The sequence below is a fragment of the Vanellus vanellus genome (genome assembly GCF_965231255.1).
Source record: "Vanellus vanellus genome assembly, contig: HAP1_SCAFFOLD_47, whole genome shotgun sequence".
NCBI classification, from domain to species: domain Eukaryota; kingdom Metazoa; phylum Chordata; class Aves; order Charadriiformes; family Charadriidae; genus Vanellus; species Vanellus vanellus.
Window position 1 is genome coordinate 1457991 of NW_028127064.1, and position 67892 is coordinate 1525882.

General features: G+C 48.0%; 1 pseudogene across 1 annotated transcript; it reads left to right on the top strand.

Annotated features, from left to right (window-relative positions):
• Window positions 1-6780: 6780 nt before the first annotated feature.
• LOC309685553 (sentrin-specific protease 2-like) lies at window positions 6781-60737 on the top strand (annotated as a pseudogene). Its single transcript has 8 exons — window positions 6781-6876; window positions 56645-56731; window positions 57947-58078; window positions 58494-58697; window positions 58825-58904; window positions 59570-59650; window positions 60098-60193; window positions 60675-60737. The product of its transcript is annotated as a sentrin-specific protease 2-like (transcript).
• Window positions 60738-67892: the final 7155 nt, after the last annotated feature.

A 67892-nucleotide genomic window follows, 5' to 3' on the forward strand; every position in this document is an offset into this window, starting at 1 on the left:
CCCTCTTTTTTTTTCTCCCCCCATTTTTTTCTTTTGGTTTTTTTCTTTTTCTCTTTTCAAACATCTCTCAAGCTTTCTCCGAAGGAACAGCCCCTGGCTCTCAGCCAGCGGAAGGAGACTATGGAAGAGCTCTGGCACCCGTGGGATTGCTTTCCTTCTCCCGCCTCGCACTCAGTAAGAGTGTGTTTTCCAGCTCTTTTTTTTTTTATTAAGAAAATAAACAAAAATAATGCTCCAGCTATCAGTTTTACAAGGCATAGAAAATCTCTAAAAGGGAAACAGAAGCGCAATGTGCTGAGGTATGAAACCCTGAGGTAGTTTTTGTGTGTGGATGTGTGTGTGTCATTTGGGGTTGGGGGTTGTGTGTGTTTTACTTTTGAAATTAAAAAAAAAATAATAATTTTGCTAGTGTTTTGTTTTTTTTTTTTTTCCCCGTGCCCTGGGCTGACAACCTCTTGGAAATCTGTTTTCCCCCCCTGCCCCTCTTTTCCCACCTTCTCTCCTTGCAACCGGGATCTTTCCCCAAAGCGTTTATGGCCGAGCACGGCCTTTCTTTAACCTCTAGAAAAGCCGGCTTGTGCTAAAAAACAAACATCCCCCTCCCGCCCCCACCCCCTCTGAAATGAAATAAATAAATAAATAAATAAAAACCTTACAAAACTTAAAAATCGCCGTTAGTTTTGTTATCGTTACATTAATTCTAAAAACTGATGAGCTGCTGCGCTGTGTGCCGCGGCCCAACCGCCCCCCCTCAACGCTGGGTGAGCTCCTCTGGCCATGCCTGGGATGAAAAACCGGTGGCTTTTAGGAAATAAAAAATAAAAAATTAAAAAAATAAAGAATAATAAACCCTCTCTTTCTCTCTCTCTCTGCCTGTGTTAGTCCAACTAAAGGGAGAGCGTCGGGAGGCGAGGGAGGAGGAAGGGGGAGGCTGTGGGATGGAGAGAGCCCTCCCCGTACCCCTCGGCTGTGCATCCTCGCAGCGCTGTGGGGAATGGGGGTGGGGGGGTCTTTGGTTTGCACAGGGTGGCCGTGGTGGGGGCTCAGCCCCATCCTTACAGTGCTGGGGAGCACGGGGCTACCAGGCGCAGAGTCCCTCCCCCAGTGAGGTGCTTTGGTGCGTTGAGGTGTTAGATGGGGTGGCACAGCCCCTGCCCGCCCCGGGAGGGGGGACACCACCTCTCCGGTGGCACTGGATGGGTGGGAGGGAGGGAGGGAGCAGAGCTCTGGGAGCCATGGAGAAAGGTGTGGGGGTGTCCCTCATCGTGGCAGCCCCCAGCAGCCCTACCCCGCCACCCGGCCACCCCAAGGGACACCCAAGCCCCATCTTGGTCCTCTCCCCGTTGGGTGATGCCCTTCCACCCACCCCGGAGGTGCTCTCCTCTCCTGCGGGGGGGACGCCCAGCGCTCGCCTGGCTAGAGAAGCACCGGGGGGGTGCTTAGAGGGCATCTGAGCTTCCCAGTTACAAGGGCGTAATTAGTGCACCATTAATAACCATTAATAACGACTTTGGCTTTGCTAACCAACTGCGGCGAGGCCCCCACCCCGCTTTAGCACAGGCTTCCTGATGCCAACGCCTCCCCGAGCCACTGGGTAAAGCGACACCTGGCAAAAAAACACCACCACCCCAAAAAAAACCCCCACACCACATCCCCCACTCCTCACCCACCCCTTCTCCCCCCATCACAGCCATGGGGCAAACTCCCACCACCCCCACCCCCAATCTCAGCTCGGCCGTGACCCCCCCGAGACACTGGAACAAAAGCAGCGGAGAGGGAGCTCAGGCTCGTGTGAGCTGGAGAGATTTCTCTTTGTTTTTTGATGTTGTCGTTGGGTGGGATTTGGTTGGTTGTTTTTCACAGAACACTTTGCAGTAGAGGACAAAAACGTGGTGTCGCAGCCCCCGGGGCCGGCGCTGGCACCGCCACCTCCCCCCACCTCCCCCCACCTCCCCCCTCCCCCGGCTCCTGTCCCTCCTCCTGCCCGGGGGATGTTCCCACTTTCCTTCCTTGGTTTGTTTGTTTGTTTTTTTCCTTTCTACCTTTCTTTTTTAATATGTGGGGGTTTTTTTTCTTTTGCCCTTTTTCTTCTTTCTCCCTTTTGTTTTTCGCTTCCCCCTCCTTTTTTCTCTTTTTCCCCTTTTTTTTCCGATTTTTTTTGCCTTTTCCCCCATTTTTCTCTGTTTCCCCTTTCCCCCCCATTTTTATTTTTCTCTTTTTTCACTTCTTCCCCCTTTTTTCACTTTTTCCCCTTTTTTCTTTTTCCCTTTTTGTTTTTTGCTTTTTCCCCCTTTTTTCTGTTTCCCTCCCCCCCCGTTTTACTTTTTCTCTTTTTTTACTTTTTTCCCCTTTTTTTTATCTTCTTCCTCTTTTTTCTTTTCCCACTTCCCCCCCCTTTTTTTTTTCCTCTTTTTAAACAAGCTCTCTCCCGAAGGAGCGGCCCCTGGCTCTCCGCTGGCAGAAGAGCCTACGGAAGAGCTCTGGCACTGACACGGGCGGGAACACCCACTCACACATCGCAGCACAGCAGTTAGTTTGGCAACACCCCCACCCCCTGTCACAAGTGAGACCTGCACAGACAAAAGGCTCCTGAGTGAGGGCACTGGGGCAGCCCCACCTTAGAAGCAGCAGAGGAGCAGAGCCGTCCGGAGCCATCAAGAGCACAGGAAGGGCTATTCAGGGCCTCATTGTCTGCGCCGAGTGACCGTCTGCTGAGAACCGCTCTGGCGGCTCAGAGCTCAGCCCCAGCAGCAGTCTGGAGCCAACGGGGAAAAGTACACTGGGAGGAAGACTGGCAGCCTTCCTCCACAACGCCCCAGAGAGAATGACCAGAGTGCTGCCTATCCCCATCGCTTTTCCAACTCGGTTCTTTTTTTATTAGAAAATTAATTAAAAAAGGATCTCCAACTCTCAGGTTTCCAAGGCACACAAAATCTCTAAAAGGGAGACACAAGCGTGAGGTGCTGAGGTACCCAAACCTGCCCACGTTAGTCCAACTAAAGGGAGAGCGTCGGGAGGCGAGGGAGGAGGAAGGGGGAGGCTGTGGGATGGAGAGAGCGCTCCCCGTACCCCTCGGCTGTGCATCCTCTCAGCGCCGTGGGGAATGGGGGGCTGTGTGTTTGGGGGGGTCTTTGGTTTGCTCCCCTGACCTGCTGGGGGTGGAGGAGGAGGATTTGGGAGTGGGGGATGTCCGGCGGCGGGGTTACATTCATCGGGCGGTGCTGGGCGGCACGGCGGGAGCCTCCCTTGCTGTGCTGCGAGGCTGGGGCTCCCGGAGCGTGTTTCTGCTCCTGCTGCTTCACCTGCTGGAGCATTTCCCTCATCTTGCGCTGTGCAGTCTTGGGGAGGAGAGGGGAAAAGCAAGAGGTGGGGGTCAGGGCACCGCTTCTCCCCCCACCACCCACCCCCGAGCCCCCACTGTAATAAGTAATTTGGCAAAAATTTTGCTTCAGCTAAAAATGAATGTGTGCTCGCTATGGCTTCAGCTAAGATGGGTGTGTGCTTGCTATGCGTTTGGAAGAGGGATAGTTTTAAATAGGATATCAGACGAAAGCAACAGTTAGAACTACCGAAAATTTGCAGAACAAAGGGTGGTGTAGTTAGCTAAGATAACCACAGAAGTGTAAGGAGTGAAGAAGCCACAAGAAGGACATGGTGATAAAGACTTTGGCCCTCCCTCCATGGACTATCAGGAAGACCCCGGAGGAAGCATGCCGCCTGGGAGGGGGGCATGTTGCATTCCCAGAACTCATTGACTATGTATTTGGGGGTGGGTGGCATTCCCAGAACTCATTGTTTATGTATTTGGGGGTGGGTCGCGTTCCAAAAACTCATTGATTATGCAAATTATGTTCCAAGAAGAAACATGAATAAGTATAAGGAATACAAAATAAAAACAAGTGTTTGTGAAGGAAAAAATGAGGCACAGGAGGAGAAACCCCCTGTGTAACTCCCAGCGCTGCAATAAATATTCTTTGCTCCACCGAATTTGCCCCGGACTAAAATTCAATACAGTGAGCGCGTTTCTCACAATTTGGGGGCTCGTCCGGGAGACCTGAAGCCCACGTTCGGAGCCTTGGACGGGTGAGTAGACCGGGACGGCGCGCCACTGCTGATTTCAGCAATCCTCGGATTCTCCCCGCCCTCGGTGACGGACCAGCGGCAACAGCCCGGCGAAGGGGCTCGTGGACCAAAGAGGGGTCCCAGGGATAACCGCGGCAGCCGATAACACTTGTGCACGAGACCCGGGTAAGAAAATTGACTGTTAAGTACTACTCGGGCGGCTGGGTGACGGGGGATTGAGAGTGGTGTGAATGAGACGCGGACTAGATCTGCGAAGCGAGTGCGGAGTCTTTCTAACCGCGGTTCCGTATCTCCGCGAGGAACCGGCCGGTGAAGAGACGAAGCGAAAGGCTGGAGTTGAGAGATCCCCCGGGGAAAAAAATTGGGACAAGGGAAAAGTAAAAAGGAATTTAAGGGAAATTCCAGGAATACCTCCAGACAGTCCATTAGGGAGGATGTTGTTACAATGGGGCAGGAAGGAGAGTCCTGCACCCGGGGTAAGGATAAAGGAAAGAAGATTATATATTGTATGTTTAAATGGACCAAAGAGCCCATAAGGCCAGGGAAGTATTGGCCAAAGTATGATTCTATAGAGGGGTGGCTGTGTCAAGCACTAAATATATACGTTAACTCTAAAGAACCATTTGATGAAGAAGAAAGCAAGTATGCAGCATGTTGGAAAGGAGCTGCAGGGGTTTTTAAATGGAAAATACAAAAGGAGAAGGAGGAAGACCAGAGACCAGTCTGGGATCCTCTTGAATATTTACCTCCCCATATAACCCAGACCCTCCAGAAAGTGCAAAAGAGCCTCAGGTCCCTGTTAGAAGGGAAAGCCAGAGGAAATGGAGGCGGGAAGTGAGGATGTCCATAGTGGAAGAAAATGAGAAGATGACGGAACCAACCGGGCTGCATCCTTTATGGGAAGCCCCGATGCCAGGAGTTCAAAATGGGGTAGGATTTGTGAATGTGCCCCTAACCAGTACAGAAGTCAAGAACTCTAAAAAAGAAATGAAGAAATTGTTGGAAGATCTCCTAAGTTTGTCAGAACAATTAGACCAATTTTTAAGTCCAAATGTATACACTTGGGAAAAAATGCAATCCATCATGGGAACTTTGTTCTCCCCGGAAGACAGATAAATAATTTGTTTAGCAGGGATGAGAATATAAGAAAGGAAAAACGTTCATAGAGTGGAGGGGGACCAAAAGTTATCCCTACAAAGACCTGATTGGAATCAAAATGACCCCGCAAGAAGGAGAAACGTGTCTGATTATCGGACGTTAATTATAAAGGGAATTAAAGAAGCAGCCCTGACGGGGTCAAATGCGAGCAAAACTTTTAATAAGTAAATAAGGGAAAGAGGAATCTCCGACGGAGTGTTTGGAGAGGCTCTGAAGGAATATTTAGCAGTTTTCTAAGAATGACCCAGAGACTGTGGCTGGCCAGGAATTATTAAAAAGTAAATTTTGTCACCCATGCCTGGCCAGATATTAAGAAAAAAAAAAAAAAAAGAAAAAGATGGAAAACTGGCATAAGAGAAGAATCAATGAGTTGTTACAAGAAGCACAAAAAGTATATATGTGAGGCGCGATGAAGAGAAGCAGAGGGAAAAAGCAAAACTAATGGTAGCGACTGTAAAAGAAATAACAAAAACTAAAGATAAAGCGCCCCAGAATCCAGGGCCAGGGATGAGACCATACAAGATACAGGGAGCCCATATGCCACCGCTTAAAAAAGCCCATATGAATGAAATCAGGAGCCCCAGACAGCAGAAAGTGTTACTATTGTGGGCAGGAAGAACATTTGAAGAAAGAGTGTCCCAGGCGAAAGAGAGATCGAGCGTTACGTCAACAGGAAGAATACACTATCAATTAAGGGTGTCAAAGGCTCTACCTCCTGGGGGAAGAAAGAATTAGTGATCCCTTGATAAATTTAAAATTAGGCCCCCAGGAGGAAATTTACACCTTTTTAGTAGACTCAGGAGCTGAGAAGTCTTGTATTATGAAATTGCCTTTGAATGGGAAGATCCAGACACCGGGAAGAAGCAGCAACTCTGCTGGACCTCCCTGCCTCAAGGATTCACAAAATCCCCAAATCTATTTGAACAAACACTAGAGAAAATTTTAGAGGAGTTCCAGGCAGAACTCGGAGTAAGAATCTTGCAATATGTGAATGATCTCTTGGTATCGAGAGAGAGAGAGGGCAAAAAGTCAGAAGGATACATCGATATGTTTGCTGAAATTTTTTTTTTTTGAAGAACAAGAATTAAGAGTCTCAACAACAAAACTGCAGTTTGTACAAAAAGAAAGAAAGAGCATCTAATTAGTGAAAGAAAAAGAAAAATCAATCCAGAACGAATTACAGCATTAAGTGTCCCAAGAATGAAATGAGAAATAAAGAAGATTTTAAGGTTACTAGAGTACTGTAAATTATGGGTTAAAGGATACACTCAATTAGTAAAATTTTAGTATGACAAACTAGTAAAAGAAGGTCCAATAAAGTGGACAGAAGAAGAACAAGAGCAATTTAAAGAATTAAAGCAGAAGCTAATAAAAGCCCCGGGTTTAGCCCTCCCCTCCCTATAAAAAACATTTCACCTTTTTGTAAACGCAGAAGAATGGATAGCGCATGGAGTCATAATGCAGGAATGCGTCGGAGAAAGAAAACCGGTGACATATCTATTCAAAATTAATAGACCCAGTATGTCGGGGGTGGCCCACATGCATACAGGCAGTGGCGGCCACAGCGATATTAGTAGAAGAGAGCTGAAAATTAACTTCCAGAAGAACCCTAATCGTACATATACCCCCCACACTGTGAGAACTATCTTATCTCAGAATTCTGGCCGGTGGTTAACAGATTCCAGAATTGTGAAGTACGAAACCATTTTAATAGAAAGGAATGATTTTACCCTCGTAGTAGATGGAAACACGAATCCTTCACAATTCTTGTATAGACAGACAAGTGGGGAGATGGAACATGATTGTTTAGACTTTATAAATTACCAAACCAGGATAAGAGGAGACCTAATAAACACACTGATGCCCTATATATATATATAAAACAAAAACAACAACAACAACAAAAATATCCAAAAAATTTTTTATAGATGATTCCTCCTGATGTATAGATGGAAAGAGAGCAAGTAGTTATGTCGTCATCAATAAGGGAAAAAAAAAAGCAGTAATTGAAGAAGGATTAACAGCGAATTAGTCAACCCAGAGTTGTGAACTATACACTCTGAAGAGAGCTTTAGATTATCTCCAGAGAAAAGAAGGCATTATCTATACAGATTCAAAGTATGCATATGGAAATTAACCATGAGAAGGAAGTCTGGTGTTTTTGCTTTGACAGGAAAAAGCCCTGGAGAGCTTTCAGAAGATGCATAAGAGTCAGTACTGCTGCATGAGAGCAAGAGACAGCAAAAGCCTTGAAAGTGCCTTCAGACTAGAGTGGCATCCAACCCCTTTGACCCTACTTTGCTGTGATTGTAATTGTTGCGTGTATATACAGTTTAAGTGTAATAATTGTAATAAGGTCATTTTAGGTCCCCGTGGCAGACAGGAGCAGTACCTCTCCCAAGTCTTCGATCTTTAGTGGATCTGATGTGAGTATACCCCAATAGATAAGTGTAAGTAGATTAGATATTATTGTTGCAGAATCCACAGAAAATTACGTAATGTGGACCGACCCAACCAGAATGTTTATAGATCCTTAAAATATCAACTCCAATATGAGTTCCAGGACCGAAGAAAAAAACCCTACTGTGCCACAAGAATCAGAGATACCGAACTAAAGAGGATGGAGGGCAAGACCAGGTTGGCCTCTGTACTCGCTGCCAAGAAGAACTATTTCTCGGCTGTTGGAGGCACCCCAATAGGCACGAGAGGTAGGAGTATAAACCATGCTGGACCTCCACTTCTAGTGGTATTATCACTAGTGGTATCTCTAGTATCTGGTGACGAATGCCAGAAGTGCTCTCAGACGGTCTCCTGGGGTAGATAGTCCTTTTATACTATGACTGTGCACACACATATCAATCACCAATGTTATACCGGTGAGAGTTTAAAAGTGTGCAAATACGGCGGACAAGAATATTGAGTTGGACAGAATTTAGGAATAGGTGGAACAAGATTAAAAGTAAGGTGTCCTAAAAGGAAAAAAAAAAGAGGCTCTGCTTCACTAAGGCAGGTCACTGGGATATTCCAGACAAAGAGGAAGTACAAGATATGGTGAAGGAAGAACTAGTGAAGAGCGTGACAAAGGTCACAAAACAGAGAAGAAAAAAAAATTAAAAGTACAAAACAAGAGCATATACCAAGAAGCTGCAAAAACAGTTACAAAAAGAGTTAGGATTCCCCACTCTTGGACAAAACTTGTTTTTAAATCTAGCAACAGACATAGCTAAAGAATGAAATGTGACTGACTGCTGAGTCTGTGGGGGGACCTTTAATGACTGAAGAGTGGCTGTGGAGAAGTGCAAGTTTAAGTCCGATTGAAATCCTGAAATAGAATTATACCCTCACCATGAAGAAAAAAAAAAGGGAAAAAAAAAAAGGAGGCCTAACAAGTGGGTGATAAGTTCCACAGTAATTGGAAAAGTCTGTTTGACTTGGGAGGGGGGGAACTTTTCAAATCGAATGGGGGAGACCCCAAGTAAAAAATAAAGTCTTAAAAATAGATTCAAATTTCACCCGAACTTGGTTACCTTGAAAACCAAAGTCATACCTAACGTTTCAAAACGAAACCAAAAATTGTACCTGGTGTCCTGGTTTGAGGTAAAACAGAACCAATTTTGTTCAGTAACTTCGTTTCTTAATTAATGAAAACATTCTGTCAGTCCCATCTGAGGTCCGCCAGGTCCCAGTAGCAGATTTTGGCCTAAACCACGACACCCGGGTACCAAAAAGTAGTCTCTTTAAACGTAAGAAGGAGGGTATGAATCCATTCTCAGGAATGAAAAACAGCTCACAATATTAAGAAAATGTAGAAGATACAATGAAAGAGTTTTAGCAGGCACCGGGTGAGTTGTTCTGGATATGTAAAAACTGGGCATTCTAAATTCAATGGTAAATGCCAGTTGGTGAAATGAATTACTGAAAATAGCTTGGTGGAAGAAATTAAGACTGATTCTGCTGTGTGCCTTTTGAAAGTTTATTATTTCTGCCTTGTTTAACTATCCTGTTTCATAAGATTAATTCACAGTATAGTCCAAAGACTGCAAGTGGCAGCCACTCCTCAGAAAATCATGATCTTGAGAAAAACCAAGAAAGAAGAAAACCTCGAAGAAGCCACTCAAATTCTTGCTAAAATAGAAGAATCCTGCGAGATAAATGTAAAACGCTTCAGCAAAATTAGATGATAAAAAGAAAAAGGGTGGAATTGTAATAAGTAATTTGGCAAAAATTTTGCTTCAGCTAAAAATGAATGTGTGCTCGCTATGGCTTCAGCTAAGATGGGTGTGTGCTTGCTATGCGTTTGGAAGAGGGATAGTTTTAAATAGGATATCAGACGAAAGCAACAGTTAGAACTACCGAAAATTTGCAGAACAAAGGGTGGTGTAGTTAGCTAAGATAACCACAGAAGTGTAAGGAGTGAAGAAGCCACAAGAAGGACATGGTGATAAAGACTTTGGCCCTCCCTCCATGGACTATCAGGAAGACCCTGGAGGAAGCATGCCGCCTGGGAGGGGGGCATGTTGCATTCCCAGAACTCATTGACTATGTATTTGGGGGTGGGTGGCATTCCCAGAACTCATTGTTTATGTATTTGGGGGTGGGTTGCGTTCCAAAAACTCATTGATTATGCAAATTATGTTCCAAGAAGAAACATGAATAAGTATAAGGAATACAAAATAAAAACAAGTGTTTGTGAAGGAAAAAATGAGGCACAGGAGGAGAAACCCCCTGTGTAACTCCCAGTGCTGCAATAAATATTCTTTGCTCCACCGAATTTGCCCCGGACTAAAATTCAATACAGTGAGCGCGTTTCTCACACCCACATATTAAAAAAGAAAGGTAGAAAGGAAAAAAACAAACAAACCAAGGAAGGAAAGTGGGAACATCCCTCGGGCAGGAGGAGGGACAGGAGCCGGGGGAGGGGGGAGGTGGGGGGAGGTGGGGGGAGGTGGCGGTGCCAGCGCCGGCCCCGGGGGCTGCGACACCACGTTTTTGTCCTCTACTGCAAAGTGTTCTGTGAAAAACAACCAACCAAATCCCACCCAACGACAACATCAAAAAACAAAGAGAAATCTCTCCAGCTCACACGAGCCTGAGCTGCTCTCCGCTGCTCTCGTTCCAGTGTCTCGGGGGGGTCACGGCCGAGCTGAGATTGGGGGTGGTGGTGGTGGGAGTTTGCCCCATGTCTGTGATGGGGGGAGAAGGGGTGGGTGGGGAGTGGGGGATGTGGTGTGGGTTTTTTTTTTGGGGTGGTGGTGGTTTTTTGCCAGGTGTCGCTTTACCCAGTGGCTCGGGGAGGCGTTGGCATCAGGAAGCCTGTGCTAAAGCGGGGTGGGGGCCTCGCCGCAGTTGGTTAGCAAAGCCAAAGTCATTATTAATGGTGCACTAATTACGCCCTTGTAACGGGAAGCTCAGATGCCCCCTAATCAACCCCCCCGGTGCTTCTCTAGCCAGGCGAGCACTGGGCGTCCCCCCTGCAGGAGAGGAGAGCACCTCCGGGGTGGGTGGAAGGGCATCACCCAACGGGGAGAGGACCAAGATGGGGCTTGGGTGTCCCTTGGGGTGGCCGGGTGGCGGGGTAGGGCTGCTGGGGGCTGCCACGATGAGGGACACCCCCACACCTTTCTCCATGGCTCCCAGAGCTCTGCTCCCTCCCTCCCAACCACCCACCCAGTGCCACCGGAGAGGTGGTGTCCCCCCTCCCGGGGCGGGCAGGGGCTGTGCCACCCCATCTAACACCTCAACGCACCAAAGCACCGCACTGGGGGAGGGACTCTGCGCCCGGTAGCCCCGTGCTCCCCAGCACTGTAAGGATGGGGCTGAGCCCCCACCACGGCCACCCTGTGCAAACCAAAGACCCCCCCAAACACCCCCCCCCCATTCCCCGCAGCGCTGCGAGGATGCACAGCCGAGGGGTACGGGGAGGGCTCTCTCCATCCCACAGCCTCCCCCTTCCTCCTCCCTCACCTCCCGACGCTATCCCTTCAGTTGGACTAACACAGGCAGAGAGAGAGAGAAAGAGAGGTTTTATTATTCTTTTTTTTTTTAATTTTTTATTTTTTATTTCCTAAAAGCCACCGGTTTTTCATCCCAGGCATGGCCAGAGGAGCTCACCCAGCGCTGAGGGGGGGAGGTTGGGCTGCGGCACACAGCGCAGCGGCTCATCAGTTTTTAGAATTAATGTAACGATAACAACACTAACGGCGATTTTTAAGTTTTGTAAGGATTTTATTCATTTATTTATTTATTTCATTTCAGAGGGGGTGGGGGCGGGAGGGGGATGTTTGTTTTTTTAGCACAAGCCGGCTTTTCTAGAGGTTAAAGAAAGGCCGTGCTCGGCCGTAAACGCTTTGGGGAAAGATCCCGGTTGCAAGGAGAGAAGGTGGGAAAAGAGGGGCAGGGGGGGAAAACAGATTTCCAAGAGGTTGTCAGCCCAGGGCTGGGGGAAAAAAAAAACAAAACACTAGCAAAATTATTATTTTTTTTTAATTTCAAAAATAAAACACACACAACCCTCAACCCCAAATGACACACACACATCCATACACAAAAACTACCTCAGGTTTTCATACCTCAGCACATTGCGCTTCTGTTTCCCTTTTAGAGATTTTCTATGCCTTGTAAAACTGATAGCTGGAGCATTATTTTTGTTTATTTTCTTAATAAAAAAAAAAAGAGCTGGAAAACACACTCTTACTGAGTGCGAGGCAGGAGAAGGAAGGCAATCCCACGGGTGCCAGAGCTCTTCCATAGTCTCCTTCCGCTGGCTGAGAGCCAGGGGCTGTTCCTTCGGAGAAAGCTTGAGAGATGTTTGAAAAGAGAAAAAGAAAAAAACCAAAAGAAAAAAATGTCGGGAGAAAAAAAAAGAGGGGAAAGAAAAACAAAGAGAAAAAGGAGATAAAAGGGGGGGAAGAAAAAAGGGGGGAAAAGAAAAAAGGGAAAATGAAAAAAGGGGAGGGAAGAGAAAAAAAAAAGGAAAAGGAAACAAAAACCCCAAATATAAAAAAAGAAAGGTAAAAAGGAAAAAAAAAACAACTAAACCAAGCAAGGAAAGTGGTGAAAGCCATCGGGCAAGAGGGACGAGAGCCGGGGGTGAGGTGGCGGTGCCAGCGCCGGCCCTGGGGGCTGCGACACCACACTGCAAAGTGTTCTGTGAAAAAAACCAACCAAAACCCACCCAACGACAACATCAAAAAACAAAGAGAAATCTCTCCAGCTCACACGAGCCTGAGCTCGCTCTCCGCTGCTTTCGTTCCAGTGTCTCGGGGGGGTCACGGCCGAGCTGAGATTGGGGGGGTGGTGGTGGGAGTTTGACCCATGGCTGTGATGGGGGGAGAAGGGGTGGGTGGGGAGTGGGGGATGTGGTGTGGGGTTTTTTTTGGGGTGGTGGTGGGTTTTTTGCCAGGTGTCGCTTTACCCAGTGGCTCGGGGAGTGTGACAAAACGGGAAAAGGGGCTTCACTGAGAGGTTCAAATTAACTATTTCTTTGGACTTCGCTCACGGGTCCAATACGTCACTATTGCAAGTTCTGTGTGTGCGATGGCGATTACACTATTGCAATTTAAAAGAAATTAGCGGGATCCACTATTGCGAGCTACAAATGCCCCCGACAAGTAGCAACACAAACCACAAGGGCGCTAGATATTAATGCCTTAGAAGAGTGCACCAGTCACAAACTCAATCGCATGGCATATACCGTACAGATGTTTCTTAGTCACTTACCCTCTCTCTCTCAGGTGAGGTCGCTCCATCCCGGGGAAGTTACCCTGTAGAGCGTCCTGGATGGGGGGGGACGGATCTCCTAGGGGCCAGCTGTATGCTTGGAGGATTCCCCATTTGTCTCCCCAGACCCTGCGGTTTATATTTCCTGACTCGGTGAGGGTGCAGGATTATGCCCGAGTGGATTACACTGTCTGGGATATTTCCCTCTGGTGGTGCCATAGCGAAGTCTCTGTTGCCAATTTGTGATGTCCGGCGCTCAACCTCACGGGAAGAGTGGTGGGATGGGACTCGGGGCATTTTGTTTGTTAAGGGCCATTTGGTTTTGGTTGTTCTGTGCCATCTTGAGATAAGCCCGGGCTGAGCTGTTTTGCAGATGCCCCCAAGTTCTCTCTGCACAGCCAAGGCACGGCGGAGATGGAGCTGAGTGGGATGGCAGCTCCCTGCCTCTCACCTCTTGTGCTCTGAAACCGGCTTGGCTGGCTGCTCCCACACAGTGTGTTACTGGCTTGCCCAGCAGGTAAAGAACCCAGATTTGGGACGCCACTGGGGTGTCCGTAAGGGGTCCTGGGCTGCCCTTATGGGGTCCTGGGGGGGACTCTTACAGGCCGGAGGGAGTCTGGGGCAGCCCTTCAAGGATCTGGGGGTCCCTCTGGTGCCTCTGGGGAGGGTTTTGTGGCTGGGGAGGGCCGAGATGGTTTCAAGAGGTGCTTCCTCCCTTTCTCCAGCCCACCCAGCTCCCCCGACACCACCACCCCCCCAGGTTGGTGGGTGCCAGCAGTGCCAGCCTGTCCCACTGGGTCGGGCACTGACGGGGGCACAGCCCCAGCCGCGGGATGGGAGGAGGAACCACAGCACCAGGGATAGAGACCAACATTTTATTTCTTTAACATTTCCCATGGGGGGCACCCCAGGGTTGCGTGGCTGCACCGCAGCTGGTGCCAGGAGGGACTCCAACGTCCCCCCCACAGCTCACCTGGCTCCGCTCGTGATGCTTTTGATGGGGCTCAGCGCGGTCTCTTCTGTGCTACGGACCAAGCGGCTCCAGGTAGGCGACTGCTGCACCGCACTGTGCCGCAGCGTGGGGAGGGGTGGGGGGCTGCGGCGCGGGGCTGGGAGCTGCTCCCATCTCACCCAGCTCCCGGGGTCCTGCAGAGGGACTGGAAGAAGCCAAAGCAAGGGACGACGGACACGAGAGCACGCCCAGAGGAGCAAAGCGGTGAGTGGCCCTGGCACCGAGCACCATGCATACAGCCCACACCCCACGGCAGCCCTGAGCCAGGGCTGTGCCGGGGGCTGCCGGCCGCTCACTCCGTCCCCTCCCTCAGCAGCTTCTTGACTAGCAGATGAAGGATGGGAGCTCAAGTCGATGCAGGAGAAGCAGGGAGTGTGGGGGAGACCCCCAGATCCTGCCCCAGACCCTCAGCCCGTGCCCTGCCCTGCCTGTGCTGGGCAGCCCTGCCCGCCTGCTGAGGAGGGGGTGCTGCCCGCAGGCTCCAGCGGAGGAGACGGGGTGCAGCGGGTTTCTTCTCTCTCCTCCTCTGCAGGGCAACCGAGGAGGCAGCGAGGAGGGAGCACCGGGCCCCGCAAGACCCACTGGGCTCCCTGCCAACCATATACCATCCGAGCAGAGATGCCTCTCTCTACCCCCTGTCCCCCCCAAGCCCACAGGTCCCCCTGCCCTCCTCTCCCGCCTATAGGTCCTATCAGTGGGGACAGCTCCTTCTGGTCCAGGCAACCCCCGGGCTCCTGGGCCCCCCGAGGGCCACCGCAAGAGCCCCTGCAGCCTGTGCTCGCTGGCCAACTCGGAGGACTGCAGCAGCCTGTTGAGGAGCAGCTCCTCTTCCCAGAGCTCCCTCTACCACTTCCTGGAGCCCTGGCCCAGTGCAGCAACAGAGCCAGTGGTGCTCACACACTCGGGACACCCCCGCTCTCCCATGGCTGCTGGTGGGGCAGTGGGGAAACTGGGGCTGGTCCTCAGCCAGGAGCCTCCACAGGAGCTGCCAGCAGGGACCGAGAAAGAGTGGGTTCCCCAGCAGGGGATGGACAGGACACAGAGGCCCACGGACGAGCAACTGTCCCCCGGAAGGCCCCCAGCCATGGACATGGACAAGGTGGTGCGGGAGATCACCTGCGCTTTCCAGGCCTTGAAGGCAAAGAGGGAGGAGTCCTGCAAGACCACGGGCAGGGAGTGTGGCCAGGCAGACCCAGGGCTGTGCAGGGCAGGAAGATGCCCACGGCAGGGCTGCGCCTGGCTGTGGGGCTACCTGAAGGGCTGGTGGAGATGCCACTAGCCGTGTCTGCTTCTGCCAACCCTGCAAGTGGTGACAGCGCCAGGCCCAGAAGACCAACAGTGCCCCGAATACTGAGCGACTGTGGGGTGTGGGGCCAGGAACCCCTGTGGGGTACCCCCTATGTGAAACGTTAAAGAAATAAAATGTTTCTCTCTAGCCCTCGTGCTGTCCTCCCTCCTCCCATCCCACCGCTGCGGGTGCTCCCCCGAGGGAGCAGGTGCAATCAGCAAGCACTGTGCGTTGAGCTCCCCTGCTCACAGCCATGCTCCGCCTGAAGGCGGCGAGGCAGGAGCAGTCCCCAGCCAACTTGGGCACAAAAAGGTTCAACTGACTCAGCGGGTGAGGAAGGGCCCGTTTCAACTCCGTACCTTTGGTATTCTCAGGTCGGAGGATTTGATGGAGCCAAATGAGCATGGCAGCATACGCTGTGGGGCTCTGAGCTGCTGCGTGGTGCCAGGTCTATCCAACGTCAGGCAGTACATTCACAGGAGACGTCACCGCTAACAACTCTTCTGAGGAAGTCGGTCCGTTTCTGTAGTCGTAGCCTGCCTGGAGAAACAGCCCCACGGAGCTAATAGTCTGCTGAGCAGCAAGGGAGCAGAGTCGCTGACTCTCAACCAAGGACTGAAACACAGCAACCCACTCTACTGCCTTCCCCCTACGCCCGCTGCCTCCCACAGTTTAGAAGAACCAGGGGGTTCCGAGTGAGGGGACCCCTCCCCCACTCCCCCAAATCTGCTCAACATCCCCAAACCTCCCTCAAGACACGGGACTCCTCCCACACACCTCCACTCCCCACAGACAACCCTCCCCCTCCCCCAACGCTCCAAAAAGCAGCAGTCCTTAGGGCAGACTCCTTAAGCTGACTCCACAGCTACGGCTCCCCGTCGGCTCCGGGGGAGATAAGGGGGCCCCGCGGGTCTCCGTGGGCTTTAAGGGGGTCCCAGGGCTGCCCACGGGCTCCCAGCAATGCCCGTGCCCACCACCCACCCCCACTTCAGGGGGCCCAGCGCTGAAACCCCCCGACCCATCTCGGGGGTACCTGGGGGGACTCGGCCGTGGGCTGGAGGCGGGCGAAGGGGGCACGGCCGGGCTGACCTGCCGGGGGCGGGGGGGGGCTGAGAGCGGAGCCCAGAGCGGAGCCAAGCGCCCCGCCAGGCCGGCCCCGGGCACCCTGCGCTGCGGCCGGGGCTGCCGCCACCTGCGGGGAGCGAGCGGGGGGTGAGGTGGCGGCAGCGGGGGACGGGGGGGCCTGAATCGGCTCTGTTTCCCCCGGGGACCCCCCACTCGGCTCTGCCCCCCCCAAACAGGCCCAGACCGCCCCCCGAGCCCCCCAGCCCGGTCCCGCCACCCCACAAACCCCCCGAACTGGCCCTGCACACCTTCGCGCCGCCACCCCGCCCGCCCGCTCCCGCCCTCCCCGGCTCCGGTCCCCCCGTCTCCCCCGGTACCGACCGTCGCAGCTCCCGCCCGACGCCGTACACCGGAAGTGCCCCCCCTCACGTCCGCCCACCCGCGCATGTGCCGAGGCGAAAACCCGGGCCACGCCCCCCTGCGTCGCCGCGGCAAACGCGAGCGAGGGGGCGGGGCCGCGCCGAGGAGAACGAGCCCCGCACCACAGTTTCTCTCCGCGTCGGGCAATGCGAGGCCGAAACCATCCCAGCCCTCCCCAAAATGAGCCGGGACCCCCCGAAACCAGCCCAGCCCTCCCCAAAATGAGCCGGACATCCGCCTGCAGAGCTCCGCCAGCCCCTCCGACGGACATCACGGGGATGGGGGGGGAAGAAAACAACCAGAAAGGTACTGAAAATAGCTTGGAGATGGGGCTTAGAGATCCTTCTGAGAGGCAAAACCCGGCCTTTGTTCTCATTTTTGATCACGGGGTTTCGCAGTGCTTCGCGGGCAGTGGTTATCCAGGGGCATCAGCTATCCCGGGAAGCGAAAGTTCCCATCCCATGTGGAAAAAATCCACTCGCATGAATAACTTAGACAAAACCAGCTCTCAAAAGGACAAGAGGCGCGTTCGGTCACCTTTTCCTTGAAGCTTCGCGAAAACTGTATACTCAGATTGGCCCTGTCCTGCATTTTATTTCCCAGAGTTTTGCCCCAAACCCACGCTTCCGGCCCCGGTCCCCAAGCCCTCCCTCAGGGCCCACCACCTTTCCCCAGCCCGGCCTGTCCTTAAAGCTTTTCTTTCCACACACAGCCCTTTCCACTCACTTTCCTCCGGGGCCTCCTCTCTCACAGACACCTCACAGCCCTGCAAACCTCCCTCTCCCGAAAACCCATTCCCCCCTCACTCCCCCCTCACACAACACCTACTCCCCTCACACCCTCGCTCCCACCCCCCCCCCCCATCTCTCGCCCCCCCTTCCCCTCTCCTCCCATTCAAAATGGCGCCGCCCTTCCCTTCCTTTCCCCTCCCGCCTTTTCCTGCCACAGCCGCCGCCCCCCGCTCAGGTGACACCGCACACAGCCGCCATGAGGCGCGGCGGGGAGGGCTGGGGCTGTGAGAGGCGATGGCGGTGAGGGAACTCTTGGCTTTTCTCCTCTTCTTTTCATCTCCTCAGGCTTCGGGCAGCCCCGCGTTGGCGGCTGGAGATCCCCCCCTCCCCTTCCAGGAGTGGCCCCGGCCCTGGGGCGGCCCCCACCTCCCTCCTCCCCACAGGCTCTCCTCAGGGAGAGCCCCCAAATCTGTCCCCCGGGCGACCCCACAGCCTCCTGTGAGGCTGGAAGCAGCGGTTCCCTCGGGGAGAGTCTCCAAACCCGTTCCCAGGGTGTCCCCACAGCCTCCTGCGTGGTTGGGAATGGGGTTTCCCTCAGGGAGAGGCCCCAAATCCATCTCTGTCGTTGCCCTACAGCCTCCTGCATGGCTGGGAGCAGTGTTTCCCTCAGGGAGAGCCCCCAAATCTGTCCCCCGGGCGGCCCCAAAGCCTCCTGTGTGTCCGGGAATGGGGTTTCCTTCAGGGAGAGTCTCCAAACCTATTCCCGGGGTGTCCCCACAGCCTCTTGTGTGGCCGGGAATGGGGTTTCCCTCAGGGAGAGCCCCCAAATCCATCCCCAGGGTGGTCCCGCAGCCTCCTGTGTGGCCAGGAACGGCGTTTCCCCTATGGATGGAGCCCTCTCCTTCCCCCGACTCCACTCCTGGGCAGCCTTTTCCTCCCTCCCACCTTCTCCCCACAGCCTCTTCCAGGGCTGGGAAAACACTCCTGCCCTTTCTCTTCCTGCAGGTTTTGAGAAGAAGAGCCCCCCGTCTGCCCAGCCCACACGTGGGGTCTGGGCAGCTCCACGCCTTGTGTTTGAACCGGGAATTGGGATATTTCAGTTTTCTTCTGCGATCAGGCCTGGTTGTGAAAGGGCCAGTTGTAGTGGGTAGGCTTTGGTGGGTGAGTAACAGCAACTCTTATTGAACTTTTCCTTTTCTTTAGATTTTGTGTAGGGGGCTTGTTGTCCTCTCGCCCTCGAGTTCTGCTCCAGGTCAAGCGAAGCCCCATGGAACTGGCCCGAAGGGCGGTGGCGGCCATGGACCAGCGCCCCTTTGGCATCGAGAACGTGGTTTATTTTGAGGTGAATCTCCCTGTTTTTCTTGAAAAGCGGGGGTCTGGTTTGTAGCGAGGCTTAAAACCCTGGGTTGTGCCTAAACGTGGGTCTGGTTTCAACCTCAGGGGCTGCAACTCTGTCCAGCTCTGACTCACAGCCCTGGCAGCACCGTCAGCGCGCCGGGCTCGGCGTTTTCTTGTATTTTGAAGGGTTTCTTACGGATCGTCAGCAGCCGGGGATATTTAGCAGCTGTGTATTGGTGGTGGAATCCATGTGGTGAAAAGATCTTTGGGGTAAAGAGGTGAATAGGTGTTGTTTTCTTTTTTTTCACCTCGAGAATGTTTCTTGTTGCCTTGTACCTGTAAAAAGATGTTCAAATCGTTAAGGTGTTCAAATCGTTTCATAAAATTACCCTCTAGACAGGAATATGTTTTGTGGTTGGTTTGGTTTTTTTTTTATGAGAGTCCTTTCAGCCTGCTCTCCAGGTGGAAATGGGCAATGCAAAGGCATTACAATGATAGATTTGCTAAATCTGTTGCCAAGGTCTATATTACTGGCTTTCCCTGAAGCGGGGAAAAGACGTCCTGTTTAATTGTTGTTTGCATTTGAAATTCTCTGTGAAATGGATTAAGCAGTGTGGGCTTCTTTTTGTGGGTCTGCCCTTGGAAGGAGAGAGCCTTTAGGAAAAGGCTTTTCTGGAGGGGACAGAGAATTTAATTGCTGATGGCTCTAAAAGCGCGCCCTGTTTGGGTGGCCTGAAAACAAACCCCGTGAAAATCCATGACTGAAAAATGAGACTTTCTCCTCATGACTGGGGCTGCTGTTTCTACTGATTCGCCAGTTAGTAACGGCTCGTTCCTTACTCGTGGCTGGGGACCCTGGAATTGTTTCCCAAAGCCTAATCCAGCGGGAAGTGCTGGGGATTGCGACAGAGACCAACTTGCTGCGTGGCTAATAAAGTTACTTAAGTGAATAAAGCCTGAGATGTACATAAGCACTCATATACTGAAGAATGAACATAAGCATGAAATAAGCAGGAATGTACTGAAGTTTAGAATCTGGTAGTTTCTCCCCCGTTAATTTGCTTTTGATGGTTATGCTTTACTGTTCCCATATTTTGACTTTCTTTCCCTTAGTGCTCTGGCTGAGGTTGCTCCAGGAAAGAAAGTGCTGCATATCCCATACAAGGACTCGGTCCTGACGAAACTCCTGCAGTCCGCTCTGGGGGGAAACAGCCGGACCATCATGGTAAACTGATTCTAATTCTGATCGCATGGCTCTAACAGTGGTGAAAGTGCGTGTAGATAAAAAGATAAAAGATTGCTTTCTATGCAACATAAAGGTGAGAACCCTTCTGCTGGTCACAAGTTTCTTGCCACTAGGAAACGCGTTACTCAAATGGAGAGCACTTCTGTTTTCAGAACAAAAATCTCTCTCTCTCTTTCTACATTAGCCATTCAAACCCCATTTCTTCTGCAAGAGTTTTCTGCATATTTGTAAAAACTTATCTAAATAGAGAGAAATGTAGGTATAACACTCATAAGCAGCCCCCCTTTATTTAGAAAAGCCATGCTCTTTCCATAAAATGAAGCAATATTATGAAGCAACTATATTTTTTTCCTGAAATCTGAGATTATCGTTTGGGCTGTGCACAAGATGTTGCATTCCTAAATAAGATGAAACTGCCTTTGTCTCAGGGATCGCCTTTGTCTCAGGGAACTAACGGTGTACTCCAGCATCTCTGGAGAGGTATTTTTTTCTTAAAGAAAGGACTATCAGTAGAGAGATGGAGGAATACAAATAGAAAAAGTGCATCTGTGAAAACATTGACTAAATGCTGACAGCCTTGAAACAGCTTACCTGAGTTTCTTCACATGCTAAAGGAGTTAATTTATAGCCAGGTTGCTAAGTCACTAGGATTCTCCTTTTATGTTTACGGACTTAATCCCTATCTGATTTTTGGTAGTGTTTAACAGTGCTTTAAAAAAATCTCCTTCAAAGTCTAATGTCAGTTCATACTTTTCATACGCTTCCAGATTGCGGCCGTGAGTCCGTCAGACCTGTCTTACAAAGGAACGTTGTCAGCCTTACGCTATGCTGAAAGGTACGCTTTCATAATTTTTCCTGTTCTGTTCCTGCTGCAAATTGCAGTCAGGTGCTGGGCAAAAGGACAAAAGATACCCCTTCAAAGTGATTGACAGCTCTGGATGAAGAAAGAGCGAATCTGTCAATAAGCAGCAGATTAAGAGCTTATTCTGTGTTCGTATTAGCGGAGGGCATATATTTTCACAACTGAGTTGTGGGACAGAGGTGACTGTTTTTCCTGAGAATTCTGGGTCTCTCTCCTACGTGTGACTTAATTCCGCTTCTTTCCTTCCTTTTCCCTCCCAGTGATGCAGCATGGAGTTGAAACGTAGAACCTACAGATGATCCCTGCTGCCAGGTGTTTGTCACCTCTGCTTCCCAGCGCCAGATCCCAGCGACAGTGCCACACAGAGCTATTCCTGCCTGCCCAGGAGCAGCTCGCTTCCCAGTCTGTTGGGTCCTTCTGGAGGAGAAGGTTCCCCCCTCTCCTCCCCTTTGCTCTCCTCCTGCCCTTTCTGGGGCTCAGGACTGAACGCCGCTCTCTTTGTGGTCCTTTCAGTCAGGCTTTTGCTGGGACTCCAGCACGACTTATTCCTTCTTATTCCAGACATTCAAAACCCGCTGGACGCCGTCCTGTGCAACCTGCTGTAGGTGATCCTGCTCGGGCAGGGGGGCATTGGACTAGATGATCTCCAGAGGTCCCTTCCAACCCTGACCATTCTGCGATTCTGTGATCTTGACCTGTTGTTCAACAAAGTGGATGCTGTTTTTCCCAAAAGAACTTAGTTTTCTTTCCATTTCTTCTTCTTTGGCTTCTTCCCACTCTTTGTCCTGTTTCCTTAGAAAATGTGATCTGAGTAGAGGCACACAATGTCGTCCCTTCTCTGATCACCAAGTACCACTTCCCTGAAATGACTTTGGCTTCCACCTCTGGTTGAAGGAAGGAGCGACGCCTGTCAGCTGCAGCCTTTCTCAGTGAGACGGGGGGCCTCTCCGTGCAAGAGGGAGTTCTAAGTGGACCGACTGTGTCCTGGGTGGTGTCCTTTCTAAAAGCAAAGGGGTTTTTAGCTCTCCCTGCAAACAGAGTGTGGTGTTCACCCATGCCTGAGCTAGCATACCGGCTTACTGCCACAAAACGCACACGGACGAATTCCCTCTCCTTCTTCCCAACGCGTTGTCCTGCCCCCTTCCTTGTGCCGCCTTTTACACTTGTGAGTTCTCTCTGCAAGCCAGTTGGACTCTCTAACCTGGTGGAACACTGTCTCCTTTTCTGGCTTATTTGCCTGTCTGCTTAGGGAGGTAAGTTGGCTCCCAAAGTGCTCTAAGAAGTGTTCAAGGCAGCGCAAGGTAAGCCCACAGGAGTACAGTCGTAGAAGAAAGGGGCAGATGGAGAGATGGGAGGCGGCAGCAAGGCCTCTCTTTTGGTGGCAGCGCAGTCAACATGGTTTGTGAAATCCTCTCTTCAGCTTGGAAACTTGTGCCTGTTACTGAGAAGCTTTTCCCAATAGGATTTTTCTCAGACCTCCTCTTACTCACCTGTGTGAGCAGCCTTGAACTCAGTGTACTGGGTTTTTTCCTGTTATTTATCTCATCCATACCTCTCTGTCACTTTTTGTTGGGGATCTCACGGGCATCAGAAAAGCAAAGGATTCTCCTTTGGCTCTGCTGTGGGAGGAAAAACTGTCCTGATTGCCCCTTTTTTAAGGAAAAGAGATACAGGTGATGCCTAGGAGATTTTTCCCTGCGTCTGATGAAACTAGTGTCAATCTCAAGAATATTTATGGCTGACATGAGTCTGTTTGGTCAATGTTTTTTTTTATTTACAGTGAAGAATGCCAGACCTGAGGGCTCACGTAACGAGCAGTCTGCTGCAGTTTCCAGAGGTGACTCTTGAGGCAATTGGGGAAGAGGAGAGGAGCCGCAATTCTGTGCTGTGCGGGAAGTTTTCTAGAGGTGAGCATTTTCCTTTAAATTTGGACTTGGTATAAAGTTGTTATTGCCTGGAGGTTACCGGAATCATCGGGTCATAGTATCAACTGTGCCAGGTCGGTGCTGTTAAGGTGCATCAGGCTTAGCGAGACCAAAAAGGATGCTTCAACGTATGCTAATATTAGAACATTGGTATAGTTAAACTTTGAAGTTATAACAACCTGCACCGATCTTGTGCAATTCAAATAGTTTACTTAAACATGCTGAGTCAGTGAGCCCTCCTCAATTTTTAATTCCATAAGAAAGCATTTTCAAAAAGGGAATAGTGGTGTTTTTGGCGGTATTTATTTGCACCGGCTCTATGACCATCGTAACATCGTGTGCAGAAATAGTTCTTCTAGGCTGTTACAGAGGCACCCCCCCTGCTTTTTCTTTTCTAGTCTGAATAAAAACAGAAGGAAGAGGGTAACGCTGTTAAGCGCTGCAGCCATATTTCCAAAGTATCTACTAGGATGCAGATGAGTACCCCGGGAGAAGGTGTTCTGTGTCAAGGACAATTAATCAACTAGGAATGAATTGGCTTAGATTTATTATGTGGGAAGCCCGCTTGAAGACTTGCATTCCCATATGCATTTCGATGATTTCTAGCAAAACCAAGCCGAATGTGGTCTAAAGACTCTAGGTCAAGATATTGTAATCTTTATCCCAAACAATTCAGATTCTTCAGTGCAGGAATGACAGGTACAAATGCAAAAGAATAAATAAGGCTGTTAATTTTAAGAGGTATGGCTTGAGGATTTCAGTGGGTGATTTAAGGAATTGACCAGGACGAGGTAAGTCGGTCTTCCTCTGTTAGGTCCTTTTAGGGAAGGAAAGGGGCAGCGACTGTGATTTTTCAGTTGTTTTCAGTCTTCTCTTGGACATTTGCTTTAGCCAGCTTTCTTTTCTCTTCCAGGGAGGAATGGCCTAGCGTGGTTGGCGCGTGGTCCTCAGCTTGAGGTAGTGAACTCTGTGACAGCAGAGCGGCTCTCTGCGCACCGTTTCAGTGGAGTAAAGAAACAGCCTCCCACTGTTCGTGTGGTGAAGGAGTTTTCCTGGCAGAAGAGAACGGGACTACTGGTTGGGTTGGAAGAAGCAGAGGGAAGTGTTCTCTGTCTGTACGACCTTGGAACATCACGAGTGGTGAAATCGTTTGTTCTTCCCGGAAGGGTACGTACTTTTTAATTGGAGAAGCGAAGCTTTTATGTTATTAGGTGCTGCATGACCCTGTCTCAGGACAAGCTTTGGAGCGCCTCTTTGTAGGAGGTATTTCTTGTCTAGTGCATTAACGTACTGTCACTTGAGAGTATCCAGCTGAGAGAGCCTTGAGGTACAATCTTGGGCACAACAGTACTGTTATCTTTTGAGTTTACAGATAGTAAACCAAGTTTTCTAGTTTTATTGTAGAGCACATAGTTACCTGATTCGCCACTTCCACAAAAGGGCATTGAAAAATACCTTTTTTTTGGCACGAGTGAAAAAAAAATCACTACCCCACACACTTTTCTGTTTTGTTTGTTTGTAATGCTACAGTGTGCTTACTCGTCTCAAGCACTTGTATTGCGGTACTTTCTAAAGCGAGGAGTTGGGTTGGTGCTCCACTGGGTGCGTTTGCCTACCGTCTGGGTAAATCTGAGAGTTGTAGCTGGAAAGACAAGTTGTGTGCTGGCATAGGCGTATAATCAATAAGTAAATTATGTGTGTGAAAAAGGACGTAGCTTTATTAAGTTTTATTTCTGAAATCTAAGCAAGCTGGGAAGAAGAACAGGAAAGGGGAAGAAGGAACATGTCATGTATTGAGTCTGTGTCTACAGAAGTGTTTTGAAACCAAATAGGGTTATAAGTCTCAGTTGTATCAGGGAGTCTTTCCATACCACAAAAAGAGTGGTTGAGGAGAAAATATGACGAAGCCTTGGGGGGACAAGTTGGCTGTTGTGTGATGAAGGTTGTGAATTTGGGAATAAAGCCAAAGCTTATCTGAGTTTCTGCTCTTATGGCCTGAATGCTCTTGATTACAAACCTGTCTGGTCTGTTGCTTTCATTTCGCTTCCTATCTTTTTGCTCTGAGGTTAGGTGAGCATAGGCAGGACACAGGTGTTGCTGGTTGGACTGTTGACTTCTGTGGACAACAAAGTTATCCAGGTTAACAGCAACTTCAAGTAATTCCGGACCGAGGTGTCAAGCCATGAGTGTATTAATACAGGGTATGTGTAGTGACTGTATGACTGTCTTTTAGTGGAAGAGTAGGTGTGTAGTTGCTCAGAGAGAAAAGGAATGACTTAGAAAACGGAACTTATAAGCTTAGAAAGAATTTTGGCTTTTTTTTTTTTTGTCATGGCAACAGCTCTTTTTACCCTCTGGATGATATACATGTGAAATGCAGCAGAAAACTGAAAATGTTAAAGGAGTCTTATTGGAATTGGTTTCTAGTAAAAGCAACTCTGAATTAAAAACATTAGTTCTGTTAAATGGGTTTATAATGGCTGTATGTTTCAGAAGTATGGAATGGTAATTTCCCAAGTTTTCCTGGTTTGTATGAGGCAGAGGGGTAGCATTTGGATCCTGTGAGCTGAGAAAAGTTTTCTGAGTTCATTCCCAGAATGAGTCGGCATTAGTCTAGGAGCATATGAAAAGCCTGTGCAGAGCGCAGTGGAAAACTAGGCCGTTTCAGGAGCTTCTAGGTGGTAAATGGCACTGTTAAAATCGGGAAACGTAGTTGGAAGACCGTATGTACAAATGGAGAAGATTCATTTGGAGCCAGTTGAACAACGGAAACAATCTTAGAAGAGAAAGAAGTTGGAAGCGACACTTGAACTTTGGCTAATTGTGCAGCAAGCTGTGTAGCGTATTTCTGCTTCCCTCATAACAGTCCTCAAGACTTGGAGCAGCAAGAATTGGAACAATCAAAGCGCTTGCGATAGTCCTTCGAGTAGGAGAGAAGACTGGAAATTTGATTTGATTTAGAGGGAATCTGAAACAGGAAATGACAGTGGTCTAAATTGCTGCGGGTGCTTCTAAGATTAGAATTCTTGTGAGCAAGATGAAAGGTAAATTGTGGAGCAGGTCGCCAGGCAGAGTAGTGGCAACAAGTGCTTGATAGGGGAGAGGAGAAACCTTTGGGGCTTTGGGGTTTGGTTATTTTTCCCCACCTCTGGGGGTAAAAATAGAAGATAAAAAATGGACTACCTTGTGAAGTTCACTCCCTTGCTTTATTTTCCTGTAACAGTTTGTTGTTGATGTAAAGCTTCCTGTTTGCATTGGGTTGCATTTTGTGAGAGGGCTAAACGATAGCCTGTGTCCTTCTGTTGTATAGCTTCAGTGCAGGAGTCTTCCTGTGCTTGTGCTCTGCTCTGGCAGTGGGTATTGTCCTGGGACGTGTTGCAACATGTGCTGAAAAATCTGTCCTCACCTTGTAATAGAGGTGCATGCCGACTGCTTGGCATGTTAGAGAGCAGCGCGCGCTTCTTCCTTCCATAGTTCATTATTTCTAAGTAGGAAATGGAAGTTGGTAAGCTGTAATAATAGACTGCACCTTTTCAGTTGAAGTTAATTCCGTGAAATAGCTGTAGGAAATACAGTAAAGGGAAGGCAATAAGAGATTTTTGTACAGGGCTGTTTTCTTTTTCTTTTTCCTTGATAGAATCGGAAACCATGCTTTGTTTTTAAGTCTTATGCTCCTGTATTTACTTTCTTGTTTGTGATGTGCCAGTTCTGGCTTCCCTTTTGAATGATTTCGACTTGGGTTGTCAAACAGCTGAAATATTAACTTGTAGTTTTCCTGCAGGTAACTGCTATAGAGCCCATAACGAGTCACGGAGGAGCCAGTGTGAGCACTCAGCACCTTCATCAGAGCCTGCAATGGCTCTTTGGAGTGGCAGCAGTGGCTACAGATGTTGGTCATCTACTTCTGGTTGACCTTTGTTTGGATGATTTGTCTTGCAGTGAGAACGATATCGAAGCATTGGGTAAGCTTCAGTTTTTAAACATGAATTGAGGTGTAAGAAAATGTGTGTCTTTTAAAGAACACATCCCGCTTTGAAGATACTAGTGTGCAGACATTTGTGAGTACTGACTGCAGGTGGCGGTCTGACATTGTATAGTCCTGAACTGATTAAAGCTAGGAGTGGCTGATTACTCCTTCTAGTGTTATAAATGCCCCCTCCCACCGAGATCGCTGTGTCACTATGGTTCTTGCCAGTGAGGTGTGGGAGTTTTACCATCTGAGTCGGTGCAGCTGCCTGGTAGGAAGTTGTGTCGGAGGTGCCCTATTTCTTGGGAACGTTCTTTGGCTCGTCTTAAGTGACTTGGGGCAAATTCTAGGCTTGTTTTCTAAAAAAAATCCAACTTGTCAAAACCCCTGCATTTGGATGAATGAAATCTCTGATTGGTGTATTCAGATTGCATCCACTGTTTTAACTATTACAACAGTGGCTTCAGGAGTTGGTGTCACTTCAAATAGCTTCACTGTGAGGCCCAAACTCCTGATGTATGGAGTCCAAGAGGAATTTGTCTATGAAGGTTACGCTTCTACTTGATTTTTGCCTACGAGTGAGAATACGTGTCCGATCAGAGAGTTCTTACGTTCTTTGAAGACGTACAAAATGGAAATGGCAAAAAAAGTGCTGCATAAATTGGTATTTTGCCTGGGACGGTCGACTTAGATTATGGGTTTTGTGACGTCAGCGTATAAAATGCACGCTAAATGGCATCACGCATTCCTTGTTTTGTGTGTGTAGATCTGGAAGTTGTCACTAGAAGTCCTGCTCAAGTCCCACAGAGAAGAGAAGCTGTGACCAGAGAAGGGAGACGTCTCTGTTTTTATTTAGAAAATCCTTCCGGAACAGCAGTGTCAACGCTGTGCTACATAAGCAGAAGCAATCAGCTCGCTGTGGGTTTTTCAGACGGCTACCTGTCACTGTGGAACATGAAGACTTTGAAGAGGGAGTAAGTAGGCCTTTACCCTTGGCCACGCCTGGAGGGGCAGCGGTCTCCATTTTTTGCCTAAGGAAGTATGTGAATTTAAAGAGGACTTTTTCAGGGACTGAACCCAGTATGAGTACAATCTTGGAATGTGTAGAAATCCTCTTCTGCAATACCTTTTAAGTCACACCTGCATTAAGTGGATGGCCTTCTCCTGCGTGCACTGGGATTGTTTTCCTTATTGTGCCTGTGGATTGAGGAATTGTAACCCAAAGAAGCATGCTTTCCACGTCAAGCAGTTGGGATGCGATAGAGCCGATTTTTATCAGACAGTCTGTTCTACCAGTAGTATTCAGTGAAACCGTTGTTTCCCTGTGTGCGTATTTTGATGAAACTGATTTGAGGAAGTCTTTTTCAGATCCAGTAACTGCACCTAGGGCATACTTTGAAAGGCTGAAGTATGTTAGTGGTGTGATTTTGGTGATGCTAGTCGTTAAAATGTGCAGGAGGAAACAAGTGAGAGACGAAAAATCAGTAGCTGATCTGTGTCTGAAAATATATTCTTTCCTCCACGTCAGCTTTGGCTGAAATCAGAGATTGACCCATTCCGAGGCAACGATGCATGTGAATGAAAGTTTGCTTGCAACACTTGGCGGTGAGAATAAGGGAGGTGTAAATTTATAAGTAAGAAAAATTAAGAGGTGATTTAAGATCTGCCAAAGAGCAATCTCACTTGAAATATTTGGCCAGCTTCAGACAGGGATTCACTTCAGCACATCTGCAGCGACTCACCAGAAGCTGTTGGATGCATAGCCAGTGGAGGAATAATTAGGTGGCAAGAATGGACTGTGAAGGTACCAATAAGATTCACAAGTCTGGAAGAAAAATGCTTTGTGTAGTCCAAGAAATGAGAAGCTACTTGTGTTTGGCACTGTTTTAAATTTGTTCAGAAGATATGCTGCATCTGAAGTTCAATACTGAAGTAGGCTACAACAGTAGGAGCAATCTTTTGCCTGGCTGCTGAAGTAATCCTTTATGATGTTCCTCCTCCTGAGGCAGAGGAGGACATAAGCCCAGGTTATTGCGTTTGCTGGACAGGAGTTTCCTCACCTCTTGACTGTTGCATATACAGTTGTCTCTTCCTTGACTCACTTGTTTGAGATGGAAGTATGACCTTCTGTACTTTGAGGATAAGCTCGTAAGGTCTTCTTTTCATGGAAGAAGCTGCTACCCTTCTACAAACAGTTAGGGCCGGTAGGCTCACCTTTTCTTTTTTCTTTTTCTTTTTTTCTTTTTCTTTTTCTTTTTTTTTTTTTTTTTAACGTTGTAGGCACCACTCTCAGCTTGAAGGAGGAAGGATTCCTGTCTATGCTGTCACTTTTCAAGAGCCTGAGAATGATCCTCTCAATTGTTGCTACTTGTGGGCTGTTCAGTCTACACAGGAAAGGTGAATAAACACTTCAGTGTCACTTCAGTGAGCCACTGAATTTTATTTTTTTTTAATATGTTTGTCGGCATACAGTCGATACAGGTATATTTGTTTTGTTTCTTGAGCTATGCAGGAGATTCTGTCAGGTAGGGAAGGTTTTAAGCTGACAATGCCATTTTTACAGGCTTTAAGAGATGTGAAGAGGGACCCGGTAGTTCCCGCCTTCGGAAAGAAGGCAAAGCAACTGTGGCTGCATTTTTGCGCTTGCATTCTTAAATGATTTCCTTTTGTTTCTTGCTGACTGCTTCACGGTTTGTTTGATGCTCCCAGCATGGTATTAAAATACCGTTAAAAGCAGCTGAGGCTGCAGATCTAGAAGACTAAAGGTGCCGATACAACAGCCCGCTGCCGCTGCCCCTAAAGGAGGGCGGTGACAGTATTGGCGATTGCCTTGTGCCAGCTTCGGCAGTCGTGAGCCAGTGAGCCTTCGTGAGCCAGTTCAGCTCACCTGGAGGGAAGGATTCAGCAGAGAAGTCAACGGTTTCCTGCTGGATGACTGCATCACATCCGAATGCGGGAGGGTGCAGTGGGTGCAGGAGAGGGACCGGAACTTTGGTGGTAAGGGAAGGGGAGAAAGATCTCTCTCTCTTTCAGCATCATCTCAGCCGTTCCGAGAGCGACAGTCTTTTTAAGTTTGACTTTAAAGCAGTTGTGATCGAGACCTCTTGGCTGTGAAGAAGTCTATCCAACAAGTTTTAGTCCATGCAACGTATTAAAGCTTTCAAAATGTATGGTTAGCATTTGCCCTTGGAGCTTTTAGTGCCAAAATGTCCTCTTATGTATTTTAGTGGCTAAATGTGGCCAGTTACCGTGTTTTGGGAAGCGGTGTTTTTCTTGTCAGCAAGAGTGTGCTATTAAGAAAACGTCGGTCTAGAACTAATGAAATGATTATGAGGATTATAAAGCATCTTTGTAATCTAATTTCCTCATTGATACCCTTTTCAGCGAAGGTGATGCGCTGAGTTTACATCTGTTGCAGTTAACATTTGGTGACAGAAAGTGCTTGGCATCAGGACAAGTCATGTATGAGGTAAGATGTGCACGCGTGTGAAAAGAAGAGTTATTTTCTGTGGGTGAGCATCAGCTGAGTTCGCAGGGCTAATATTGACCATCAAAATTCAGAGCTGACTGGAAAAAAAGTAGTCTTTTGCTGAGTCTTCTTGGGCCTGGCCTTTGTGCATGCTTTTTGAAAACAAGGCGTACAATTTTGTGCTGCAGTGTTGCAACTAGATTCGTCTGCAAAGAGCCCCTATCAATTCAATTCCTGAAGAGGAAGCAGCTTTTACAAATAAAATTATTCTTAAACAGCAAATTGAGGGCATGTAGGAAGAAAAGACAGGGCCTCGAATAGCTTTGTTTAACCAACCTGCAGACTTGAATAAGCTTCCCTCTGTCTCCCTTTCTCCAAAGACGGTCATCTATACCTGTTTCTTCTTTGCTGATCTTTGGGTTTAGTTTCTTGGTTTCCTTTTGAGCTCTGTCAGCTGTACTTCACATGAAATGTACCTACAGCATCTCGTACGTGTTGATGATCCTGAAACCTTGTAGCTGTAAAGATAACTTGTTCTTCTCTTTGGCTGGGTTACCTATTGAATCCACTCTCAGAGCCAGCAAAATATGTAAATACAGTAAACAGTGGGATGACTCGTTCAGAAGAGAATACAGCAATGTACAAGCTGGCTCCAAAGGTGGTGCGTTTAAAATGCAGGTGAGGTATCATTATATCTGGTATGTAACAGATATAGGGCGCATCTGTGTAATGTAGAATTCTATTCAGTAGTATGCTCGGAAGTCTTCCAAAACCTTTTTGAGGGGAAAGTAATCTTAATTCAGAGCAAGCCTTTCCTCCTATTTTGATCCTTTGTCTTGCATATTCTCAACAGGACAAACCCCAAAAGGTGCATTAGGCCAGGATCTGTACTCTACCGTGGGCACTTTTAGTCCCAGAACACTTCCTTGGAATCACAGCTTGGTCGGTACCACATGACTGTCTGCCTACACGGCTGTCTGAGACAAGTTTCTTTCCATCCTCACTGGCAGAAAAGCGTCTACTTTCATATCGGAGTGTGACCAGTGCATCTCATTTGAAAACTCTCTTCCTGTTTTACTGGTCGATAAAGTCCCTCCTTCATCACTTCCATACAATGGAGTTCCTTAAGTGGGATTTGCTTGCCCCAGTGTGGGAAGTTTCAAATAGACTGCTTTGCTTCAGAAGTTGTCTTAGGCAGGAATTGTTTTGGTATTATTTTGCCCTTTCCCTCTGCGCCCTCTTTGTGGAGGACTGGCTCTTCATATATGAACGAAAGTCTAAATTTCTAGCTCTTAAAATTAGTCTCTGACAGGTTTCTGGAGTTTTAGTACTTTACCTGATGAAACTGTCTTTTGGAGTGGTGGATGTCTCGTTCAGGACAACATCTTTTATTAAAATTGGGTGTAGTGATCATTCATTCTGTACCAAAAATGAGGCTCTTTGCCTATGCTTCACATCAGTTTTTCAAAGAGATGGTTTTCATTTTCCTCATCTCCTCTGCACGTCTGTTATTTTTTTTAGGAATGAAAACCATAATTTTTTGTAATTATTACTGGTTTTAGACAGCCTTGATATTTATTTGAAACATTTCCTGGAACTATGAAGAGAAAGCTTGCCTCTTCTCAGGTGAATTAGATGTATGTTATGAGATCATATGGGAATGTGTTGTTTCATGCTAATTTAGGAAAGTTTTAGGAAACTTGGGTAGAACGTGGTGTGATCCGTTTCTGGGTTGGCTTTTGTTTGGTGGTGGTGGATTTTTGTTGTTTTTTTGTTTGGTGTCCACAGTACGCCCAGTCTTGCACCGTACAGCAGACAGTTCGAAGCAATGCTGTGTTTGGAAAGACGGTTCATTTTAGTTAATGCTTACTTAGCAACTGGTGGCATCAGGGGTTGAACACAATCCTGCCGGGGTTTCAGTGTATCTCAAAGCAGTTTGCTTACTCTGTAGTGCTTTGTGATCCTAAATGCCTTGGCCACGTGCATCCCATGTCCTCTCTGTTTTCCCCTTTTGCTGTTGGCTGTGCTCGGTGAAGGACCTGAGGGCCATTCACCCATTTCACCCAATTCACCCATTAATCAGTCTCTGACAAGATGAGAAGAGGAGGTGGCAGGAGCTTATGTGGTTTGAAAGAAGATTGTTCATCAGTAAGAAGTTCTCGTAGTTCCCAGCGAGGGATGTGCGTTCACTCTGGCGATGTGCCTCTAGATCATACCTCTCGACAGAGCTTTAGCTGCTGCGATGGCGTGACTTCTCGTGACTTCATCAGTTCTGTGACCAAGACACGAAGGGAAGAGCTTTGTGTGCATGCGTGCTGCGTTATTTCAGATATCTCTTTGTAGATATATATTTAGGTTTATAAAGAAACCTTGACATTGCAAGGAAGTCTGCAAAACACATTTAGATCTGAATGATGTTAGGGAAATGCTAGAGTTTGAAAACGTGCCTGGTCTGTACCGCCAAACTTAGCTGTTGGGGTTTGACACTGAATTCTCTTGCATGTCATTTGTAGTTTCTATTTATTGTCACAAATAAGCTCATGGGAAATATACACGGTAAAATATGCTTATTATATGAGATATAGAGTGTCTTTCATATTTAGCTATAATGTATGTTTTTATCTCAAAATGACCCTTTGTCTCTTCTGTTGTTTCCCCAGGGTTTGAAAAACTGTGACGAGAGGTACACTTTAGATCTCACGGGAGGAGTCTTTCCCTTGAGAGGGCAGATCAGCCGTATTAAACTACTCAGCTGTCAGACCGTAGAAAAATTTCTCAGCCCTGTTGACAGAGAGGATAGCATTATTGAAGGTTTGTTCTGATGCTTGTGTTTGATTATTTTAAAATACGTGGGTTTGGAATGTAAGCAATGGATGCTGTTCTGGCCACAGGGTCTGAAAGCCTTAAATATCTGTACAGACTGGATTGTTGGGATTATTGAAAAAGACAAACCGTGTGCTTAAGTTATGTGAGACTTCTTTAAGGTAAAAACTAGGTGAGTTTTCACGCTTGCTGACATGCTCTAGCGATGTATGGTGGGGTCATCTGTATACTGCTGGTCAGGCATTTTATTCCTTCAGCTGTCACCTTTGAACAATAAGATCATTCTCTCCACTGCTTTGGAATGTTATCTGAATCTCTTTTTGCCCTGTTCAAACCTGTTTGCGTGTCTACTTCCAGATGGTAGTCCCTCACAGGTGGTGTTCCCCAGGGCTCAGTACTGGGGCCTGATGTCTTTAATACCTACCTTTATTAATGATCTGGACAGAGGAATGGAGCGCACCCTCAAGAATTTTTCAGAGGACACCAAGCTGAGTGGGAGCCTTGATCCACTTGAGGGTAGGAAGGCTCCACAGAGGGATGTGGACAGGCTGGCTGGCTGGACTGAGGCCAACGGTCTGAGGTCCAACAAAGGCCAAGTGCCAGATCCTACGCTTGTGTCACAACAACCCCATGCAACAGTACAAGCTTGGGGAAGAAGTTCTCAGGATCACAGCCATCGAGGGGAGAGAGAGCACTTCACAGCAAAGTTTCTAATTGATATCGAATGTGATGTTCGTTGTATGAAATCGACTTGTTGGCCAGGTCGGGTCAAGTGCCCGGGTGTCGCTCCTCTATGATTCTAAGAGTGGCTGGAAAGCTGCCTGGTGGAAAAGGACCTGGGGGTGCTGGTCGACAGGCATCTGAATAGGAGCCGACAGTGTGCCCAGGTGGCCAAGAAGAGCAATAGCATCCTGGCATGTCTTAGAAATAGTGTGAGCGGCAGGAGTCGGGAAGGGATTGTCCTGCTGTACTCGGCACTGGTGAGGCCACAGCTTGAAGACCGTGTTCAGTTTTGGGCCCCTCCCTGGAAGGAAGACCTTGAGGTGCTGGAGCATGTCCAAAGAAGGGCAATGAAGCTGGTGAGAGGTGTAGAGCACAAGTCTTGCGATGCGCGGCTGAGGGAACCGGGGTTGTTTAGCCTGCAGAAAAGAAGGCTGAGGGGAGAGCTTCTTGCTCTCTTCAGCTACCTGAAAGGAGGCTGTAGTGAGGTGGGGGTCAGTCTCTTGTCCCAAGTAACAGGATGAGAGGAAATGAGCTCAAGTTGTGCCAGGTCTGGTTTAGAACGAGTATTAGAAACAAATTCTTCACGGGAAAGGTTGTAAAGCGTTGGAACAGGCTGCCCAGGGAAATGGTTGAGTCACCATCCCTGGAGGTACGTAAGAGACCTGTCGCTGTTAGGTTAATGGTTGGACTCAACGATCTTAAGGGGCTTTGATCTTAAGGGTCTTCATCTGAAATGCCTTTGGATTAAGAGAACTGGTGTTGTGTGTGTAAGTGTGGAGGTGTGAATGTTGTGAATAGTTTATGTTAAAATCTCTATTCCAATTTCTGGTTTGTCAGGATTTCTTTGTTTATTTGGTGTGAGAATTGTGGTCTTTCGTTTGGAATATGCATGGAAAGGAGCTATTCTTAAAACTCGTCATTGAGTCAAAGCTGGAAATGAATAATGCCAGCTGTGTGAGACAAGCATATACGACAATTATTTGTATGCTTTCTAAAAGTCGCAATGTATGTGTTCCTAGCATGGTTTTTTTGCTAAACTGTTCATCTAGCTAAACGTCTTGATCAGCTCTTCATGTACGGAGAACTTAATTAGCTAATAATTGTGTATTTGACTTTGCTTAGAACGGATGCAATTTGAACAAGCAAAAGGGGCAGTATGACTGAAACCTGTCGCAGAGATGTTTGCTGCTCTGTAATTTTTTTCACTACTCTTAGTAAGTGTTGTGTTTCATGAGTGATAGAACAAAATTAAGCCAAAATCGAAAGTGGTGTTTTAAAAATATCGGATCTACCCTATTTTCTGCAAATAAAACAATGTCTTCTCTTTTACAGCAATATATCCTGACATCAGTGTAGCAATCTTCAGTTGGCAAGTGCAAACATACGGTCAAGGCAAACCATCTACTTATTTGGGCGTATTTGACATTAACAGCTGGTATCATGCTCAAATGCCAGACTCGCTAAGGTAGATTTTTATTAAGTTGCTTTCAATATCCCTGCAAATAATTCATTTGAATGTCGGCGTTTAGCTGACGCCCTTGTTTTCTTTAAGGCCAGAAGAGTTCCTTCATGATTGCCCCTATTTTGCTTTGTGGTCACTGGAGACTGTGACAAGCATGACTTCTCCCGAGCTCCTTTTGGATATTCTGGTACATGAGCGCAGTCTACGTCGGGAAGTTCCTCCTTTTTATCCACCACCGGAGCAGTTTTTTAATCCGAGTGCCTGTACTTTTGGTAGGTATTTCAGTGCTTTTAAGAGCGATAAGCTTAAAATGAGATGCTATTTCTCGGTTCTCTTGTTCATTGTCTGTCACACAAAAACCAAACCCAACCCCCCACACCCCCAACCCAACTCTGATGCCGTTGTACTAACGAGGTATTTCCTATTGTGAAATATATCTGGCAGTCTGCGGAGTTTTGCTGCTTTTGTGACGTAGCCTGTGAAGTGGTGCTGGTTATAGAAGGAAATGACTTGGAACTGAAGCTCAAAGTACTCAGTTCTATCTTTCCAGATACTGCTATGTAAACAATGTAAACTGGTCATAACATAACTGAGAGAGTCTGGAAGGTTGTCAAACGTTTGTTGTTTCTGCAGATGGCACGTGCTTGCTGAACTCCGGAGTTGTTCACATGACTTGCACCAGCTTCCAGAAGGAGGTGACCTTTTATTCTGTCTCTGTTGAGAATGTCACGAGGTGGACATTTTCTAAGCTTTCTGTTGCACTGCTTTCAGTGTCTGAGACCATTTAATGCTCCTCCTGCCCATCCACACGCGTAATTGCAATTGTAGCCTGTCACCAGATTTATGCAAATGCTCATGCTTTAGGTCCGCTCTTGGGACTGTAAAACCACCAGGGTCTCCTGTGGAAGCATGATCAGGGATTGGATGTCTAGAAAGGAATGCAATGTTGCTCTAGGAGCAAGAACAGAAATGTTGTGGAAGTCGGGGAAAGCTGTTACTTCTTTACGAGCCATCGGTCAAACTGCCTGCATAGTCTTGAGTTAGAGTTTTTATCCCCGATTAACTGGAAAAAAGGGAGCCAGAATGGAGAAAATGAGAAATTACTTAACTGTTTGAGAAGAACGGAAACTTTTTTTCTCCCAAACTTGGCCCAATTGCAACTTCCGAGCCACTGCCCAGATTGTGACAAATAATGTTGACTTAAGTTTCAGCTCGCTAAATATTTCCAACATGGATCAGCTTCTGCACAAACAAGCATCGAAAGGATCTTCCAAAGCGTGGTTTACAGTTGTGTGTTAGTTTAGCTGCTATAGAATGCATTTTGTGTCAGTGGTCAGGGAAAAAGAAAGGCGTGTGTATCGAGAGAGAAGCTAGAAAATACTTAATCATTGCAAGGGCTGCTCTTTTCTTTCACAGGATTTTTAAAATAAACTGTAACTGTTAGTTTGGCTGCCGTCTTTAAGACTCGGCATAGTAACGCTTACTCAGATGGCTAAGCCAAAGCACATTCCTGATGCAGGCTTTCTGACAGTTTAAGGGGACGTTTCTATAATTTCTCTTAGCGGTTACCCAGGCCCTTAGTGACCGACTAACAATGCGGCCTTTATCAGTAATTTTGGATTGATGTTTCAGACCTTGAATTTTTTGAAGAAATCTGTCCCTTCAATGACTGAAGCCATTGGTGAGAGCTACCACAGGTGTCTGGTAGCTGGCTTGCTGTCTCCAAGACTCGTCGATGTCCAGCCATCCAGTTTGAGCCAGGTGAGCGCATATGAGGGAATCAAGGGGGAGATACAGCCCTCTGGTTTGGCGGGGCTGGAGAGGCTACAAGACATGATAACGTGGTTTTCGTATTATTTGCCAGTTGCCCTGAAATACGAGTGTTGGCTGGAGTTAGCAGAAGAAATAGTATGCTTAGCCGCAAACTACGGAGTTTGACTGGGAACAGCCCTAAGAGATTTGTCTTTAGAGACCCGTCTCTTAATTCTGGGCCACAGACATGCACAAGGAAGCGTGCGCTCAGTGCTGGTCACGCGCAACATCAAGCCTCTTTCCCTCAGAGCAACCTTCATCCCCATCAGTTTCTCGAAGCATGAAGTTTAGTGCAGTAGCTGACGATGGGGGTGTCTCGCTGGGATGCGAGCTGTTGCAAACGTCAGCTTGCTGCACTACACACGACCGTTTGCTTCCAAGGAAGAGAGCTGTGGTAAAGGATTACTGGTGTCAGGTGAAAGCAGATCTTCACCTCTGCGGCCTTTGCCTCGTGCTACAGTAGCCCAACGTACTCCTCTTAGACTGCCCTCTTGTTGCTGCAACACCGTCATCACCTTTATCTCATGACGCTCACTGCCTTCTGTCTCCTTTATCTCGCCATAGTGACTTCACCCCCTCTGTCACAGGTTTTCTTTTGGCACCAACCGTTTTCTCTCATCTGAAGAGCTTCATGAGAGATAGAGTCTTTGTGATGAACAGCCCGTCTGTTTTTTAATAGCCTTTGCTGGATTGTGACTGTGCCGTTCGGAGACTTGTTATGCATTTGAGCAGGGATTCCTTTGGAATGTTAGTGAGACAAATTGCAGCAGTAGGGTCGAGAAGCTTGGTTTGCAGTTTTGTTTGCCGCTGTGAATAGCATTTGGTGTGTTTCCTTGCCTGCAACCAGTTTTCAGAAAAAGATGGAAATATCACATGTGTGTTCCACTGTGTAGAAATCCCTTGGAATGTAACGATTTTGCCTAGAAGGGAAAATGCTTTTGAATGTCTTTAAAAAAACCCAACTAAACAAAACCCCCAAAAGAGCAAAGTAAAAGTTTGTGGAGGAACCTTTCACCCTTCCTGCACTCCTGATGGCAACCTTACACGCACGGAATGCGTAATGGGGAGTGGCAGAGGATGTTACAGAAAAGAGCTAATTGGAAGTCAGTGCATGAAGCCTGTACTGCAGAGGCATGGATCTAAAGATCAGAATTAGCCTTCAGTAAGTTGAAATGTCAGAGGAAAAGTTACTGTGCTCCTCAGACCAAGGAGCAGTCCAGCCTGTGGCTCAAATTAAGACAAAGAGTGTGGAATGACTCGCATGTCTCCGAATTGACTTTGTGATGTCTGACTGAGTATACAGCTAGAAACAAACATTCACCGTTGATGGTTCAGGTGCTGAAAGTAAGTAAGATTCTCATTTTATTCTGTCTGTTATGTTTAGGAGGAGCAGGTGGAAGCAGTATTGTCAGCTGCTGTCCAGACAGGTTCTGCAGAACTTCTGAGAGGATGCATTAAACGTTGGACATCTGAAGGTAATACTTCTTGCCTTCTTTTAAGGTGACGTATTTTTTGAGTTTGAAATTTTTGATTCATTTCTTTTTTGTTCTCTTTTTTTCTAAAGTTGCCAGAAGTTCTGCAGTAGCCCAATCTGGCAAGATCCTTCCTCGAATTGAAAGGAAGCGGGCTGTTGAGAGAGCCAAGCCTTACCGTTTGCCTTCATTGGTATTAAGAGAAGGTAACTTTTAGGAGAGGGAATATAGTGGACAACTCACTGTCACTTTGATTACACAAGGCTGATATGTTTCCCTTCTTGCTTTACAGACTCAAGACCAAAGCCATTATCAACAATAACGAAACAAGCTCATGTGGGAAATGTGTGTAAAAGAGAAAATTTCCTCAGTCACGTATTGGCCAATATCAGAAAATTCTGGGAAGGAAATGAGCAGAAACCCAGTTTCTCCCAACGCGATGGGTAAGCAGCCTTTTGTCACAGTCTTGAGCTACATGTGTGGAGAGAGAGAGAAAAATCCATTTGCATTATGTGAGTGTTTTGGAGGGAAGGTGCACCTGCACAAAACTTTGGCTTTTTTGCACGTACAATATAGAACACTTGAGAAACTGTCCTTCATAAGGAGTATTTAGAGAGAGAGTTCTGCTATGAAAATCTCACTTATGCAAATACATTTAGATATATGAATATATACACACACACATACATACCACATTGCCATTATGGTGAATGTGTTTACAGAATTTAAGATGGCTGACACAAAAACTTTGATTACCACTAAGGTACCGTTGTACAGATTTTGATAGACTTGCTCGTGGGATCGAATAGTAATCTTTTACCGCTTCCTGCCCAGTTGCTGCTTCGTTTCTGTCTTTTTTACATCAACTTAAGCAGAATTCTAATGAGCAGGAAAGAGGCTTGCGGTTGTCCGATGATTTTCCTACGGGTGGCACGGTCAAATAAACTTGAATTCTGGTATGTGTGGACTTCAGGGGAATGGGAGTCAGTTACATTTTCCTTGTAATTCTAGTCCTAGAGCTACAGAACCGCCAGCCACAACATCAACTCCCCGTGATGCAGAGTTGTGCGATGCGTTTGCTGGGACACCAATTACAAAATCTTCACAAAAATGTTCCAGGAATAGTGGATCTAGCATGAATTTTTCCAAAAGGTGTTGCTTCTCGTATGTGGATGGATGGATGTGTGTGTGTAGACTTTCTGTGTTTTCCAAGTGCTTGCATTCCGCTTTGTCTCTGTGAAAGAAAAGGTCAACTTGGGCACACAAGTGAGGGGAGAATGTGAAGTGGTGCCAGTGTTGCAATGTAGATGATATTTCTTCTGGCGTGAGACTGACCTGACTTGCGCAATTTGCAAGGGATTCCTCTCTCCTCAGTGGCAGTGGTTTGGGAAATTAAGCATGAGATGTACCAAAATACTTGAGAAACTAGAAGATGCCTGTAGCTTGTTCTTGGGCCTGATACATCACCTGAACAGGGAGGGTTCACCTGTATTTCTTGTTCCTGGAATGTTTTTGTTATGTGTCGTGTCAGATTTCTTGACCGCAGCGTGATTTTTTTCCCCCCATTTATTTATTACTTTTCATCTTTTAAATTGTGAATCTTCCAGATTGCTGGATTTGGTGGGCCGTCCCGTTCCTTCGTGTTCTCCCGTGCGGGCTTGTAGCTGGCAGTTCCCATGCAGACCACCTACTTCATCTGTGGCATCCAGCCCCTTTGGATCAAATATGTGTGGTCCCATCTCACACAAGAAATTCGCGGGAGCATCAGAGCTGAATGTACCTGAGACTCCTCCTGTGGTTAAGGTTTGTATTTTAAAAAAGCCAGCAACAACAACCGACCACACCAGACGCCGGTAAACTTGGTGTGAAATGAAACCACCAAAGAATTTAACGGAAACACTGTTGCGTTCACCTTGTGGAATATTTTCAGTGTGCGCGTGAGTATTGCATATACAGTCCTTTTGGAAGCAGCGCGTTAGGACCAGTCTTGAAGAGGGGAAGCTTAGCTCTAATTAAATTGCCGTGTGCCCATTGTCCCATAGCTTTGGGAAATACACTTCTTTATATTGCATGGAAGAAAGTGAGTTAACACTGGCATGTGGTCAGTACTCATTCAGGAAATCGCCTTGAGGAGAAGTGTATGGATTTCCCCAAGAATGTAGGCAGGAAGCAGCTGAAGTTGAAGGAAATATTCCTTTTCCGCAGGAAGAAATAACTGTTTCTAACAATTTTCCTAAAACTGAGGAAATTAATGTAAGTCAGCTATGTTCCCATTTTCGACAAAACAGAAAAACTCTTTGCAAATGGAGGACAGTCCTGTCTTACTGACAATTGGAAGGCACCCAAAACGGTCTCAGTTTCTTTAGCTGGTGAACGCAAGTTAAAGCCTCATTACATAAGGGCAGTTCTGTTTTTCTCCTATGCGTTTTGTGGACCTCTAACACCGAATAGAACCCGTCAAGACTGGGGCCTTTGAGGGCTGTAGTAGGAAAAACAAAAGTGCCTAAACTATTTTTTAAAATAACCATACATTCGTTTGGTTTGTTAGAACTTAAAAGTTTCTTAGTTGACTTAATAAAAGAAGTCGTTTAATTGTTAAAGACAACACAAAAAGTTGGGGAGTGCAGCTTTTCGATACTGGGGGCCGTTTACCAAATGACAAAATGCTGTGGGAACCAAACTCATTGTCGGAATGATTTAGGTGCTGAGATCATTTACTCTCTGTTCCTTATTAACATAAACAGAATTCCCCGTAATGAGTTAATTTCAGCATCGAGATACTTCAAGCTACTTAAAAGTCTTTTTTTTTTTTTCTTAAACTACATTTTTTACCATCTGAACTTTGTAAAATATGAATTTTGAAAGGTTGTTCACATGGACTGAAAATTAGAACTAGTGATTCTCCAGTTGTCCCAGGTTCTTCCCCATTGTTTTCACTTCTGCTGGCGCTGATGAGTTCTTCAGAAGACATCCACCATGAATCGTTAGTAACAGTTAGGAGTGAAATGCAAACTGAAGGGAAGGCGTACCACAAATAGATCGGTCTTAAGTAAGAGAAAGTGCTTTTCAGTGTCCCACATTTGAGATGAAGTTAAATGGGCAGTCACTTATTTAGCTGTCTCGGCTTTGGGATTTAGGATGACACTGTAGAGAAGAGGGTTACGGACTTGGGAATACGTAAATCCCTTATGGTGTAGACGGGAAATTTGTGATGGGAAGAAGGCAGCGGGTACATGAGACGGTCACAAAGCTTCTGCAGTCATTCGTGTGGCAGTACGGGGAAGGTTTTTCTGCTTTCGTTATAACTGTTTTGTCCTGATTTAGATGTAAACACCTGCTTTTGGCTCGTCTGCCTTCACTGAATTGAGGACAAAGTAGTCACTGCTCTCTTGTTTGTAGATTTGTAAGCATGAAAGGAAAGCTTATGGCAGACTAGTATGTCTTGAGTTTAGTTGTGAAGCATGGTGTGTTGCTATCATAGGATGCTTTGGCAACTTTGGACAAGGCAGGAGGCAAGAAAACGAGCCGGTTCTATGGAGACTGCTGCAGAGGGGCTTCTTCCTTCTGCCATCGTTGGCTAGCACGATAACGTAGAGGGCTGGGCAAAGGTGCTTACACAGGGGTTAAATTCTCTTGAGCATCGGAGTCACTGGAAATAAGTCACAGATACTACTTTTGTTCTCACCATAAAAGCCTGAGTATCTCACTCAGGATCGTCAGATCTGAGGATCTAGAAGGAAAGAAGAATTGCTCCGTACAGGGAACTAGAAAGCACGAGGTGGAGGTAGTTAAAATATACGTGTTGTCTCGTGTAATCCAAGTGATTCCTGAAAGCGCAGTGTCGAGATGCCGAATGTGATACCTGGCCAGTTTGGCGCAGTGTTGCGGTCACACCTCTCATGACTGAAACTTCAGACGTTGGGGACATTTTGCCCCGTTAGGTGCAGAGTCGGTCACTCCGTGTGGGTTAGTAATCGGTCCAGAAGGGACTGCAATGGGATGATTACTGGCAGTTGTGTATGCAGCTTGTATTGTAAAGCCGCTCACTTTGTCCACGAGTGGGGACAAATCGTTACTCGTGAAGAGGAACACCAGAAATGGAGCACTGAATGCTCTCTTCTATCCCTTCAACACATGAACTGTTATCTGTAGCAGAGAGTACCTTGTACGTGTCTTAACTTTTTACACCCAGTGGTGATCTGAAAGGAAAAGCAGCATTTCACTGTCCTCGGTTTCATCTAGCTCGACTTGAAGTTAGTCTGTTTGGTAATGAATATTGCCTTAACGGACCTTTTTTAACTTCAGGGGATTGAAGATAGTGCAGCACTGGGAGCATCTCTGTGTCAAGGAATGGGCCAGATTGACACTGCTCATGAGATAGAAACGGCAGTCACTCCCAGAAGAAGTGCAAGAAAACGGAAAAACCTTAAGGTACAATTTGCTGAAAATACAGTCAGGGATGAAGAGGCGCAGCCTAGTGACCAACCTCTCTTAGCTGGGGAAGCAGACCATCCTGGGCAGCTTCAGGATTTAGACCCGGACTTGTCTTCCCAACTTGTCTTTTTGCCCCCTCTTTTGAGGTCAAGGGAAAAAAATGTGTCTAGCATTTCCCGAATTGTGAAAGAACCAGTAAGCAAACCTCTGGTTGTCTCACGTTCTTGATTTTTGCTCTGTACCGCTTTTTCAAATCATACTTAGCAAGGCCTTGCCTTTTTCCTTGAAAGTATATCGAAAGAGAGCTTGAAATTAATCAGCTAAATGATTTGATTATTTTTTTCCTTCATGGAAACTAGCGACAAAAATCACCGTTGAATCTGTGTAAGTCAAGAATTAGGAAGCGTTGCTTTGCCTTTAACAAAAGGCAGAGTAGCTTTCTTTAAACTTACTTGGTGGGCTACCTCTTAATTGCAGACTTTCAGCTTGTAGGATGGTAGGAGAATTTGAGAGGGAAGGTTTGTTCTTGTGGAGAGAAACTGTCATGCTTTTGGGAATCACTCTGTCATGACTTCTTCATGAAAGAAACATTCATTTGTGTTCTGTAGAAGTGTAAGAACTTGTGCACGAGTAATGTTTTTGTTGCCTTGACACAGGAGCTTCCAACTCAAGAGGAGGAGGATACCAACTCCCGAGAGTCTGTAGGAAAGCCAAAACTCAAGAGAGGGAGAGCTGCAAAATCAAAAATGAAGCAAGCAAGCAAGTATGAAATTCTTTTTGAGCACTTATTTGCATTCCTTTGTCGTGCTAGCGATTCAGCTTTTAGCCACCGAACTGCCTCTTCCTCACTTGGCTCTACAGTTCTGCTCTGACTTTCTGAGCCTGTGCAGCTTGCTGGTCTGCTGGGCACCGTTTTCCCCACTTAGGGGTTTAGTTTTCTAATGGAAACAGAAGAGGAACGGGAGAGAAAAGGGCAAGTGGGCACTACTCTTTGCAACGATGGCGCACTCTTCTATCCGTCTGTCTGTCTATCTGCCTATCTAAGGTCTTATTCCACCTTATGAAACCACACTCTTATGGTCTTTAGTTCCCTATAGAATGCAGGAGAAGGTCAGACAATGAGTAAAGAGAACTGCTTGTTTCTGGCCATGTTGTCCGGTTCCCTCTGGAAAACCGTTTGAGGACGGTTGCCTCTTAAAACCTGGGAGGTGGGAGGGGCTCTAAAAGCTCCGGCGAATAGTGACTGAGAATGCTTGGGGCAGTCTGGCAAGGAATGACAGCAGAAGGAAGCTTCTTGATGTACCTTTTCTGCCTTGATCCTGTCTACAAAGAAGGCCATAAATAATTCCTTGGCATTGATTTTGTAACTCCACGGGGTTTCTTTTCCTCTACTAAATACTGTTGGTAATAAAAGAATCAATTTGATACTTTTCTGTCTTTGCAGAACCACAAGAAAAGAAGGTCCTTGGTCACCTCCCCCAGTGGAAACAAGATTCACCTCTCCTTTTGGAAGCACACTAGCTAGAGCGATGGATCGTTTGGCAAGAACATGCCCAGTGTGCATGTCCGCAGCCAACCAAGTAGTTTAATTCCCCTTCAGAACTTCCTCTTGTAGAAGACTGCTCTCAGGGTTGTTACTGCATTACATTTATTTCCTGCCATTTCTTCAGTTCTCACGTAACTGCCCCTAAATAGCTTTGTAGTTGATTTTAGAGGGGGTGGGGGGGAAGAAGCCACAGGTAGAAGCCAATCCATAGTTTCTCGTGAGTCGTTGCCTTTTAATTCTTATCCATAGTCTTGCTGTTAGAGAACAGGGTTTTTTTGGAGTTAGTTGGTCACCTCCACCAGTGTAAATCAAATTCATCTCTCCGTTTGGAAGTCCAGTGGATGGAACAAAAAGCAAACAGAAAGAAACCGCAGACATGGCAGAGAACACTCTGAAAGAACAAAACAAGACTGTCTCATTTTCCACAGCCACTTGTGCGCCAGAAGATGCTGTAACTGTTTTTTAAGTTTATAATGAACACCACTGTTTGTAAAGTCATCCAAATGGTGTGGATTAGGAGAAAAGAAAAAAATCGTCTAATTTGGAAGAGATCATTTATAGAAATGACTGTAAAATTTCATAAACAAATGGTCTTTGATCAGTAACTCCATATGGACTTTGATTTCCTCTGTCAATGCAGTTTTCTATTTTATATTAAGACTTCATTCATTTATGTAGTATGTAGATACAACTTATTTTAGGAATGTTAAATAAACATGTGTACTTCACAATATGCTTACTGCCTGATAGCTTTTTTAGGGAACAGTGGGTTGAACGGTCTGTATAGGTCAGAAATATTAATGTTGGTTTGCAGGAGTATTTGGAGCCCTCAAAAGTGAGGCCAACAGCTTTTTAAGCTTTTTAAAGTTTGCTTACAAGTCCTGTAACAAGTTGACATTTAAAACATCCAGGTTTATATTTTCTATGTGATGTTTGACCTTCTGCCACAAATAATTTGGCTCACAATGCAAAATGTTAATTCCTTACATTCACAGTTAAGCTGTACTGTACTGAAGTCAGAACGTAAACAATTGTATTTTAAGCTGTGCAATATTATTTGGTACTTGTCTTAAACTTTGGGAAAGCTGCTCTTCAGTTCCTAAAACTACATCACACCTCAGAGGTTTCCCTATTTTTTACAATTTGTTGTCAGCAAAAAATTGACTGTGTAGAGGGTGTGCTGCTTACAATAGCATATCAAATTTAAAGGGATACTGCCCACAGACTTTGGAATTTGAGTTCAAGAGTTGATTCTGATACAATATGTAGATGATTTACTAATTGCTGGAAAAACTCAAGAAAATGTTAGAACTGAAAGGATTAAGTTGCTAAATTTTCTAAGTCTCCAGGGCCTAAAGGTTTCAAGATCTAAATTACAGTTTACAGAAGAAGTAAAATATCTAGAGCACTGGCTTACAAAGGGGCATTAGAAATTAAATCCCGAAAGAGTAAAGGGAATCTTGTCTCTAACAATACCTACTAATAAAAGGCAAATAAGACAATTAGAATTGTTAGGGTACTGTCAACAATGGATAAAAGATTAGAGCAATAAAGTAAAATATTTATATGAACGAAATTAACTAAAAATGAACTAGTAAAGTAGACCTCTGAGGACAAGAGGCGTTGGGAAGAGATAAAAAGAAAATTGATAGAAGCACCTGTCCTCAACTTACCTGATATCCGTAAACCCTTTCAAATTTTCATCAATGTAGAAAATAGAACAACATATGGGGTTTTGACCCAGGGATGGGCAGGGCAGAGAAAACCTGTAGGATATTATTCTAAAATCTTAGATCCTGTAAGCCAGGGGTGGACCACTTGCCTGCAAGTGGTAGTGGCAACCGCATTATTGATAGAGGAGGTCGGAAAAGTCACCTTAGGAAGTGAACTGAAAGTATATACCCCCCATAACATCCGGGGAGTGTTGCAACAACGAGCTGATAAATGGCTTACTGACAGTCGGTTGTCGAAGTATGAGAGAATTCTGATTAACTCCCCTAGATTAGAAATGGAAATGACTTCCATTCAAAATCCGGCCCAATTTTTATACGGAGAGCCCAAAGAAAGACTACTGTCTCCAGTTAATAAATCTACAGACCAAAGTAAGAGAAGATTTAGAAGAAGAAGAACTAGATGAAAGAGAAAAATTCTTTGTGGATGGCTCCTCATGGGTAGTGGAAGGGAAACAAAAATCAGAATATGCCATCGTGGATAGGTACACTTTTCGAATAATACAGCGGCCACACTGGACTAATCAAGACACTGAACATAAAACTCATATGGTGGATCTGCGCACCAGAGTTGATCAAGAAATTAAAGAATCTGTTCCTCAAAACAGAATATAAATAAAATTAACCTATAACAGAGGAGGTGGGGGATGTCCAGTGGCTGGGTTACATTCATCAGGCGGTGCTGGGTGGCACGGCGGGAGCCTCCCTTGCTGTGCTGCGAGGCCGGGGCTCCCGGAGCGTGTTTCTGCTCCTGCTGCTTCACCTGCTGGAGCATTTCCCTCATCTTGCGCTGTGCAGTCTTGGGGAGGAGAGGGGAAAAGCAAGAGGTGGGGGTCAGGGCACCGCTTCTCCACCCCCCACCGAGCATCTCAACACTCGCAACTTCTCACTCCAGACAAGCTGTAACTAATTTCAAGTTTGGTTAGGGTTTTGGGTTTTTTTTTTGTTTGTTTGTTTTTTTAAATTGTGCTTCCTCCATCGCTCCTCAAGAGCACCTGAATTTTTGGGGGGGGCCGCCCTCCCTCTCAAGTGGACAGGAGACAAGGTTATGGAAGATGCACCCAGGTGCGATGTGCGTGGCTTTGCCAGCGCCGAAGATTCCATTCACACCCTGGGTGCTGCTCTGCACAGCATCCAAAACACCCATTATTAGCTCAAACAAGCCAATCTTTAATTTCAGCGCTCGCACAGCCTGGGTGAGCTGATGAAACACCTTCAGTGCCTCTTGGGGACACAGGGACCACCCAAAAGAAGAGCGGCGGGATGCTCGGGTGGTGCTGGGCTCAGCCACTCCGCGCCTTTCCTCGGTGGACAAAAGCAGCCGGGGAAGATCGGGTAAAGCCACTGCCAAACCATACCTGACTGGCAAAGAAATGCCCAATGATTTTAACGATGACCTCCTCGTTCTCATCTGGGGTTTGGTCTTGTGGCACAAGGACTTCCACACTGGTTAAGTTTTGCAGTTCATTCACCTGGAGCAAACCACAAGAGGGTTTTGTTGTGGAAGAGCCAAAATCCTCCACTGCCGGTGTCCCCACGGCACCAGGCACCCTGTGTGTCTCTCCCTTCCTTGGGACCAACGAGAACCACCACCAGGACATGGGGGCTGAGGGTCAAGACGTCGCTGAAACCACTGAGCACCCAGGATTTGTCCCCCTGGGGTGGGCAGGGGTGACGGCTGATGCCAAACTCTGTGTCCCCGGGGCAAAGAGAGGGGGGGGGCACCCATTCACACACACACCCCCCCCCCCTACTGTCTTGCCACCTTTGCCTATCATGCAGCTGGAGGCAAAGGAAGGCACCTTGATGTGGGTTTCAAGCTTCACTTCTTTTGGGTTAAAGAAGTTATCCTCTTTCAGCTTCCCAAATATTCACCCCTGGGCCTGGGGAGGACACGGACAGAAAGGAAAACCATCAGGCAGCGCCCGCTGTGCCTCTCCATCCCCAAAGCTGACAATGACCCCATGTCCAGCAGCATCAAAACCACGGTACCCTCTCTGGGAGGCCCCTCCGTCTCTGGAGGGCTTCTAGGGGGCCCCCCTCTGGCCTCTGTGAGGGCCTCTCCCCGAGGGCAAACAGGCCTCTTCCTCTCCTCCGGGCACTCCTCGGCCTCCCGGCGCCCGGCTCGGGGCTTTCGGAGAAGGGCCAGCGCCTCCCCCAGACACAGGAGGGCGGGGCGAGGCGGGACGGCGCCGGCCCGGCCCCACCGCAGGGCAGGGGCAGAGGCGGGCTGGGCGGCCCTCAACGGCTCCCTCAGGCAGAGCACAGACGGCAACGCGCCTGCGCATATCCACCCCCCCTCCCCCCCCCTTCAGCCTCCCCTCCAGCTCGTAGGGGCCGGGACTCGGCGGCGGCAGCCAATGGGGAGGCGGCGCTGGGCGCGCGGGTCGGCCGCACTTCCGCCGGGGGCCGGCCGGGGCCTGTGTAGCAATGGCTGCTGGGGGCCCTCGTCGCCGTCCTCGCCGCCCCCGGCCCCGCCGCCGCGCAAGAGGCCGCCCCTCCCAGGTCAGCGAGCCGCCCCGCCGCCTCAGGGCCGCCCCCAGGCATCGCCCCGGCACCCACTCCCCCCTCCGCCTCTCTCCCCCCCCCCGCCTGGGGCCTGCGGGACCCCCGGGGCCTCCTTGGCGGGAGCCCGCCCGGCGCCTCGGCCGGCTCTCCTCGGGCGGGAGCGGCGTTAGTTGCTCTGTGGGCTCGGGTGCAGGGTGGGGTCTTGCTCTGGGGTTCCCCTGGCTCTGGCTGCCCTCCCCTGGGCTGGGCTCGGCCCCTCTGCCCGCCCAGAGCCCCCCCTCCGGGGCGGTGGGGCTCGTGGTGGGCCCCCGGCAGCTCCGTGCCCCCCCCCGCCCTCTCCCAGCCCGGCATCCCCGTCCTTCCGGCCCTGTGCGGCGGCTGTGGCTCCTGCCGCTGTGGGCTCGCCCCGTGCCGCAGTCAGAGTTGTTCCCCTGTGATGCTGAGATGACTGTGGCTTCCAGATGTTCCCCCCAAATCCGTGGGCAAAGCCACCCCCTCGTTGGCTTTCTGTCTGCACAGCGGGGGCTTGAAAAGGAAAAAAGAGGGGGTGGAGACTTGGAGTGGTGAAGGAGCGGGGAGCAGCTTATTACAACTTCCCAAGAGAGAATTCCTCTTTTCTCGCCATCAAGCTGATTCTAAACCTCCAAGTGGCTGGTAAGGTAAAAAAGGACAAAACAATGCTCTCCAGGTGCTGGGTGCTCTGGTAAAGCTGGAGAAAGCGGCATTTCTGTTCACAGACAGTTGCCGTAACCGCAGTCAGGTATTGAAACTGCGCTTCTCTCAGGACGTAGCCTTGAGCCTGGAGAGCAGCTCAGAAGGAGTTAGCTCCTGCTAACAATTGAGCAGGAGGATACAAAGATTTTGCCTTTTGAAGTATCAAATATGCTGAGTAAGAATGCATTTTTATGGGAAGATATTTCCCTCTAATGCCTACCCCCCAATATTTTCTGCCTGACTTTTAATAGCATAGTAATAGCCAATACTCTTGATGTTGTATGAAAGGTGCTTTTAGGGACTTCTTTGTGCTCCTGATACAGAGAGAAGGTAGTCCAGAAGCAATGATATCAGCAGGGTTTCAGGGCATAACAGTTTAAAAGAAATTCCTTTGTGTAAGAAAGACCAAAGAATTCTTCAAAGAATCCTTGGAGTCTGTCATGACATTTTGGGGGGGCAAATAGAAGAAAAAAAAAAAAAAAAACAAATAGAGGAAAACCCACCTAGGAGCAACCTTTGTGCTCCATTCCCAAAGGAAAAATTTTTACTAGATGTTATCATTGTTATCAACTGATATAATACTTGGACTTATGCTTAGTAAGAAAGGGTGCAGCAAAGAATTATTTCAAGAACTCATTGACGAGCACTGATTTAGCAGTAAGTGATTGAAGTGGGTGTATGCAGTTGTTGCTTTCCCACCTTTTATTTCCTGTCCTACTTAGACTTTTCTTTGCAACTCGGTGTAGTGATTTATGAACTTAGATGGCGTAGTAATCTCTGGTGTGCTGCTTTCCCCGAGGAAAGAGGAAAACTTTACATATGAACTTAAGTTTTTGGCGATAGGAACAAATGTAAAATGTTAGGGAGCATTAACCGAACGAGAAAAAGAGGCTTAATGTGCTCCAGCGGGATAATTAGCTCTCTGAGAGCGGTCGTTGGCTGGGAGAGGTTGGGGGGTGTTGAGGAGGGGTGCAGTTAGGCGTGTGTGTGCCTGAGATGATCCCAGGGGCGCTTGGAGGGGGAGACCTTCGGGATAGGAAAAGTAACTTTGGAAGTTTGGGCCCTGTGAAGGGAAGTCAGCCTCTTGGGAGCTTCCCTAGGGTTGCAAAACGCTGTTGTGTGTGTTCGTTCCTCAGCGTTTGGATACCTGTGGACGATGGTGACGAGAGTCTGCCGAAAAAGAAAACATCAGGTATTGCACATTACAGAAGTATTGAATATGCCTGATTTTTCTGAGGTTTTGTGTCCCTTCGAAAAGTCTGACTTTTGTGCTCTGGCATTGTTCCTGAAACAGTGGCTTTTCAAGCTGTTCTTTCCTTGTGGCTATCTATCCCTATAGCCAATGGCTTGAGGGTGTATGGTGGGGCTTAGCCCTCTGTATGACGTTATCTGCGGTGACTGTGGCAGGACACAATACTTTTACTGCCAGCAGGAGATAGCCCAGGTCTCTGGCGGTGAGCCCGCGCGTGTCAGCAGAAAGAGTATTTTAAATCAAAGCTGTGTGCTCCCTCCTGGCTGTATTCGCAATGTAACTCTGTTGGTTTTCTATCATGTTCTTATATGGCCTGTCTTTGGTTTTTAGATTATTCCATCTCTGAACAGAAAGAGAAAGTTTCTGCTGTGCTGCAGTTGCCGACCAAGGCAACCAAACGCCCGGCGGCCTCCGTCAGCAAAGATGCTCCATTCACAGAGTCTGCGGAAGAGGTTAGCGAGGGGTTTGAAATATTAGGGTCTGTGCAAGGTGCGAGAGCAAGCAGCTCTCCCTAATGCATCTTGAGGTTGAGCCTGCTCTGAGCCTGTACAGCTGTAGGTGGTTCTTTTCCATTTCTAGCAGGCAGCTCTAATGTGGGCTGGGTTTGCCTTACTCAAGTCTGCGTTATTCTCTTTCTCGAGTTTGTGGTTAAGGAATCAAAATACACTACCTGGCAAGAAAAACTGCATACTTCCTGTGGATAAACCTCTTTCTGCTCATTAGCCACCAGCCCAGGAGAGGATTCCTGTAAGACTTTGGCTCTGTAAAAATGAGCCACCGACTGCTTGACTCCCTAGTTTGGTTCAAAGGTGTAGTGCTATTTTTCTTATTGCCCCATGGGATAAGAGGGCTAAGAGACTGTCGGGCTCTAATTCTTCATTCCTGAGAGCGTCATTAACTCTGATTTGTACAAAATATATTTTTCAAGGGCTGAACTATCACACTTTAGGAGCTGACTGAGTGATTACTGAGTGACAAGCTTGTATTCTTTTAATCGCTTCACGTATGAGAGCCTGTATTAAAAAATTAAAGCATACCTGTTAAAGGTCCTGCAAAGATTTGCATTCTTCTGCAGTGTGAACCAGCGTGTCATGGTCCCCAAGTCATAGCAGAGCTGACTAAGTCTCAGGAAGTGTGTTTGCTTGGATTCACATTCAAGTTATACTCACGTTGGTACTTTTTTTTGTTTTCTTTTAAGCCTCGGTCCACTTCTTTTGAGCCTTCAACTAAAAGACCACGATTTTCGTCGCTCGATGTATCAATGCTGCAAATCATTAAGGCTGACATCAAGTTATACTACTTGTTTCATTTTCACCCTACCTTGTGTACTGTCCAAGCCTACCCCTAGGGTTCTGTACGGATTATTGCAGGCACAGGACGAGGCAGCATCTGGGAAGACTTGAGCGTGACCTCTGTTTCTTACCTGCATCCTTGCATTGCTTCTGGAGTGGGGCCGGGCGTTTATCTTGTCATCTCAGTGCCAGAGCTGCCTTGGATGCAGTCCTTCCGTTCTGATCCGTCCACTGTTAGCTTGCCAGAAGTAGATTGTTTTCAAGGCTCCTTTTAGGTAGTAGATCCCAAGAAGCCTTTTGTATTTCAGGTTTTTGACTGGCAATACCTTGTGCGCACAACTTGCTGTAGCTGCCAGTGTGAAAACCCAAAAATGTCCTCAAGTGACATAACACAAATAATACGATGATGTGAGAGAGAAAATGAGAATTTATCTTTGGTGAAGCTCGTTACTGTAAACTCATGAACCTCTTCAGTTTCCTTTGAGAGTTACTGATACCTTATGCTGTTCTCTCGTAGCTCAAATGCCGTGTGGAACCCATGCTCACCTGACGAAGGAAACACTATCCCGTCCTCACAAGAGAATTCCACGTCTGAGGTAAAAATCTTTCCGTTTTCTTTGACTTCTTCCCCGAAAGGTTTACTGCCTATGGTAAGGGAGGTCTCCAGCTGCTTCCTCCCCGAAGAACCAATTTTAAACTTCTTCTTTAAACCCAGCTACTTAATTGGTGCAGGAGACTAGCTAGAGATTAAAGGTCTGCGGTAAGAGGAAGTGTTGAACTTGAGAGGAGGCTGAGGACACAATCGACAGTGTATCTTCAAGGCAGTTGTTGTGATTTTCACTTTTACTTCTCTGTACTTCCCCATTAGCCAGTTGAAGACAGCAGGTCTTCATCTGAAAGTCACGAACATCTCGTGTCTGTCTCCATCGTCATCGGTGTACGTGCTTGACAAAGTAGTTGGTGGTGGAGGTGCATATTTAAATGTTCTCTGGATACGATTTCTTTTGCCGTTGATGTTTTCAGCACAAGCCGGAACGGCAAACAGAGCATCAAAGCTGCTCCAGACAGCTTCTTACCACTGAGGCCGCCCACTAAGGAGCACGCTGCGCCAGAATCCGCCACTTCAGATGAAAATCCATACCATGAAAATGATACAGAAAACATTTTCTCATGTAATTTTGGGTGCACTGAGTTTAAGTGCACCGCATTTGAGAGCGGGTCAAGACTCTGCTTTCGGCGTCTAATCTCCCAGTCGTTGCTTATTGTGGTTTGGCTCATATTTTGGAGCAGATCTGGAGCATGAGAAAGAGATTCCTTTCAGAGGAAGCTAAACTAGAGAAGGTTCCTGGGGAACGGGTCTAATGCACTCCAACTGCTACAGAGCATATAGTCCCTGAGGTCAGAGCAGGGCGGGTCTGAAGTAAAATGTCCCAGCAGTATGGATGTTGTGGACATTGCCATTCTCACTGTCAGCATGATCTTTAACAAATAGATTGAGCAGAATTGGTCAAGGCTGGTTGAAATGAACTCTGTCTTGTCCCACAGAGTAAAGTGGCCTCCTCAGGTTGATGCAGATATTTGTCGGATGTGCAAAGAATATTTTTTTCTTTCTAAAGAAAAACCCTAAAAGCCACCGTGAATTGGTACGCACTGATAACAAATGCCCCACATATAAAAATTGTGATTCTCCTCTGTTGTTTTTTTCCTGCCCCAAAGCGTTCAAGCCTCCTCCAAGGAACCAGTGATGACTGTGAGTCACGTAGAAGAACCAAAACACAGAGGAGATGTCTGTCCACGTCCAACACTAAGGACCGGTGAGTATCCCCATGGTTCCAATCCGTTCCACTTTGTAGGTAGACTTCAAATCGGAACAGGGCATTTCCTATACACTGGCAGATGATGTTCAAAGTGCTTGCCAGAATTCAAACCTCCTGACCATACAGTCATCATTAAAAGTTTTGGGGTTTTTTATTTATCACCCAGAAATTGAGAGCTGTGTCTTTCTGATGGTGATTGAAAGTCGACTTCTTGTTTTCTTACTACTGCTTCTCTGTGCAGGTGTTGAATGTATAGATGTTTGCTGCCCGCAGTGGTCGCAGAGAGGTGATACGATCAGGTAGAGTCTCTTTTAATGATGGTTCTTGTTTCTTTTGGCTCTGCGTGAGTGTGTCTCTCAGCCGCTGGTAGAGTCCCGAAGATGACCAATGGTATTTGATCGTCTCAGTGCTGTGAAAGAGGAGTAGCTAGCTTGCGGCTCCGGAATTGCTCGCAAGCCAGGTGCATCTCCAACACAGCTCCCATGCGAGAGCCGTGCTGCGTGACAAAGAGGGTTGTGCTGGTGTGGTGTTTGCTGTGGGAAGAAAGCCAGTAAGGGTGCGAGTGGTGGCCGTACCAAGTTGTCCTTGGATTTGCAGAATCCGTTTTGGTTTGTGAGTCGTTCTGCCGAGCCATCAACGAGCTGACATTTCATTTCTTTCACTTGGAAACTCGCATCCTGAGCATAAGGATGAGAGAGCTTGTAAAGCCTGGTGGGACTTGAGGCAGTTTTTGGGACTTAGAGGATGCGTGGGGTTTGACTAGGAGGGGGAAAAAGGCAGCGTGCGGTTGGGTTTGAGAGGCCAGTGGCCTCATTGGTGTTGGCTGTCTGAGCTGGCAGGACTGTGAATTCTGAGGGCTTTGTGGTGTTGAGGGAAATGGGTTTTGGGGGCAGTAGGTGCAGCTATTGCAGATTTTGTACGGCAGTAAGATGCACGCATCTTTCTGCAGTGACCTGCCCTTACATGAGAGAGGAGAAAGCGTAGATGGGAGCAGAGAGAGGTTCAGTTGCGGCAGTCCTGTTTTGTAGCTAATTCCGTCCTTGTTCTTCTCCCTGCTTTAAACACTAGCGCTATATTTAGCTGTGCGGCACTGTTGTGTGCTTAAAGTGTCAGTGGTTCCCCTAAGCTGGAGGGGAGAGATGGAGAGAAAATAACTCATGCGTTCAAGTAAAAGGGACATTTTCTTGCCTTTTTTTTTTCGGATTTAGCTACTAACTGAAACGATTTGACAAAGCTTGTGATATCTCCTCTTACCATGCTGGACTGAAAGCCGTTAAAGCACAATGAGCGTAGAATACCGTGAGAGTCTGGTGTAGGTCTCCCTCCTGAAAAAAAGGGGTCTTTTGGTGACAATGCGAATTTGTGTTTTTGAAGCAGGGACATATATCTGGACAACTTCAATGTCTGTGTATTTGTTTGCTCTTCAGAGTCTGCGTGGATTGAATGACAATCCTCTCCAAATGGGGATAGTCACTCTCTTGACTGGCCTGTAGAAGGCAAGTAAACAGTGTGCTGATCTTAGTTTCCCGAAGCTCACTCTGTTTGGATGCAAGTCTAGTTGCAGATGTTCCTGTTACACCTTGCAGTAGAACACCCAGCGTGCAGTGTTTATCAGCAGTAGATCACAAAGCACTCGATAGAGGAAGTGCTGGTTGCTTCCCTGTTTTCCAAATAATGCAACTGATAAAGAGAAAGAAAAGGAGTCTTGTACAAGTAGATGAAAAAAAAAAATAATTCCAGAGCTCCCAGCTCTTCATTCTATCCCAGTCTTGCTGCTAAGAAAGAACAGTTCTGGAAGTTGAGGCGATATTGTCACATGTTGATGTGCGCAACCGGGGCTGTAGTCAGAATAAGCCTTGAAAAAGCCTTTCTTGTCCAGAAGGTGAATTCCTGAGAATTCCATGGGACAGGACGGTTACACAGCTCACTTCTCTCTCTCCCTCTCCTGGCAGGTACTGCACACCAGAAGAAAACTCTCAGGAAGAGGAAGGAGCAGTGAAACAAACCATCGCAGGGGTAAGCTTGTGTTACTCACAAGGAAAATAGAGCTATTTGTGATCAGAAACTTCAGCACTCTCCACTTCACATGACTTACTCAACAATATCTGTATTTGCCCAGGTTGTTTTTTTCCCAGGAAAGTGGGAGCATTATTTGATGAGTAGCGCTGTTGCAAAGTGTTTTACGCTGCCGTTAATTTTGTTTCTGGACTATTAGGAGCACGCTACACTATACCGTTTTGATTCTTCCCCTTTCATGTGTTGGGTATAGCCTCAAAATCTTTAGCGCACAGCCTTAGTTGACCTGCAAAGCTGGACTGGGGTGTCTTTAGTCTTATCTTGTTTGCTGGGATGGGAAGTACATCTCTTTGACTTTCACCTCTGGTCAGGATTGAGGTCAAAAATAAAATTTTAATAATGGAAATCAGAAATAGTAATCTCGCTCTCAACTTGATACCTACACGTGGAGGCTTTGCTGGGGTTCTTAACGCTAGCCCAAGCCAAACGAGCTTTCTGCCTCTCTTGCCTCTGAGTGCAGCACTCCATGGGTGCACAGTTGGAATGCAGTCGTCAATAAAAAGTAACTCTGGGGTTTGCTGGTTGGATGTGTATACAAAAACCCTTCCAGTTCCCTATATAAGCAAGATTTTCTGTCCTATCCCCGAGCAAACAAATCTGTGCTTGATTGCTAGCTTAACGTCCGTTTGTCTAACAGAGGCAGCATGGCACTGAAATCTCAGAAGATGCGTTATTCCGAGGACACCCAACACATGTGCAGTCCAAAAAGTCAGCCAGCCTCAATGTGGAAGGAAAGAAAGTGCCAAGCTTGGGAAAAACAGCGGAACGCTTTCCTCCGCTCACAGAGGTACCGTAGCCAACAGTTTGTTACACAAAACAGAAGGTTGCAACAGAGCTGCAGGGAACTCCTCTTATTCTAGGTGGTTCTTGAGGCTTTTTGAAATCTGAAGAACTTGCATTGAACCTGTTAGCGAGTGTCTGCGGCTGTGACTTCACAGTGCGAGGGTCAGCACTAAAGCTGGTTTGAAGGATTTCGTGTGCTCCAGCGCTCCTTCAGTTGTGCTGACCTGAGGGTTTGTGGGCCTTCTGTTACCAGGACAAAAAATGAGTCCAGGTTGAACACCAGTCTCCAGAGCAGTGCTTACTCGACTCATCCAGTTATATTGGATGTGCCTCTTGTCCTACCATGGTGATAGAACCTGAAAGATCAGCTTGCTGATCCATGGTGCCGACCACCAGGGAGTGGGAGTTCAGTTTCCCCTGCTTGTATGAATTTCGGCTGCTTTTATTCTTCAGAGTTGCAGTCTAATTGAGCTCCCCCCGCCTTTTCCTGCCTGTTGAGGATAGACTTGGAAAGGGCGAGCAAATGCAGAGTTTACAAAGTCTGCGGAGTTGATGCTGGGTACAAGGGAAACCGGGTGTTTTTCTTATTTTGCTCACCCAGATTCAAGCAAGAAGAAGATGCTATTGGAGATCAGAGTATTTTATACTACCAGACATACTGATTTATTTGCATTCATTAAGCAGACTTAGATGGGAACGTGCAAATTGCAACCAGTTGCGTGTACAACCTGGACTCCCCATTGCCTGACTCCAGTGTAGCTGCCTCAGTTTCCCCCTTTGCCGTTCCCTTTGAAGTCCCCCACCTTCACATTCTTTCAGGCTCCTGACTTAGCTGCCTCAGTACGGAGGATGCCCGCTGGGGTTGGCTTAAACCTGGGTATTGCGAGGGCCGCAGCAGCACGTGGGAAAGGGGTTTGCCAGACTTGTGTTCCATTTTCAGCTGCTTTAGCGTGTTTGCTGAGTTTACGGGTTTTATCCCAACGTCCTTGGTGAAAAGAAATGGCAGCAAGCCTGGGCTCTAAAGTTCAAAGTTGGGATGCTGAAACCAAGCAAGCAAGGCAAAAGCGCTATCGCTCACTGAGCCAAGAAACTGTCAAAGGCAGTTGCTCTGTCACCTGAGCTGAATTTACAGGCCGTGTTTCAGTGGAAAGCTGCCCCCAGGTCAGCGTGCTCCGTGCTCTGTTTCACAAGTCCTTCCCCATTGAATTGTTCCTTTCAGGCCATGGAGAGAGAGGTCAGTGCCGCATTTGGCAGAGGTGAGCCAGATGAGATCATGAGCAGTGCCTTCAAACTAAAGGTCACTCGTGAGGACATCCGCACGCTCAGGAACCTTTGCTGGCTAAATGATGAGGTAAAACCAGCTGCAGCACAGGGACAGTCTCATTCAGCCTTTATTGAAAAATACCCCTCCGCCGTGTACAGAAGTCTCATCAACGTTCTTTGACGACCTCCGCTGCAGAGCCTAGAAATATCTGTACAGTTCTTACTTGAGGTATTGAAGGGTCGAGTGTTTCTGGAAGTTCCTTTACTTCTTGTATGACGCAGCTTCCAGGATTTAGTTCATGTTATTGGCGTGGGGGGCAGGTGTTTTGATCAAACTGCCGATGTAACCCCGTGTGAAATTCTGGGAACAAAAGCTGACAGCTGAGGCTGGAGTTCTCTCCGCTGCGTGCTTAAGGGTGGCCAGAAAAGAGGTGGTGCTGTATTTTTCGTTGGGAAAGCCAGCGTCTTATTTTCACACCTCATGGTTACTCTTTATGGTACAGGTCGTTAATTTCTACATGGGTCTGCTGATGGAAAGAGGCAAGAAGGAAGGGTATCCAGCGGTCTACGCTTTCAGTACCTTCTTTTATCCCAAACTAACATCGGGGGGCTATGAAGCAGTCAGGAGGTGGACCAGGAGTGTGGATGTCTTCAAGCAGGACATCATCTTCATGCCTGTGAACTTGTGAGCGCACTGGACACTAGCTGTGAGTTCCACGGGCTTTTTCTCTGGAGTTGGATGGGGAGAAAAAACTGGCAAGAGAAGTCATTTAGGTGTTGGTGGGTGTGCGGCACAAGGTTGTGCTTTGTCTCACAGTCACCTTTTAATAACAGGTCATAGATGTCAGAAAGAAGACCATCACATACTTGAACTCACTGGCACAGAAAGGGGATGAAATTTGTCAGACTTTGCTGTAAGTAACCGCTCCGTCACTGCTTTTATGGTGTGAATGAGGAGAGGGTTTTTAGATTTAGTCCCTGTAAGGCGACTGCAAGTTTTCACATGGCTTGTAGATAACCAACCAGGAATCCTGGAGTTGCTTGCTGCGAGTTGTCTGGCATTGACTGCTTATCTGGTGTCACAGCGTCCCCTCCACCCAGGGTCTGGGGTGCCTGGATTCTGCCACCTTCCCGTGATAGGCACAGCCAAATACGCCATAGCCCCGTGGCACACGTGTGCCGACTTTGTTAGTCGGAGCCCAGGGTGTGGGATCAAGGCACCCGGTGGAATTATGGCATTACGGTTCCCTGCTTGGTTTGTCTCTTGGTCCTCTGATAACATGTGATTTGGGGTTTTTTGACCTCTCCGAAGCAATGAACTTAGGTTTGTGTGGAAGTCTCTGTTGGAATTGTTGGCCTCATTCTTGACCATTAGCTCACAGCCTCTCCCCATGTTTGTAAGTTTCAGATTGGGATTTTTCCTCCCAAATCAGCCTTAAATCAGCTGCTGTGAGGATCCTCTGACATTTTCCCGTCCTGCCGTCCATCTTCCTGTGATCCTTCAGCCGTTTTATTTTGTTGTTGGCCTAAATTACAGAGATGAAAAGGGATTTCTGTTTTTCCCTTTTGTTTTAACCAGCCAATGCCTGCAAAAAGCCGGGAAAAAAGAAACCTGGAGCTGAATGTTTCAGAGTGGACTCTTCACAGCATGGAGCCACGTGTACGTGAGCACCACTTGGGTTTGAAATGGGAACTGTAAGTGCTTCTTTGGGGCCCAGATCCTGGCACGTGACAAAGCAAAGGGTTGAGCTGATGTTTCTCGAGGAGTTAATAGTAAAAAGCGGTCCCTACAGACTGGATTTAAGAAAGGTCACTTGAGAAAGACGCCGTGCGAACCTCGAGAGGCCTCGCAGGGAGGAGGGCTGCTGCCCCTTCTGGGCCTGCCAAGAATTTGGGTTGTAGTGTCCGAGTCCGGGAGGCAGAGGGGAGGGATGGTGAGCAGTGAATTGGGTCTGTTCCTCGTGGGCGGGAGTGGGTATTCGGGATTACGCAAGTAGGGTCAGGAGTGTGCGGTGAGCGCAGTGTCGGTGTGGGTAATGTGCGCTACTTCCGAGTTGCTTTTCTTTTGATACAGAGGGAAATCTTCCATCTTCTTTGCATTCCTTAGGAGATCCCTCAGCAGCTGAACGGAAGCGACTGCGGCGTCTTTATGTGCAAATACGCAGATTACATCTCCAGAGAGAAACCGTTCAACTTTACCCAGGTGAGTGAAGGTCATAAACCCCTCCAGCCCCTTTCGCGCAGGGACAGGAGCCAGGGAGGTTACGCAGCAGCTCTTAATTGTGTCTGGGGCAGGGACTGAGGTTTTGTGCCCCGTTTCGGTGCGTAGTTGCTGGGGTCAGAACTTCCAAGTGGCCTGGGCAGGGCAGAGCTGTGGTTCTCCATCCCCGCCTTTGGGAGCTGCTGCCGGTGAGATTCCTCTTGGGCAAGATACTGCCGCTGCTTATTTTTATTTTATACCGGTCTTTTGTTAGCGTGCTTGTAAGCTGTCGCGCGGTCAAGTCAATCTGGTTTTGTTGGGTTGTCGTGTCACCCTCTTAGGAGCCGCGTGGGGTGTTGTACCCAAATGGCTGACAGTTCCTAAAGGGAACATCCTATTAAGGACTCCGCTGGGCGTTTATGCGTGTTTTCCGCCTCTTTCTGCCGTGATGTCGTTATTTAATGGATTTCTCTTCTCTTTTCAGACTCACATGCCATACTTCCGCAAGAAGATGGTGTGGGAGATAATCCATCAACAGCTGCTGTGACACGTGGACAATTAGAGTTCATATTTTAGTCACTTTTCTTAGACCTTTAGTTACATTTCTTAGATCTTAGTTACATTTCTTAGAGCTTTAGTTACATTTCTTAGAGCTTTAGTTACATTTCTTAGAGCTTTAGTTACATTTCTTAGAGCTTTAGTTACATTTCTTAGAGCTTTAGTTACATTTCTTAGGCAAATTTTCCTCTTTAGGTTATGAAGTAGAAGTTAAGATGGTTTATTCCCCTCCCACCCTCCTTATTTTGGAGACAGTAACTCTGGGTTGTTTTTTTTTTTTTTGCTGTCTCCAGGGAGTTATTTAATGTGAAAAGAGAAATATTTATTTCTTTATATAATTTAAATATTTATTTTAATAAAAAGAGCCTGACTGGAATGAAACTCTACCTGATAATGACAGAGGGTGATTTATTCTTTTTTTTTTATTTAACTGAAAAAAAAGTTGGATGTAGCGATGTGGTCTTTTGCTCCCTCACAATCCCCCAGGAAGAGGATTGGAGCCAGGATGAGTATCGGAGCACAAAAGCCACGAAGCGATGGTCACAACGTGCTGAAGGAGCAATCGGGGAGTTGTTCAGCGGTGAGATGAGCAAGCAGCATCCCGAAAATCCGCCCCTGGAGAGGGGTTAGTGGTGTACGGACGCTCTCTGTGCTCTGTAAACCCCCCGTGGGGAGCCCCTGCTGCCCCCTTGGCAGCGCCCGGGTGGCTGTGACTGCTGAAAGCCTCCGTGTGTGAGGCGGTGGGGACATTGTCCAGGTACCACTGTCCCCTCTGCCTACAGCGTCACAGGGTGGGCTCTGGCCCTTCGGCATGTCCATATGTGCCCACCAGCTCCCCTGAGACCACCCCAGGGGGCAGAATCAGCCCGCTTTGGGCCAGCCGTGTTGTGCAGGAGCTGGGCCTCGCTTCTCGTTAGGAAGTGGCCTTTGGGAGGTGACGAGCTTGCGCTTTCCTGTGCTGCCAGGAGAGCGTGGGTAGAGCCACAGTGCGAGTGACACTGTTGCTGCCCTCAGCGCGGCTGGAGGAGATGTTCCTCCTCCAGCTTTGCACACTTGGCACGCTGCCATGTGCCCCGTGACATGGTCCTTGCGCACAGGGTGGCCGTGGTGGGGGCTCAGCCCCATCCTTACAGTGCTGGGGAGCACGGGGCTACCAGGCACAGAGTCCCTCCCCCAGTGAGGTGCTTTGGTGCGTTGAGGTGTTAGATGGGGTGGCACAGCCCCTGCCCGTCCCAGGAGGGGGGACACCACCTCTCCGGTGGCACTGGATGGGTGGTTGGGAGGGAGGGAGCAGAGCTCTGGGAGCCATGGAGAAAGGTGTGGGGGTGTCCCTCATCGTGGCAGCCCCCAGCAGCCCTACCCCGCCACCCGGCCACCCCAAGGGACACCCAAGCCCCGTCTTGGTCCTCTCCCTGTTGGGTGATGCCCTTCCACCCACCTCAGAGGTGTGCTCCTCTCCTGCGGGGGGGACGTCCAGCACTCGCCTGGCTAGAGAAGCACCGGGGGGGGTGCTTAGGGGGCATCTGAGCTTCCCAGTTACATGGGCGTAATTAGTGTGCTGTTAATAACCATTAATAACCACTTTGGCTTTGCTAACCAACTGCCCCCACCCCGCTTTAGTGCAGGCTTTGTCATGCACACGCCTCCCTGTATGGGAGCAGCCAGCCAAGCCGGTTTCAGAGCACCAGAGGTGAGAGGCAGGGAGCTGCCATCCCACTCAGCTCCATCTCCGCCGTGCCTTGGCTGTGCAGAGAGAACTTGGGGGCAGCTGCAAAACAGCTCAGCCCGGGCTTATCTCAAGATGGCACAGAACAACCAAAACCAAATGGCCCTTAACAAACAAAATGCCCCGAGTCCCATCCCCCCACTCTTCCCGTGACGTTGAGCGCCGGACATCACAAATTGGCAACAGAGACTTCGCTATGGCACCACCAGAGGGAAATATCCCAGACAGTGTAATCCACTCGGGCATAATCCTGCACCCTCCCAGAGTCAGGAAATATAAACCGCAGGGTCTGGGGAGACAAATGGGGAATCCTCCAAGGATACAGCTGGCCCCTAGGAGATCCGTCCCCCCCCATCCAGGACGCTGTACAGGGTAACTTCCCAGGGATGGAGCGACCTCACCTGAGAGAGAGAGGGTAAGTGACTAAGAAACATCCGTACGGTATATGCCATGCGATTGAGTTTGTGACTGGTGCACTCTTCTAAGGTATTAATATCTAGCGCCCTTGTGGTTTGTGTTGCTACTTGTCGGGGGCATTTGTAGCTCGCAATAGTGGATCCCGCTAATTTCTTTTAAATTGCAATAGTGTAATCGCCATCGCACACACAGAACTTGCAATAGTGACGTATTGGACCCGTGAGCGAAGTCCAAAGAAATTGTTAATTTGAACCTCTCAGTGAAGCCCTTTTTCCCGTTTTGTCACACTTCCCGAGCCACTGGGTAAAGCGACACCTGGCAAAAAAACCACCACCACCACCCCAAAAAAAACCCCACACCGCATCCCCCACTCCCCACCCACCCCTTCTCCCCCCATCACAGCCATGGGGCAAACTCCCACCACCACCCCCCCAATCTCAGCTCGGCCGTGACCCCCCCGAGACACTGGAACGAAAGCAACGGAGAGCAGCTCAGGCTCTTGTGAGCTGGAGAGATTTCTCTTTGTTTTTTGATTTTGTCATTGCGTGGGATTTGGTTGGTTTTTTTTCACAGAACACTTTGCAGTGTGGTGTCGCAGCCCCCAGGGCCAGCGCTGGTACCACCACCTCACCCCCGGCTCTCGTCCCTCTTGCCCGATGGCTTTCACCACTTTCCTTGCTTGGTTTGGTTGTTTTTTTTTTTTTCCTTTTTACCTTTCTTTTTTTATATTTGGGGTTTTTGTTTCCTTTTCCTTTTTTTTTCTCTTCCCTCCCCTTTTTTCATTTTCCCTTTTTTTCTTTTCCCCCCTTTTTTCTTCCCCCCCTTTTATCTCCTTTTTCTCTTTGTTCTTCTTTCCCCTCTTTTTTTTTCTCCCCCCATTTTTTTCTTTTGGTTTTTTTCTTTTTCTCTTTTCAAACATCTCTCAAGCTTTCTCCGAAGGAACAGCCCCTGGCTCTCAGCCAGCGGAAGGAGACTATGGAAGAGCTCTGGCACCCGTGGGATTGCTTTCCTTCTCCCGCCTCGCACTCAGTAAGAGTGTGTTTTCCAACTCATTTTTTTTTTATTAAGAAAATAAACAAAAATAATGCTCCAGCTATCAGTTTTACAAGGCATAGAAAATCTCTAAAAGGGAAACAGAAGCGCAATGTGCTGAGGTATGAAAACCTGAGGTAGTTTTTGTGTGTGGATGTGTGTGTGTCATTTGGGGTTGGGGGTTGTGTGTGTTTTATTTTTGAAATTAAAAAAAAATAATAATTTTGCTAGTGTTTTGGTTTTTTGTTCCCCCAGCCCTGGGCTGACAACCTCTTGGAAATCTGTTTTCCCCCCCTGCCCCTCTTTTCCCACCTTCTCTCCTTGCAACCGGGATCTTTCCCCAAAGCGTTTAAGGCCGAGCACGGCCTTTCTTTAACCTCTAGAAAAGCCGGCTTGTGCTAAAAAACAAACATCCCCCTCCCGCCCCCACCCCCTCTGAAATGAAATAAATAAATAAATAAATAAAATCCTTACAAAACTTAAAAATCGCCGTTAGTTTTGTTATCGTTACATTAATTCTAAAAACTGATGAGCCGCTGCGCTGTGTGCCGCAGCCCAACCTCCCCCCCTCAACGCTGGGTGAGCTCCTCTGGCCATGCCTGGGATGAAAAACCGGTGGCTTTTAGGAAATAAAAAATAAAAAATTAAAAAAATAAAGAATAATAAACCCTCTCTTTCTCTCTCTCTCTGCCTGTGTTAGTCCAACTAAAGGGAGAGCGTCGGGAGGCGAGGGAGGAGGAAGGGGGAGGCTGTGGGATGGAGAGAGCCCTCCCCGTACCCCTCGGCTGTGCATCCTCGCAGCGCTGTGGGGAATGGGGGTGGGGGGGTCTTTGGTTTGCACAGGGTGGCCGAGGTGGGGGCTCAGCCCCATCCTTACAGTGCTGGGGAGCACGGGGCTACCAGGCGCAGAGTCCCTCCCCCAGTGAGGTGCTTTGGTGCATTGAGGTGTTCGATGGGGTGGCACAGCCCCTGCCCGCCCCAGGAGGGGGGACACCACCTCTCCGGTGGCACTGGATGGGTGGGAGGGAGGGAGGGAGCAGAGCTCTGGGAGCCATGGAGAAAGGTGTGGGGGTGTCCCTCATCGTGGCAGCCCCCAGCAGCCCTACCCCACCACCCGGCCACCCCAAGGGACACCCAAGCCCCATCTTGGTCCTCTCCCCGTTGGGTGATGCCCTTCCACCCACCCCGGAGGTGCTCTCCTCTCCTGCGGGGGGGACGCCCAGCGCTTGCCTGGCTAGAGAAGCACCGGGGGGGGGTGCTTAGGGGGCATCTGAGCTTCCCAGTTACAAGGGCGTAATTAGTGCACCATTAATAACCATTAATAACGACTTTGGCTCTGCTAACCAACTGCGGCGAGGCCCCCACCCCGCTTTAGCACAGGCTTCCTGATGCCAACGCCTCCCCGAGCCACTGGGTAAAGCGACACCTGGCAAAAAACCACCACCACCCCAAAAAAAACCCCCACACCACATCCCCCACTCCTCACCCACCCCTTCTCCCCCCATCACAGCCATGGGGCAAACTCCCACCACCACCACCCCCCAATCTCAGCTCGGCCGTGACCGCCCCCCCTAGACACTGGAAAGAGAGCAGCGGAGAGCAGCTCAGGCTCGTGTGAGCTGGAGAGATTTCTCTTTGGGTTTTGATGTTGTCGTTGGGTGGGATTTGGTTGGTTGTTTTTCACAGAACACTTTGCAGTAGAGGACAAAAACGTGGTGTCGCAGCCCCCGGGGCCGGCGCTGGCACCGCCACCTCCCCCCACCTCCCCCCACCTCCCCCCTCCCCCGGCTCCTGTCCCTCCTCCTGCCCGGGGGATGTTCCCACTTTCCTTCCTTGGTTTGTGTGTTTGTTTTTTTCCTTTCTACCTTTCTTTTTTAATATGTGGGTTTTTTTTTTCTTTTGCCCTTTTTCTTCTTTCTCCCTTTTGTTTTTTGCTTCCCCCTCCTTTTTTCTCTTTTTCCCCTTTTTTTTCCGATTTTTTTTTTTGCCTTTTCCCCCATTTTTTCTGTTTCCCCTTTCCCCCCATTTTTATTTTTCTCTTTTTTCACTTCTTCCCCCTTTTTTCTCTTTTTCCCCTTTTTTCTTTTTCCCTTTTTGTTTTTTGCCTATTCCCCCTTTTTTCTGTTTCCCGTCCCCCCCGTTTTACTTTTTCTCTTTTTTTACTTTTTTCCTCTTTGTCCCCTTTGTTCTTTTTCCCTTTTTTTTCTTTTCCCCCCTTTTTTCTCTGTTTCTCCCTTTTCCCCCGTTTTAATTTTTCTCTTTTTTTACTTTTTTCCCCTTTTTTTATCTTTTTCCTCTTTTTTCTTTTCCCAGTTCCCCCCCCCCCCCCCCTTTTTTTTTTTCTCTTTTTAAACAAGCTCTCTCCCGAAGGAGCGGCCCCTGGCTCTCCGCTGGCAGAAGAGCCTACGGAAGAGCTCTGGCACTGACACGGGCAGGAACACCCACTCACACATCGCAGCACAGCAGTTAGTTTGGCAACACCCCCACCCCCTGTCACAAGTGAGACCTGCACAGACAAAAGGCTCCTGAGTGAGGGCACTGGGGCAGCCCCACCTTAGAAGCAGCAGAGGAGCAGAGCCGTCCGGAGCCATCAAGAGCACAGGAAGGGCTATTCAGGGCCTCATTGTCTGCGCCGAGTGACCGTCTGCTGAGAACCGCTCTGGCGGCTCAGAGCTCAGCCCCAGCAGCAGTCTGGAGCCAACGGGGAAAAGTACACTGGGAGGAAGACTGGCAGCCTTCCTCCACAACGCCCCGGAGAGAATGACCAGAGTGCTGCCTATCCCCATCGCTTTTCCAACTCGGTTCTTTTTTTATTAGAAAATTAATTAAAAAAGGATCTCCAACTCTCAGGTTTCCAAGGCACACAAAATCTCTAAAAGGGAGACACAAGCGTGAGGTGCTGAGGTACCCAAACCTGCCCACGTTAGTCCAACTAAAGGGAGAGCGTCGGGAGGCGAGGGAGGAGGAAGGGGGAGGCTGTGGGATGGAGAGAGCCCTCCCCGTACCCCTCGGCTGTGCACCCTCGCAGCGCCGCGGGGAATGGGGGGCTGTGTGTTTGGGGGGGTCTTTGGTTTGCTCCCCTGACCTGCTGGGGGTGGGGGAGGAGGATTTGGGAGTGGGGGATGTCCGGCGGCGGGGTTACATTCATCGGGCGGTGCTGGGCGGCATGGCGGGAGCCTCCCTTGCTGTGCTGCGGGGCCGGGGCTCCCGGAGTGTGTTTCTGCTCCTGCTGCTTCACCTGCTGGAGCATTTCCCTCATCTTGCGCTGTGCAGTCTTGGGGAGGAGAGGGGAAAAGCAAGAGATGGGGGTCAGGGCACTGTTTCTCCCCCCACCAACCACTCCCGAGCCCCCATCGAGCATCTCGCTGCTCCCAACTTGTCACTCTGGACAAGCTGTAATTAATTTCAGGTTGGTTGGTTGGCTGTTTTTTTAACTTGTGCTTCACTCCTCGAGAGAGCCTGAATTTTTTGGGGGGTCGCCATGCCACCTAAGTGTACAGGAGACAAGGTTATGGAAGATGCACCCAGGTGGGATGCGCATGGATTTGCCCGCACCGGGGAGTCCATTCACACCCCGGGTGCTGCTCTGCACAGCATCCAAAACACCCATTATTAGCTCAATCAAGCCAATCTTCAATTTCAGCGCACGCACAGCCGGGGGGAGCTACCGAAACACCTTCAGTGCCTCTTGGGGACACAGGGACCTCCCAAAAGAAGAGCAGCAGGTCGCTCGGGTGGTGCTGGGCTCAGCAAGCCCCACACCTTTCCTCGGTGGATGAAAGCGTCCGGGGAAGATCAGGTAAAGCCACAGCCAAACCGTACCTGACTGGCAAAGAAATGCCCAATGATTTTAACGATGACCTCCTCGTTCTCGTCCAGGGTTTGGTCTCATGGCACAAGGACTTCCGCACTGGTTAAGTTTTGCAGTTCGTTCACCTGGAGCGAACCACAAGAGGCTTCTGTTGTGGA